Here is a 71,256-nt window from a genome sequence, read left to right on the forward strand (position 1 = left end):
ATATAATGTATTATAATATTCCGTATTCATTACTGAATGTTTAGCTGGAATGATGTTTTTCCCTATCATCCTATTTTTAAAGCAGGCCTACCCGCGGGCATTGGGCTTTGAACAGGCACTGTACTAGTTAATTTTCTTCTTAGTTCCAGAATCAGTGACTGATTGACAGATTGTCACTGTTGAGCTCTACAGTATGTTCACTACTCAGAAACAGGTTGAAATGTCTCTGTGTGTAAATCATACACAAAGTAAGTGATTTTAATCTAATTCTTTCTCTTTTAGAAAACCTTTCCTGTGAAATCTCTTCCTTTTCCTCTAGGTCTAGAACCGACGTTCAGACCTCCACTTCCTGGGGTGCACCCATCATCTGGGATGGGATGTTCATCCCAGAGGCTTATGAACAGATCCATAGAACAGCCCATACCTCGGTGGCCTTGACTGTATTTGCTGTGGGCAAGTAAGTTATGAAATTGTTAGTGTGTGTGTATGTTTGCTACTTCTCCAGTTGTCTTTTCTCTATCATGTGGTTGTTAAATCCACCCTGTATGTTTGGAAACATACAGTTCTTGAAACTCTTGAAAATCTGTTGATGGTCATATTCAAAATTAAGAAAGCACTGCGAATATGAATATGACCGTCAACTCATTCGAATGTCACTCAGCAACTGGAGGATGACATCAGAAAAATGATTTTTTCCAGAGCTGTTTATATAATACAGGATGCTACATGTTCAGTGTTCACAGACACCCTATGTATTGTGTAAACAAGGTGCAGTGGAAATTAGAAGGTTAATCACATCTACTACATACTAACTTAATCCTGATTCTGAACCACCTTATTTTCTTTTTGACAAATGGAAGGTACCTTGATGTGTATCTAAAGGACCTCCTGGTCTCTTCACAAATCTACTTTATGGTGGGTATTCCGGTGACCTACTATGTCTTTACTGACGTCCCAGAGAAGGTTCCAGCCATATACCTGGCACCAGGACGAGAGGTGAAAGTCATGCCTGTGAAACATCACTCCCGGTGGCAGGACATCTCAATGATGCGCATGATGTTCATCAGGGACGCCATCGACAGCCAAATCCAACACCATCATCAATACGTCTTCTGCATGGACGTGGACCAGGTCTTCAGGGGCCACTTTGGCACTGAGGTTTTGGCAGACTCTGTGGCCCTCCTCCACGCGCACTACTACTTTCGCTCTAGGAAGGAGTTCACATACGACCGAAACCCTAAGTCCCTGGCCTACATGGCAGACACTCAGGGCGACTTCTACTACCACGCATCAGTATTCGGTGGCTCCTGGCAGAGTGTGAGGAAGATTACGGACACATGCTACCGCACCATCATGGGGGACAAGGAGAATGGGGTGGAGGCTCTGTGGCAGGACGAGAGCCACTTAAACAAGTACTTCTGGGAGCACAAGCCCAGCAAGGTGCTGTCTCCTGAGTACTGCTGGGATACTAACATTAGATTTCGCACAGATATCCATATTCAACGACTCATCTGGCAAGAGAAGCACTATAAGGAGCTTAGGAACAAAGAAAACTGATGATGGAGCTATGGATGCCTGTGCAAGCAGTAGTTTACTTATACTTATTCCTTTCACTTATGCTTTCACTCAAAGTGATTTAAATGTATTTCGTGTCTGTTATTTTCTTTATTTAGCACCTTATTTTTTATGTAAAGCACTTTGGTGCAATGCGGTTGCTTTTAAATGTGCTATAAAAATAGGCCCAAACCAAGTACTGAGTACATATGCATGATTATATTTTTTTTTATCTCGCCTTACATGTAATACGTCTATGTAATATATTAGTTTCACCTTTTGAATTGAATTACTGAGATAAATTAACTTCTGCTCGATATTCTAATTTTTTAAGTTTCACCTGTACACATTAATTATCATCAATACAAAAACAGAAAAACTTTGATATCTGCAAGTAAATATCCCAAGTAGGCTATATACCACACACAGGCATACATGGCCTAACTGTTATTATGTAACATTAGATTGTTGCCCCGGTTTTATGTTTGTTGTTGGAAGAGGCTATATAACATGCTTCGGCTTAGTCCTACTGTAAATCGGTCATGCCAGTTTTTTGCTACTTGTGAGAGTTCTACTGTGTTCTGCCTGTGTAATAATGTTTCAGGGTGTCACTTAAGCAGACGTTTGAAGAAAGAGGTTGAATAAGAACATAAGGAAATGTGTAGGCTTAAATTACATATATCCTAGGCTTAGATTTTGAAGCAGCACAGACTAAACCACATGTTCCTTTCTCTGTTTTTACCTCAAAGGCCTAATAAAAGACAGCCTACACAAAGGCTACACAAAGATAATGGCAACCTATTCTGGCAACCTCTCGTTTCATAACTTAATTGCATTTTTGTCCGCTTTTATTATGTCCATTGAATGGATGCTAATTTGCATGCTAAAATCTGATTAATCACAAAATTATTAAATACAATAAAACATGGTAACAAAAGTTGGATAATTAAATTGTAATTCACCTGTGTATCCTGCTGGTGACTCTACTGAGTCTACAGTGTCGCATGATGGCTACATCCTTCCCCTACATTCTAAATCATTTTTATACATCGTTTTATACATTTATACATATATCAGATTATTATGTAGCATAGTCATATTATGCTTCATTTGAAGGTTTGGCTCTTGGGAATCAATACATGACAATATGTGTAGTGCTTTACATCATAAGTATCTAACTATGTCTCAATTAAATTTAATCAAACATGAAAAGTGAATGTCTTGCTGGTGTAACCTTAGCTGAGAGACGGTTGGAGACAGATAAAACTATTGTAGTGACTGTGGTTCTTGACAGACATGGGATGGCACCAGCTTTTGTTTTGTGGCAGAAGTGTGTGTGTGTGTGTGTGTGTGTGTGTGTAGCTTACCTGACCACAGACTGATGCAGATAGTGAGACTCCACAACTGATGTTCTCCCCTGTCTTGGTCACATTGCTGACTCATGCTGTAGACATGTGCATAACCTTTGAATCACACTTGGTGTTTGTCCATGTCACATTCATAAAAGACTGTTGCCCACTGATGTAAAATCTGTAGCACATCACAGATTAGCATCGTTGCTAGTTTTACAACAGGATTACAACTACAGTGGCAACTGTTGTAGTCCTCGTTGGTTTTGCATGGTATTTCTCTATGAAAAAAACAAAACAAAACAAAACAAAACAAACCATATTGCAAAAAGGCAACAAGCTAAAAGCAATCTAGTCAGGCTCGTAAAACTGAGGGCATGGGCAAAGAATGTGGTAACATGGCAACATCTCCAGCAGGTGTCAGTGTGTTTATATTCTGTTTAATCAACAACGTGCCCAAAAAGAAAAAAAGTGCTTTTAAAACATGGGGAACTATGTACTCAGCCATATTACATACTATAGTGAATGTCCGTATACGGTTGGAGTGTGAGCCACAAACAAAAGCTCATAAACATCATATGGGTTGAAGAGCATAATGTATAGAGTGCACTTGTTAAAGAGTTTATGATAGGGTCAAATGTGCCAATGTGAAAATATACAAATACACATCTTTGCAATCTTACTCTTTTCACAGACTTGCACATTAGATTAGATTAGATTCCTTATATTGTCATTGTAAAAGAATACAATGAAATTCCATTGTACCAAGTGAGGACGGATCCCAAGTAATAAATAAGTAAATCAATAAGTAAAAAAGTAAATAAAACTATAGAGCTATAAATAACATTTGTACATTCCAGTTCCATGCACATACCAGCACTCACACTATCAGCAGGTACACGGCTAATATATACTGTAAACATAGATACAGTTATCCCTTTATTGCATGATATATGTAAATAATAGAGAAAAAAATATTTTCACACATTTTATTACTAGTCATAGAGCACATTGAACAATTTAACTCATAATTTACAGAAATTATAATTATAGGGGGTAGCTGCTTTGGTGCAACGTGCAATAATGGGAATACATACAAAAAGTGCAGTCTATTCGTAACGATCTACGAGCTACACTAGTGGCGGTCATAATGAACAGTAAACAGTTGTTAAAAGTTGGTAAGACTACATTAAGGAAAGGAGAAATAATGACCATAATGTCAGTGCAATTTCAGCTCAATAATTGAAATACACAATACCATATACAAACGACTAGCTCATAATTAGCAGTATAACAACAACTCCACCAACAGACCATAAAGCTGTGTCACTCAGTTCTCTCCTGAAGCATGATTTAGTAAACAAGATTAAAAAAAATTACACCACGGCTTCCCCAGTTAGAGTTTTGTGTTGATTGAGTTGCAATTGAGTGTCTTCCTGCGAGCTACCCTAGTTCAGTCGATTATTGTATACAGTATGTGTGTTGACTTGATTTATTTTCGTTTGGTTTGGTCTTATTTATGCTTAGTGATATACACTGCTTAGGTCACACTGTGCTTGTTGTGGTCTGTAAGGTGAAGTGATGTGCCCTATGCATGGAACTCATTCTATTCTCTGATTTAACTTTTGCCAATTGGACATGTTGTTGACTGCATTTCAAAGCATGCTGGTTAATTTACAATGACAAAACAACTTTTGGTTAATCTGACAAAAATGTCAACAGGGACCAACATTAACTTCACAGGAAATATTCAAACATAACCCACGATCACATAAAGGCCTCCTTCTTGGCCATGTACTTTAAGATGACGTCCTCTACTGGAGAAAATAATTTAACAGTAGCCTATAAGTGTTGTGATGCAGTTCGTTTTTAAACCCACAAGAGGTCACTACTGTATACTGTTTCACACAAGTCTGCTTCCAGATCTGTTTAAATGTTAGCCTAGGCCTAGGCAGGCCTACTTATTTCCTTTGCACCTGATTTAAATAGACAATATGATCTGTCAGTCAAGTAATTTGGGGACCCAATCAAGTTGGTATTTATACTTTGGGCTGGTAACTGATCAATGAAACTTTAGGATAAAAGGTCATTGACTTTCATATTAATTTATCCCAGTTAAATAATTAAATAATAATAATAATAATAATAATTAAATGCACTTGGATTCTTGTAACTGCAGTTAGCTTAAAATAAATGTTTACTGGGTCAACTTTTTTTTTTAATGTGCTACAAATAAATTGACATTGGGTCAAGCTAATATGTGGAATGGCAGATGGTTTAATATAATGAGCTGGATGCCCTAAACGTTCAACTGGGCCCATAAAGAAACGTTAGAAATCCATTACGGAGATGTACGTGTAGGGACTGATGTCAAGCCTACAACCAATAGGCCTACAGTTGTTTCTCTCTCTCTCTCTCTCTCTCTCTCTCTCTCTCTCTCTCTCTCTCTCTCTCTCTCTCAAAGTCACAAGACGTGGCACACTTCCATATAGAAATTATTAGATACTGGAGATTTAGTTTTTTAATGCACATACTGTCATTAAGACATCTGTAATATTAGAAATGCATGCATTTAACAGCTAAATGCACTGGGAGAAGGTAGCATCCTATCAAGGTTATCACAGCATAATAGCCTGGAAATGTCCCCTTTATGTCCCCTCGCTGGCTGGTGTTTTTGCATTTCTCTGTCCGAGGATGAGGTGAAGACAGATTTTGCAACGTGTAGGCCTATTTATATAAAATAACTTATTCTCATGTTTTGGTAGTGGGTTAAGTGGAGGAAGATACATTGATTTTAGGCTGTGAATGGCTGGCAGGTCCAGAATGCTGTTTTGGATATAGGCCACTGTTTTCCTGCCAGTGGGTCAAAAATCTGTTTTTGTGATGTATAGGCTAGATGACCAAATTGTGTTTGAGCTCTTTCGTGTGTGTGTGTGTGTGTGTGTGTGTGTGTGTGTGTGTGTGTGTGTGTGTGTGTGTGTGTGTGTGTGTGTGTGTGTGTGTGTGTAGGCCTATATATGTAGCCTGTGTGTGTGTGTGTGTGTGTGTGTGTGTGTGTGTGTGTGTGTGTGTGTGTGATGGTAGGCTATTTAGCACACATACAAATAACAATAAAAGTTATTAATTCTAGGAGAATTGCAATAATAAACAACAATGTCAATTCAATTAAATCCAATCAACTGTATGAAAAATATTATATGTAATTATACAATAATTATACAAAGTGTTACCAGACTATGCTAAGACTACTTATTTCCGGTTTTCTTTTAACTGTAGAGCTTTGCATCAAATCTGTATTCATCGTGAGTAATGACTGCAATATGGCTGCTTACATTTTCTTTTGGCAGTGTAGGCAATTTTTTCCCTTTTGAAGCCTTCAGCTGTTTTGGTAATCAGCGACTGGTGAGCGGGGAATGAGTTGGTTCAAACATTGCCGCCGGACATTCCTCCCTTCTTACTACACTGGTGGGTCTAAACAGCACAGAAGGCTTCTGGGTAAAGTAGGCTGTGTCTCAGCGTTGATGTCAGAGGAAAGAGAACGCGAGCAACAGGAGCTGCAAGGAATCGCTATGGAGTACCGACGGTGGAAGTAGCCCCTCCAACTCTTGAGATGAGGACGGACTTTACGAAAGGTTTTGGGGAAACGCGATAGGGCAGCCGGCGGTGGAACGTTTTCATTTGCGTTACAGTGTTATTTTGATGTTAATTCATCGTTATTGTGCTGGCGCGGGTGGAGTTTGCACTTTACATGGACGGAGGGAAAACGCTTGGGTTTTGAATACCACGGACTGTGTATGAACGGCAAATTTTTAAAATTTAGGCGCAAGCAGTGCGAAGCGCCGAAAAAAGAGGAGGGGAGGGGGATAAGAAAACGCCCTGTTGCTGAATCCCCTCAAAATCAAAACTTTATCGCGCCATCAAATATACAGGACCTCTCTTGTTGAGCATGGGAGGGGAAGTTTGATCTCATCGGACTTAAAATAAACAAGGCTTACATCAGTAAAGAGGTTTGTGGAGTGACCCCACACTATTGTGGATTATTTTTGTCTTTTATTGTGGACACGAGTCGGAGGCAATTTCAGAGGGCGGCGAGTCGGAGCCTGTCTAGGCCCACGGCCATTGCCCAAGAAGAAAATATTTTTTAATGTGAACCTAAGTTAAGGAGAGAGCTCGTTAGATATTCACATTCTTCACGAACGCTTGCCTTACTATTTAAAATGTCGTCCGGAGCTGAGAGAAGGATGGAAAACCGGTTGATAAAACTGGAAGCCATGATCAAAGACCCCAGGTCGGCGGTTAATTTGGAAAGTTTACTGGTAAGTTTGCGGTTATGTATATTTCATGAGGCGAGTTGTTTTGTTGCCTGGTATCGCGGATATCGTCTTGAAGCGGTTGCTACATGATTGCTATGTTGTTTCCCACTCGAATGTAACGTCAATCAAATGTTACATTTTTTCTTGTTGCGTGACAGTAATTGCACATGGAAATGTTTTGTCTGTCAGGCTATGGGATGATTTTTGCTTCCTTGTTTCACTGCTGTCAACTAGTACATCGATAGTATGCTTGTCGTAGCCTTACACATATTCTGCTACTTGTCTGGCTTAAATAATACGTTAGTGTAGCCTAGTTTACCAGTGTCTTTTTCAAATAGCTATAGGCCCCATGTCCCGAAGGTAGTTTTTTTAAACTGCACACAGAGTAACAGTCATATAGCCTAGTATAATTATTTAATCAGCCATTTTCCTCTACAGAAGATCTGCAATGGCTTGGTTTATTTGTCATTACAGTAGGTTGCCCGGGTCTTATGTTTAGTTGCCTGTATTTTCTGTGTAGGTTTTGCCGATGTGAATTGAGGGTGTCCCATGTTGGCTACACAGTGTATCTAGGCTCGTTCCATTTCTGAATAATGCAAGGAAATTAGTCAGTATTTCAAAGTTCTGAATACTCATTAGCTTCAGACCATACTAGCCATGTAATTGTAAAGACATACTGTTCTGGCTTAGTTTGAAATTCTCAGGTTGTGCTTATCACTCGAGTGTAAGCTATTTAAAGGCCATCACTGTATGTATCTAGTGGCATGCATGTTCAAGGAGAGTGGATACTAAACTGTTTGTTTCCCTAATGTTACTAGATTTACAACTGTATGTCTGCTAAACAAACACTGGTGAACATGTCAACAGAACATGCCCCTGTGGACATCCTTTTAGCCCCCTTTCTCTGTCGAGTGGATGCGTTTCAACCCTCCGTGTGGACTCAAAGTGAGCTGACATTGTTGGAGTGCGTGAAGAGCCCCCTTTTTGCAGCGAGCAAAAGAATGTGTGTTTATTTCTTTCCTGAGAATGAGTGGGAGAGGTTTGAGCAGGATTGATGCTGTGGTCAGAAGCGGAGTGGGAAGTCGCACGTGGGAGGGAACGGGCCGGGTGCTTGGGCAGCTCTCCCATCCACAGCCATTTATAGCCAGTCCCCTGCTGTCGTCGCCTCAGCCAGAGATAGCGGAGGATGGTGGCTGTGCACAGGAGAGGGGCCCGTGGAGAACATACAGATCTGTTTGGGTGAAAGAGCTCGCTGGAGTCAAGCAGCTCAGGAAGAGGCTCTCTAGGATACAGACTCTCAAGCACCATCACATCATTCACACTGACTCGCATTCCTCCTCTCTCAATCACACACACATACACACACACATACACACAACCACACACACACTTACAGTGCATATCTACTCACAAACAGACAGTCTTACAATTCCTTACAATCTGATTAAACTCCTGTGATCCTTGATAGGGATATTCTTTCCTTGCCAGTAAAACAGGCTTGAAGTCTGTTTATTTACCTCATTGATTAATTTCACAGCAAGTAAGATTATGATACGAAATTTGCTCTAAATGGATGTGGTAATTGTTTTCACCTGTTGCACGTCAGTGGTGTTTCTGCATATGGCTACATTAGCTACATTAGCTTCCAGTGTGTATTGTAGGCCTATATCTGTTATTCAGGGGTAAATCGTCAACATTTGCCCATTGGAACTGGTCGATTAATGCCTCTGTCATAAATATTGAATAACCAAATGAAATTTGTCCAAGACACCAGCAGTTCCTCTAACACACTTCTTCTGCACTTCACATCGATTGGGGTTGTCATCATCGCTCTCTAGTTTTTATGCAAGCTAAACAGTTTCCTGTAGCTTTCCATACGTTCAAGTCCACGCTGCTGGCTTAAATGACAACCAGCCAGCAGACTTATGATGTACCTACTTCCTTTTTCACTCTCATCCTAACCTTTCGTCTGTCTTGCATACTGTGATCTGTGAGTGACCAACAACTTGGCCTGCCCCTGCATGGTAGCATGAGGTCCAAGCCCAGTCTGAGTGTAAAAGTGGTAGTGTAATAACAACAGCCTGCTTGTTTGTGTTTTGATAACCACTTAATCTATAAATAACTTCAGTGGACTGCTTTGAAAAGACCCCATAATGTTAGGTTGACATTACAGCAAATGCAAACAATTCTTCATGAGTGCTCTATTAGCATCATGTTCAGTTAACACCTTGTAATGAGCTAAGTGTTATGAGAAGTGGTAGCCTTTAAGTAGTATTAAACCTTTGTGATTTTGCTATGTTGATGGTCTAAATAGAGACCGGCTGTCAATGATCAAAATAATGCTTGAACAAGCCACTGCCAAGTAATTAGTCTGAATCGTCTGTGTGTCAGTTTCCAACCATTATCCTTGAAATGGCTTCATGTCTTGTTGACGATTGGCCTCTTGTCACATTGAGTAATCTAAAGGAGGACATTTTATACTAAAGAGTGCATAACATGGAAGAGTACATCTTTTTCAACCACAACATCTAGCAAATGTCAGAAAGATGGCCTGGGTACCTGCAGCTAACGAGGTGTCTGGAATTTGATCTGCGATTAGCAGCAGTCATAGTGTCATTGATCTATTACATTATCTGCAGCCAGAGCCACACGTCTCGATTGAGGCCATAAAGTGCTGTAAAATGTTACACTGGTGAACCAAGCAGACATTTTTCCTTCCCTTTTCTTTTTTTTCTGTTGTTTCGCTCACCCACGAAGTAGCAGTAGGGTTGGCCCAAGTCAGTCAGTGGTCCACATTGCTCTGCCAATTGGCTATTATTTCTGTTTTGGAGTGCACCAGTCTGGCATCCGTAAAAGGCCTGTGGTATCCATGATAAAGGGGAGAAGTCATTCTGGAGTCTGGAATGTTGATGGCTCCTTATCACTGCTGCCCTCTCCCCGCGGCCCAGAGCAGCAGACTGAGGTTGTCAGCCTCCTTGGGACGGAGATCCAGAGTCTCTCTCTCTCGCTCTCTCTCTCTCCCTCTCTCTCCTCTCTCTCTCTCTCTCTCTCTACAGTATTAAAATTCCTCTGTCACTCCACATCCCAGTGAAGCCCAGTTGTAAACCAAAAAACCTGGAGCGGAGGTTCTACATGTAGGCATGCAGGACAACTGCAGGCCCCATCAAGCATGGAGCCGAATCTGCCCTGTGTTTAACTCTGTGGGGCTTCTTTTTATCATCATTTGTTCTAATTGAATTCCATTCTTTTGAACCACACAGCATATATTTCAGTGCATTGACCTGCTGTGACATCCATAGTAGTCTACAGTCATTTTGGCTTTGATCCCACATCTCCCAACAGCCTCTGTTCATGCCATTGCAAAGATATGATGGTTTTGTGACAGGCCTTTTAAAAAAAAAAAGTTTCCTCTTTTTTTCTTTCTTCGCTGCATTGCTCTTTTCATGACCTTATCACTATGATGCATTGTGGTCTCATAGAGTTGAGTTTGGATTACGTACTGGAGCGCCTAGCTCGTCCAGTTCAGTGTGCTTCTTCGCAGAGGGATTTCAGTCTTGCGTTGCCCACACAATTCAGAGCAGCTTGTTACATCGCCCTCAGACCACAGTGGTGTGTTTAGAGTCCAGTGAAAATAAATCACCCTTTCTTTTTGCAGCCGACACACACACACACACACAGAGGGTTTGCAGTGCTCTTTCAGGTTTGCATCGGTGCCACTGGGAGACAGATTTTGTGTGTTAAGAGAAGAGTAGTTGTTTTTCCCCTTGGAGGGGGTGCTTTCTGATCTGATAACGATTGAGGGCACATCCTTTGGACTTAGGAATGCACCAGGCTGGGTTTCTCTCCGTCCAGTCCACTCAGAGACGCAATGTCTTGTCTTGTGTCATTTGTGGTCTTGCATGCGTTTTGGCCAGAGAGGGGGAAGTCTACACTTGTTTTGATGCTATTGTACCAGCAGCATTGACCCAGGATGTTTAGATCAGTCATGGGAATACAGATTCCAACGTGTCTCTGAGGGGAAATCATTGAAGAGAACATTTGTCGATGTCACAATGTAAACGATATAGTCTTGAAGTGCTTGCATTATTTTGCAGATGAAAATATCATATCAACAACTGGTGCTGTGTTCACTCATGTGTGCGTTTCCTCATTGTTTCTTGTAGGATTATAAGATTCGGCCTCAACGTCATTTACTCGCAATGTGTAACTTGAGACGACGCACTTATGTGAAATGTTCAACTTCACAGTAATTGAGGATCACACGATACGGTATAAGAAGTTGTGAATGACACCATATTGAAAAAACAATGCAAGAACACAGAAATACAGACAGAGATGTCTTTTTTGCCTTCACATTAAGGATGTGTCATATGGTGGTCACATTTTAGAGTTCTTAAGTAATTGATTGCCTGGAGTTTCCACACCCATAACAATATTCCCACACTATGTTGCATTCTATTCTTAGTAGACAATTTATAATGGATCAATTTGCTGCAGCTGCGGTGCGCAAATTAGTTGTGCTTTTAAGGAAAATTTTCTCTGTAATTTTGCCTTAAATATTGTTGTGCAGTAGCCGTTGTCACGCCCTGTTATCAGCGTGAATGGCAGAACTCCCAGGGTGATGCTAACACTGCCGTATATGGTATAGCACTTATGCTCATCTAAACTTTCATTTCCTCGTTTTTGTGTGCTTCAGATGCAATGCAATTCCTTATGCTCTCAAGCATGAAGAACATTATTTGATTTAGGTAGAATACAAGACCGTTCTAAAATGATGATGTATTCTATAAGTACCATTATGTGGTCTTCAGAATAAACTTGGCTGTACTGAACTTTATCCATTTTTGTCTATACTACAGATAGTTGCAGTAGAATGTTTTTGTTTCACATTTTATTGCTATTTATTTCTTGGTAAAAGCCACTAAGCTGTCATGTTGGCCAATTTGGAACGAGTAAAGCACCCACACTGTTTTTAATTGAATTTGGTTTAATTCTGTTATATACAGTACCGTAATGATCTTGGCTATACCAGGCTGGCAGGCAGTGGCTGACTTCACTTCCTTTGAGGCTTGTTTGTTGTTGATGACGGGATGGGCCACACAGGAAATTGAAATCACATCCTGGATTTGATCACAGGGACAACTGAGATGGGACTTGTCGCCTTGAGGATGTGGTATCAATTTGTATCGTGCTCCCCAAAATACCCTCCTAGAAGAGCTTGTCCTCTCCTCAAACTTCCAGAGTGGGAATCCTGTCTAATTTGAGGTCATGTTTTGAGTTTGTTGTTCCTGCGCTGTGGCCATGTGCTTGTGTTTGTTTTCTGCTTCTTTGTCTGTCTGTGTGCCAGTTGAAGTGGGGCCGCACCCATGCTTTGCAGAATGCATCATCATATTTGAATGGCCTTAAAGTCATTCACTGAGCCAGGGTTTATTGGTGGTAATATCAACATATTTCTGCCTCCATTTCTTAGTGACATTCTAAAAAATGGAGGCAGTTGCTTGCTTCGTTCCACAAGATGAACAACTCTAATTCCCCGAAAGGTGCTCTGTGTGGGGTGGTGGACCAGTCTGACCTAGAGGGAACAAGCATTAAGAAATTAAGACATGTTGGGACTTGGGCCAATTAAGAGAAAAAATGGCCCAACCCTCTTAGCTCTCCACCACAACCAGTTTCTCATGCGTCCCCTCAATAAGTCTCCATTCGTTTCAGTTAGGAAAGAAAACACTATTTTTAGCCACACTGTAATTATGAGGATAAGGTCTGCTGAATAGGTTTGTATGTTACCTTGACATCAACTGCTGTGGACCCTTTGAAATATGTGGGCTACCAGAGCAGCAATTGAGAACATCACAGTGGTGTGTATAGCCTAGTTTGTCGTTACTACAGTAATTCCCAGAGTTACTTCTTAGCCATCACCATCCACATGTATCATATACAGTAATGAAACATTCTTAGTTTTTTAGTAGAGTGTGACATATTGACCCACTCCAGAGAATTGAGAAATTCTTGCACTGTAGTCCTTCATTAGTGAAGCCACACAGGATTTACTTAAAGTTGCTGTGAGGTACATAAAGACCACCCAGCCATCCCGCTGGTGTGTAGGTATGTCTCCGCAGCCAACAGACATCTGAGAGGTTTGCTGAGCTGTGAGGGGAGAGCAGGAGCTCTGTATAGTAACGCCCGTCCCAGAAACAGGAGCATCCCAAAGGGAGACTGATTCAATTGGCAATCGTAATTCTTGTTCCACTATCATCAAGGTGGAGGCGAGGTGGAGGTGGGACCTGCATTCGCACTCTGCTAACAAGCGGCTCATCAGCTGGTCAGGGTGTTAGCACATGTCTGCCAGACAACGCCTTGAGGGCAGCACATGACATAACTTGCCCAAGTAACAGACGGAGGATGAACAATGAACAGTGATTAAGAAATGTCTTGATGCAAGTATAGTGGGATTTTGAAGGTGCAATATGTAGTTTAAAGACAAATGACTTTACTTGGCATCGTTAATGATAGCATAGTTAGGAAGAGTGAAAAGATCATATTTCAGCATTCCTATGCTTCTTGTTAATTCTGATTCTTTACTTGGTACCCTTTAGCCATTAGCTTGTCATGACCTGAGCAGGAAAATATATAAAAGTATATAGACCGAAGCGTGGATTAACACAGATTGTTGGGTGGCATTTTGCACAATTGCTTTAAATCTTTAAAGCTTTTGTTTATGTCCACAAAAACAACATATTGAAACTTTAAGCTGTTTATTTTTGGACTGCTTATCTAATATCCTTTCTATACTCTAGCTTTTTGAAGGCTTTAGAACTCTATGCACAGATGAGTGAGGATGTTTTTTTTTCCTAAAAAGTGCAGAGGAGGAGGAGCCTTTTGCATCACCCAGTGACTTCCTGGCAGTGCGAGCACAGAGTAAGCTGCTCTTGCTAAAAAAGGCACATATTTTCCCCAGTTTGTTTCCAGTTACTTTTCCAGTTCATTGTGATCTAATGAAGACTCATATTGGCACGCTCTGCAGTGGAAAACTGCATTAGCAGAGGAGGAGCCTACTGTGATTGCATTCTCCAGTGGGTACCCTTGAAAATGACCAGGAAATGCTATTAAATTCAGTGATAGCCAAACATTATGATATGTAGCCCGTCTCTTCTTAGAGCGACGGTGAACTCAGAAAAGCCTGCAAACTTCTCCTTTAAGAAGGGTGCTTCCTTTCGCATGATCGTCCAGCACAGTTTTGTTTGCAACGACAAAGCTCGACTGGAGTTATCAGTTGTTTAAAGGCTGCTTATTCTGCTGCTTTTCCTCCTCTGCCTCCGAAACTTCCCCTTCTCTTAGAAGCCTCTCCTCAGCCTGCTCCACTCGGCTTCTACCCTGCTCTCATCAACCTATTCCCTCTCCTCTCTTTTCTTGGCTCTCTTTCTTTCTCTTCTTTCTTCCTCCACTTCTCTCTCTCTCTCCCTCTCTCTCACACACTCTCTCTCTGATCAGCTGGTTCATGGAGCAGAGAGGGACTGGGCTTGTTCAGTGCTCGCACATGGAGAGCAGCTGAATTTATGTCAGATTTGTCTCAGAATGTGGCCGGTGCCAGCAGAACTGGGTGCGATGTGCTGCTGGAGAGAAACACTGCCATATAAGGTGGTGTGATAGTGGCCGCAGCCATTTTTGCAAAACAACCATCAGCCTGCTGGCCTCCTCTTGTGAGACGCCCTCTCCACAAACTCCCCTCACCCCCTTCTCTCTCTCTCTCTCTCTCTACCTCAATCCCTCCATTTCTCTTTCTGTCGTTCTCTCCCCTCCTTCTAGCTCTTCTTCTCTTTCTCTGTTTTTCTCTACTTCACTCCCTCCATTCTTTATGTCTTTCACTCCCCTCCTTCTCCCTCCCTCTCACTCTACTGTATTTTTCCTCTCTCTCTCTCTTTCTATTTTAACTGTTGTAAATGCCACTAAGAGGCTAATGCTCTAGGGTTAAGGTCCTCTGGTAGTACTTGGTTTGTGCTGTCCCATCTCTGCAGAACACTTGCACTGTTGATCTCAAACTGATGTCCCCACAATGTTGTCAGGTTGTCACGAGACCTCAGGCCATGTTTTCATCTTGTAAGACTCTAGTCCTTAGGGAACAGAGGTTTCTGTTTCGTATTAGCTCTGAGCACCCTGAGAGTAAGAGTGAGAGAGGGAAAGGGAGGGAGGGTGAGGGGAAGAGAGGATGGATGGGTGAAATGGGGGAGGAAGAAGAGTGCAGGAGAGCCCCAGCTGCTCAGTGAATGCACCCTATCTGATGACCAGTCACCTCTCGTACAGCTGAAGGGCCTGGAGGGCTGGAGAAGTGATTGCATTCCTCATGAATCTCACGTCTCTTTGATGGCTCTAAATTTAGGAGCGTAGGCTCCGTAGGCTTAACCCCCACACGCCCCCTCCACCCCCATCTCTTGGCCTGGTTTAATTGGGCTCCTCTTGAAATGCGATCAAAAGGACTCAAGTCGGAGTTGGAACTTTGTGTGATCAAACTCAGTGGGGAGGATGGCCTCACTGTTATGTATCTGTGGGTTTATTTCATGCCTGGCAGAGGCTTGCCACATGCGTCTTCTGCATCACGGTGAATGACAGATGGCATGTTGCCTCAACTAAATGCTAACCAGGTATGCAAGCAATATCTTTTTATTCCCGTAATAGAGCCGAATTTGGAGGATATATTTATCCCCTCTCTCCCTGCTGTTTGTTCTGTCTCTTTGGTAACGTTTTCTCAGAATGAAGGGTAAGCAAGATAAGACAAAAATAGACCCACACAGGCCCCAAATATGCTCAAAGAACGTCCCCTAACGAATTGAGCATGGCCAGACCATGGCCGTTGATACAGGGTGAGGTACTCTCAGACTATCAGCCTTTGCTGCAGATAGGCCACACGCTAGCCACCGTGCCAAGGACAACCTTCTGCAACAGCTTGTGTTTATTCTGTGACTAAGGGCTTCCTCTATTGACATCGATCAGTTAGCTCTGTAGTTTTTTAATTTGTTCCAGTGTGGCAGTTGCAGTGCATGTAAATGTAGTGTGTGTGTGTGTGTACATGTGTCCACGCGCATCTGAAAATGTGCACAGGCACTCTGAGTCAGACTGTATTTATAAGTCTGAGGGTCTTTGAGCTCTGTGAGCGGAAGTGCTTTCCGAGGTGAAGAGAGACAGTTCATTGTTCCTCCCACTCATTTTTCTGCTGCTCTCTTTCAGCTCTCCATCCATACATCCATCCAGTCCTACCATCAAGTCCTCCACCACCACCTCCACTGTATTTATTTACCCTCTATCTCTCTCTCTCTATCTCTATTTCCCTCCCTCTCTCTATGCACCTACACAATGCCACTTGTTTCTCTTCTGAACATGAGGGCGAAATTCAACGCAAGGGGAAAATGCCAGTCGTCAGTGCCAGTTTCTCTCTAAGTGTTTTTATGAAAGGCCTGTTTCACTGGAGGACCCTCCTGTAGCGTTGGCTGTGTCTTAACCATTACCGAGCCGAGCCCCTCTGGTGTTACGAGGGTGAGAGGAGGGGGTGCTGGTGGCACACAACACAGCATGGATGAGTCAGCAGCTGCCCTCTTTAAAACCGTCAGGCCACAATGAATTTGCTCGGGGTTGTTTGATTTCTCTTTCTTCCCTCAAAGCCTCTGGTTTAGGAATGCCAGTCATTCAAAAAGTTCAAATGTGCCTGGTTGTTAAGTCACCCAAGAGCAGCTGCCAATGTGGTTTGGTATTGTTTGTGTGGAACTGTGGTGGCTGCTTCTGAGAGTTTTGTGGGGGGTTTTTGTCCAACATTTACTGTACATGCAGTGACTCAGAAAGTCCTATCGAAAAGCTAGACATTCCTATGCATTTGTATGGTTGAACTGTTATGCACTAGATGATATATTCTCTCTCTCTCTCTTGTGGCTGTATGTGTTTCCCACGTAGTCGTTATATTGGCTTGGGGGCTCGTCTGAGCCCTTACAACATGACATAAAACATGCTCTAAACGTGACAAGCCCAGTGCCCCTGGAGCGCGCCGAACATTCGCTGCTCACTGGCTAGATCTTTATCAGCGGTCCCAAAGTCGTAAACAGTGGAGCAACTGTATATTAACGGAGCCGCACTTGATGACATTTGAGCATATACAGCTTAGACTGGTGTCTGCATTACTGGACACAAGTCATAGTGAGCCACTGCCCCAATAGTTTCCCATGTCGCCCTCTCTGTAAGGCCTCCAAATGAGGCAGGTTATCACTTGATCACTTCAATTGATTTGTCACTACTAATGCAAGCACAGTGTTTTCCGGTCTTGTGTACAAAATGTCCTACACGTCCTACATCTCCCCTTTGCCCTGCATAAGTGTCTCTACACCGTTTGTGGAACTGGATTTTTTGGGCGGCTGGTCAACTTTTTTCCCAACTGTAGTGCGTACAGCCACATGAATTGACCCCTCAGATCATGGCATGCAAATGAGGCGTCCTATGTGTTGCTGGGGGTTTTGTGATCATTCTCATTCATTTGCAGTTGCATTAAGCTTATGTCTACTAGGCCCACACAGCATTGCATGTGATTGGCATTGTTGTTGATGAGCATTACCAATGTTCCAGTGAGGTGGTACCTACCTATGCCCTCTCTATTCTCCCCTGTTTTCCCCTCATGGTTGTGCAAAGATCAGGGCTGTGGCTGAGCCCTCCAGGGCCTCTGCTACTGTCCCTGAAAGTGAGTGCTGCTGCTGGTGCTGGTGGTGGTGGTGGTGGAGGTGGTGGTGGAGGTGGTGGTGGTGTTAGTGGAGGAGCACGGCTCCATCTCCCTCACTCCATGTTTGGGCCTGTGCCGCTGAAGAAGTAGCCAGAGACCATAGAGGAAGATGGGAAGGACGGGTGTGGATGGCCTGAAGAGGATGGACCCCCTTAGTTGCAAACACACACACACACACACACACACACAGAGAGAGAGAGAGAGAGACGCATACATTGAGTGATGGACAAGGAGCTATACTCTTGTGTTTAAACATTGCTCTGACCCTTTTACGCTCATTACTCAATACTCACACAAATTCACAGTACTTCAATATCTCCCTCCCCATGCTGTGTCCTGCACAACTATTTTTGAAAGTTTGGATGTCAATAAAACACAGTTGGTTTTATTTTGCATGCCCATAGGAGTATGTGGTTGAAAGTGTACAGTGTGACCTGCAGAGCACCCAGAAAATAATTTTGATCACCTGATTTTGCCCCCCCTCCCCCTTATTATTTTCTCAGTCTATCTCTGTCTTCCCTGTTGCATACATATTGCAACACAAGAAATGACATAACTTGACATATTGCTATATTACACAAGTCCTTTCCTGTCCTGTCATTTCTAGGCCTTTCTTATCTGATCGCTTTTCATCAGTTGTCATTTGAGTTTAGGAATAGCAAGACAACATGTATTCACGCTGTTTCTGTGTATGTGTGTGTGTGTGTGTGTGTATATATGAATGTCCCAGGAATGTGTGTTTTTTTCTGTATGGGTACATTAAGTGTGTGCGTGTGTGTTTGTGTGCAATGGTATGGGTACTGGCCACACAGGAAGTGAATGTCTGCAGCCTGCTGGTGTTGCCCTCAAACATGTATGGAATGGATTGGCAACACAAATCATTTCCTGCCTTTTATTCTCCTTCTCAAAGGGGAGGGTGTTGAATGAATGAAACTGGAAAGCACTTCAACCTGGGACTCCGTGGGTCTCTCCAACTGCAAAACTGAAAACACAACACAGACACTTTCTCCAACCAATTCAATCTCTCTCTGTGTTTTTTTTTTCATTCTGTGAGAAGTTCCATGACATCCAGTTCACATCAACTACAACAATGATTTTTGTTGGCGATGTGATTTGCTTGAAAGGAAAGTTGCGTGTATGAGTTCCATTCCCCCCTTCTCTCGCATGCAGACAGCGGAGTGCTCTAGAGCAGTGGGGGATGTAAAGGTTGGGTGAAGCGAATGACGCCAACTCGAGAGGGCCGCTGGCTCCCCATACGGCCACATTATCTGTCAAGTCCCAGGCGGGCCGTGTCATTTCCTGTACGGGCGAGCGGGCGGCGGAGATGAGCGGCGTGTTTGTGTGTTTTTTTTCCCTTAAATAGTAGTTTTGCGCGAAGGGGGCCCATCCTATATTCAGACACACTGTGTTTACATGGTGAGCTGGAATGGGGAGAGTCATTAGTCACTATAGATGGAGAAAGAGGGAGAGGGAGTGAAGAGGGGACGATGACTCAACCTGACTTGAAATCACTTTCTTATTTTGTCTGCTATTTGTCTTCTTTTCTTCTCTCATTTTTCTCTCATTTTTCTCGTTTTCCTATTTCTTATTGTGCTGTGCCGTACTGCATTGTCATGGCAGTTTCCTGATGTAATGGCTCTTGTGGTTGTCATCGGCTCTGTGGCAAACACAAAGTGTCGTCAGTGCGTGTGCCAGTGGCACAGCTGGCAGAGAACAATGTTGGCACCATCTAGTTTCACGCTTAGGTCATTTTAGAGCGTGTTTAGCAGAAATGTGCTTACTGTGCTTAAGTCTAAAACATCCACGGAGTGAATGAAAGTGAAGGTGTATAAAAAGCTGGGTTTTTTTCCTCAATCTTTTTTCTCCCCCTGGGGAAAGGTTTCCAAGGAGACCATTTCTGGTATGTACACCACAACAGAGCTCAGATGTGCTCAGGCCTCTTAATAGCCTCAACCACTTAGCGACCATCCAAAATAGAAAAGAAATTCCCGCTGCTGCACTTGTGGTGGTGATCACTGATGAAGTGCACAAGCAGCTAATTAGGTGGTGATTTATGAATCTCGGGCCAGTTAATGGCACTTGTGCAAAACCACAGAGTACCTTGCTGCTGCTTGCCCAGTCTGTGTTGTATTTCTCTTTGCAAGTGTTTGAGACGTGCTTTGTAGCGAGTGCCAGCGAGTATCAGGTGAGAGGACATGCTGCTCCGATCTCGAGCAGTTTCATCTCGCTGCGGTCTAATGCACGGCGCAGTAGGCTGTGCCTGGAGCCAATCATGGTTAAAGTCCCGCAGAGGCATCAATCCCAAGCAGGCAGGCAGACCTGCCCGCCAGTCTTACAGAGTGACCCAGTGCGCATCAGCCACAGAGATATTCGCCTCGTGAAATTGCTGTCAGATGAAACTACATTCACACATATGGTTGGGGGGGGGGGGGGGGGGGGGTACAGGCTCTGGGCTCTGCAAAGCGCCTTGAGACAATGTCAATTGTTTTGGTTCAGTATGGTAATTCAATTGGATTTGAATGGCCATGGAGAAAGGACTTCAGGAGCATGGTTGTGCAATCATGTTCTTTGTCTGTACTGTACTGTACTGTATGTATTAGGGGGATTTGAACCTCATGACTCAGGTGACGCATGTGTCTCATGATAGCCAGTTGAACAGTGGGACCAAGTCAAAACAAAAGGTAGACTGAAAGCCATACGACTGTTTGACTTGTCCTCATCCATCTCACTGTACAACTGCCTGGTGATACCTTGGCTGTTTTCTGAGATATCGGCTGTCTCTCTTCACTCATTTTACGGTGCAGCCTTTATGAGATTTAGCCGTCGAGACCACCCATCGCTTCTCTGTTTTCCTGGCCATGTGAGTTGATTTTCTCTTTTTTATGTGCTCAAGATTGAATTAGTTTTATGGCTCTCTCCACAGGATTCCATGAATGCCTTGGTTCTAGATTTGGACTTCCCGGCCTTACGCAAGAACAAGAACATTGAGACCTTCTTGAACAGATGTAAGCATGTATATGTGTTTGTGTGTCTGTTCAGTTCAGTAAATGTGCACTTGTGTATGTGTATGTGTCTGTGTGTATCTGAGTGTACATGTGTGTGTGTCGTAGAGAATAGGCGGTGGCAGTGTATCGGAGTGTACGGGTGTAGGAGGTGGCATTAACTCAAGTGGTTAGAGCAGGCCACAGGATCATCTCTTAAACCAATTCTTATATTCCCTGGGCTTGTCCTCCAAAAGCCAGAGAGTACTGGTAGCTTTGGATTAGCTACTAATTAGCTTAACCTTCTCTAATGACTTCCTCTATCCTATTGTAGGATACTGAGCCTTACAAAAAGCTAATTAGCCAATTAATGCTGTTCGCTACATCATCGGTTTGCCAACTATAAAAGCACACACACAACCACTGTTCATTGATTACAGTGGCAGCATAGGTTCACATTGGTTAAATGCATTGGTCCACACTATATTTTTTCTATTATTCTTTTGAAGATGGCAATTGAGGAGCTCTTAAAAACTCCTCTGGGCTTTTGTCAAACGATGATCTGTATAGCACCCCCACAAAGCTGTTAAAGCTGACATTGTATTTGACAGTTTAAAACGTCAATGATGAATCCTCTCTGTAAGTGCATACTGAGAGAAATCCAAGACTGTGTGTGTGTGTGTGTGTGTGTGTGTGATCCCCCTTGTTTCCTGGGCAAACGGTGGTGTGTCTGAGCGCTTGTGTTCCTGCAGCTCACCACTGTTTTACTTCTGTAATTATCTAATCATAGCTCCACATCAGACCCAAAAGAGCACCGTTGCCATGGTGACCATATGGGCTGGATGCAGGAAGAGGCGTTTTGGCTAGGGATGTTAATAATATACTGCAGACACAGAGGTACAGAGCAAGACTGACTAGTGCTCTGTGGCATGGTGGTGACAGAGTTTTTCCTGTAGTCTGTTACACACAGGTAAACAATAGGTGTGTCTGTCTGTCTAAAAATGGTGGGGAATATGCGTGTCTGTTCCATAACTGTGTGTGTGTGTGTGTTTGTGTTTGTGTGTGTGTATGTGTGTAGATGATAAGGTGATGGGGCACATCAGAGATCTGCAGATGAAGTCTGAAGACTTTGACCGAGTGAAGGTGATTGGCAGGGGGGCCTTTGGCGAGGTTCAGTTGGTAAGATGCTCTCTTAACACTCTCATGCACAAACACACACACACACACATACATTTTCTCTTGACCAATATGTTTGTTCTGACTCAAAATGACACTGCCACATGCCTAAAGGTTAAAGGAGTCCTAGAATTCAAAACCACATTCACCTTGTTACTGTTGAATTTAGGCTGCGAGCAGTGTCCAAAGGACAACACCAAAGACTTTACCGCGTCCCCCCGCCTGCTTTCGTATGCAAATTGGGAAATAGAAACAGCCGTGTTGAAATGCTCCAATCTGAACAGAGCTCAGATAACACGTAATAGGCGCCCATCCCCCTTTAGATACACCCCTCGGCCCCTCTCATTTGCATACCTTCGATTAATAATTCTTGTTAAACTGCTCTTACGATGCTAGTATCTAGATATGTGGTCTATGGCAGAGACGTTGTAATGCTAGCGTTATTACAGCTAACTTTGGAGAGTTACTATACTAAGAAATGTACTGATAAAACTTACCAATCTAACACATTCATTCTGTTGGGGAATCTGCTGCACTTCATCTTCGTCAGAACCTTCTTCTGACTCGGTTTATACATGTACGGCTGTATTCCTTATTTAAATCCATTGTTGATAGCTTTATCAAAGACTTTGGCTTTATTTACCAGCAGTAAACGTAGTTTCACTTTGCTCTTGCTTCAGACCGGTGGATTGAGCCAATCAACTTTCAGGACATATCGGCCAATAGACCAATCAGCGCGCATCTCATTTGAATATTCATGAACTTGCTGAGTGGGCGGGAAAAACAAACTGTTTCATTGCAAGGCTTATTTATGACCTTGTATTAGGCGATCTAGCAGTGCTCCTGGGGCGTTTTCAGCCCCACAAATTTACATATGACATTATTTAGGCTCAAAGATCAATTTGTAATGGTCAAAAAATGCGTTCTATGACTCCTTTAAAGGAACACTCCACCGTTTTTTCATATTAAACTACGTTATCCCCCTAATTAAGACGAGTTGATACATACCTCTCACGTTTCAATAAGTGCACCCACTGGCTCTGGCCGCGGCGCAACTTTGACAGCACTTAGCTAGCCCAATGCATTCATTAGGATCCAAACAGAGATGAAGTTAGAAGTGACCAAACACCTCCATGTTTTCCCTATTAAAATACAGTTACACGAGTAGTCACACGACCAAGTATGGTGAGACAAAATAAAATGTGGTGCATTTCTAAGCAGGTAAGAGGGATAACTATATTGTGTGGCGCAGTAATATCCTCACTCTTGCACTTTCAGTTTCACTTTGGAGTGAGGATATTACTGGGCAGTGAGTCTAAGTGCTCCCAATATTATTCCGCCACACAATATAGTTATCCCTTTTACCTGCTTAGAAATGCACCACGTTTTATTTTGTCTCACCATACTTGGTCGTGTGACTACTCATGTAACTGTGTTTTAATAGGGAAAACATGGAGGTGTTTGGTCACTTCTAACTTCATCTCTGTTTGGATCCTAATGAATGCATTGGGCTAGCTAAGTGCTATCAAAGTTGCACCGCGCGCCAGAGCCAGTGAGTGCACGCATTGAAACGTGAGAGGTATGTATCAACTCGTCTTAATTAAGCGAATAACGTAGTTTAATATGAAAAAACGGTGAAGTGTTCCTTTAACTTGTAAGACAGTGTGGTAGGAACATGGACTCAAAAAAGGAAGTGTTTTAATCCTTTTTTTAGCATCTTTATGAAAAATGGCCTGTCCAAGATTATTTACACCCCTTTTAAATAATCCGTGGAAAGATCTTCATTTGGATTCACAGCTCTCAAAATGGTTCTTATAATACCTACTAAGCCTCTCCATGTGTCTCCTCAATGACTGGAGGCTGTGCCTTTTTAGCAGCAATCCAGGTTTTGAGGCAGCAACGATTCTTTGCCATCACTCTGGCCTTGTTCTCACTTTTTTGATGGATTGAGGTCTGGACTCTGGCTGGGCCACTCTATAATGTCGATCTTGTTCTCTGTTAACCATTTCTTGCCTTGTTTGGCTGTATGTTTTGGATCATTGTGTGATTGAATGGTCCACTGCCTATTGGGGTACAGTAGGTCTCTTGGCATACTGCTTGACCTTTTCATCCAGAATCTTAACAAAGTCCCTTATTTTAGTGTTACTGTTTACTTTGAAAAGGTCACCAGGCCAATCGTTCCTGCCTAAAAACCTGGATTGCTGCAAAAAAGATGCAGACTAGTATCGACATGGAGAGCCCTGGAAGGTGTCATAAGAACCATTTAGCTGTGAATCCAAATAAAGATGTTTCTACTGATTATTAAAAAGGGATATGAATAATAATCAGTTTTCATAAAAAACATTTCAAAAATGGTCTTGCAACCTTTTGGCATGTGGCAGTGTCAATTTCAGTCGGAGTAAACATGTTGATGAAGAGAAAATCAATATTAAACCAATATTTGCTAGTAAATTTGTATTTAGTAGTATGATTAATTTGGTTCTTAACTGTATGTACAGTATAAACCAAAACATGACTATTTCACCATACACAGCAACACAAACACGTGGGCTTACAGTTGTATTCACAAACCAAAACATTACATTAAGATGCTACACAAGCACACCACACGCAGACCTAAACCACAAGCCACTCATGCACAGACATGCGTCTAGTACACCACGTACACACCACAACACCCTTCGTAAACACACAAGTACACACACCCAAAGTCTGAGGTTTAGACTATCTGTGTGTGTGTGTGTGTGTGTGTGTGTGCGCACACTGAATGCAGGGTTGCAGCAGCCTTACTACGGCGTCGACCGAGTGTCTCCCCCAGCTTAAGTGCAGCTGTCTAAGCATTTCCCCTTTCTCCACCCACCGCTCATCAGTGTTCCTCTCAGAGAAACACACACACGCGCACACACACACACGCACCATTAATATTGCACATGTTCTGTCTTAATATCTGAGAGATTCTCCTGTATCTGTAATGATGGCCCTTGTGTTGGCACAGTCTGTCCAAGTGCTTGAGTGTTAAGCTGAGTAGGAGTGCAGAGGGAAGTGTGTTGAGGGCAGACTGACTGAGGGAGTGTGTGGCACCGAGAGAACGAAAAGGAAGCATATCAGTAGGTCTGGCCTATTGCACAGGAGTCATTAAGCTGACAGCAAGCTGAGGGATAGCAGAGGCCGGTTAGCACACGTCCAGCCCTGAATATCTCTCTCTTTTCTCTCTCTCTCTCTCTCTCTCTCTCTTTTCTCTCTCTCTCTCTCTCACCTCTCTCTCTCGCGCTCTCTCTGTCTTCCTTTTTAGCACTGGCATTATCTCTCTGTTAGATCTCTTCCACTGTGTCTCCTTTCTCATTTTATTGTTATCCCACTCAATTACTCTTTCTGTGCACTGTCAGGTGGATAAAGATGTAGACCCATTTCAGGCCCTAAATACTTGACACTTGAAGCTCTCACATGTTTGTTAATGTGTTTGTGTGTGTGTGTGTGCGTGTGTGTGTGTGTGTAGGTGCGACACAAAGCCTCTCAGAAAGTATACGCCATGAAGATCCTGAGCAAGTTCGAAATGATAAAGCGCTCCGACTCCGCCTTCTTCTGGGAGGAGAGAGACATCATGGCCTTCGCCAACAGCCCGTGGGTTGTCCAAGTAAGACACAGACTCACCCACCCACCCACCCGCACTCACATTCAAGGGTACATACAAGGGCATGCAACAGTACACATCTTCATCAGTGCCCCTGTGTATAATATAACTATCACAACAGATTGGTATTCCTTCAAGTAATCATTTCCCTTTTATCAAGCTATTATCAGTTATTTTTAACAATAAATTATATAAAACATTATATAAAACAATTACATTTCAATACATTTGAGTGGATTTATTGCAATCCATCTGTAATTATTGGTGTGTGTGTGTGAGTGTGTGATAGAGTCTGTCTGTCAGTCTTGTCTGCTTGTCTGCTGTTGCTCCAAAACGTTTACAATGTGTTTTGTCCTCTCCTCAGCTGTGCTGTGCCTTCCAAGATGACCGCTACCTGTACATGGTGATGGAGTACATGCCTGGCGGTGACCTGGTCAATCTGACCAGCACATACGACGTGCCCGAGAAGTGGGCACGCTTCTACACGGCCGAGGTGGTGCTGGCCCTGGACGCCATCCACTCCATGGCCTTCATCCACCGCGACGTCAAGCCCGACAACATGCTACTGGACTCCCATGGCCACCTCAAGCTCGCTGACTTCGGCACCTGCATGAAGATGGACGCGGTGAGATATAGCGAGAGAGAGTGTGTTTGTGTGTGTGTCTGTATGTGTGTGTGGGTTAAGGGGGTACACTTCTGTTGCAAATGCATGTTTTTGTCTCTGTGGTTTTAGTTACAGTATGTTGTTTAGTGACTTCACTTATTCACGTTTTAAGATGTTGACTTTTCTTTGTTTGCAAGAATGCGCTTTAATTTTGTCTCTGTTTTTGTGAGTTTATTTTCTGAAAGGAAGAGTGTATGTGTGTGAGTGTATATGTGAGTGAGTTTGTTTACTTGAGTAGGTGTACGTGTGAGAGGAAAGGAATTATTCCAGCAGTTAGTCATAGGGCTAGTCATTTGTAACTGGTGGATTTGCCTTTGTATGTGAAACTGTCTACCAGTAAAGCCTACAGCAACTAAACATAGTTGAAGGAGTGGGTGGGCTTTGTGTGTGTGTGTGTGTGTGTGTGTGTGTGTGTGTGTGTGTGTGTGTGTGTGTGTGTGTGTGTGTGTGTGTGTGTGTGTGTGTGTGTGTGTGTGTGTGTGTGTGTGTGTGTGTGTGTGTGTGTGTGTGTGTGTGTGTGTGTGTGTGTGTGTGTGTGTGTGTGTGTGTGTGTGTGTGTGTGTGTGTGTGTGTGTGTGTGTGTGTGTGTGTGTGTGCGCCCGTATAAGCCTGTGTGTTAGTATATGAGTGTGTGAGAAAGAGACAGAGAAGGCGAGGGCATGTCTCGCAGTCCCTGTTGCATGAAGTATGTGCGGTGGAGTTAGTCAGTGGGTGAGTCATTCCTGCTGGAATATTCAGAGTACGCCAAAGCTCACCGCTCTCCCCAACTCCTCGCTCACCGTCTGCCCCACCGTCCACATGCGCCAGACTCTCAGTGACCTGCTGAAGCTACGCCCCAGGTCACTCACCCCTGACCTGTTGATCCGGTCAGCCATCCCCCCCCCCCTCCCTCTCCGTCAGTGCTGGCTCAGGGAAAAGGCATCCATTTTTTTTGTCATTCATTCGTTCCTGCATGCTTTAGTCATCAGTGTTGGTGTGCAGCGTTTGTGCTGACATTACACGTGGTGATTATTAACAGTGTGCTAATGTCCATGAGGCAGCGGAAATGTCAGTTGAATGTTTTTGCGTAATGGGTGAAAGAAACCCATATATGGACATATTATGTGTTTGTGTTCTATCGCCATCTGGTGATGACCTTTGTTGCAGCACTGAGCGGTGTGTTGCCAACTCGGTTGTGGTCTGGCCTAATAATTCAGGATTTTCTGAATGTCTCTGAAAATTAATTTAGAACTCTGTTAGAGGCTGCCCAGAGAAGTGAAGTAGTAGCTAAGGTTGATGTGAGCGCTGAGTGCAGTGTTTGGAACATTTTTCTTCATGCTTAGCTGAAAAGCTGTGGAAGTCCAGAGCCTAATTTAATTGCGTCCATTAAATTATGTTATTACAGTGATCATGACTTGTGGGCTATGGATTGCAGAAATGATATAAATAGACGCGACTGGCTCAAACACTTGCTTTCAGAAGTCGCAATGTTAAAAGCTTATGATCGTTTTGATACTACAACTTGCAACAAATATTTTTCGACAATACGTTTTAAGCTCTTTGGCTGTCAGTCATCCCACCTTGATTGACTGATAAAAGTGACTGATCGATTGGCTGATAGAAGTGATTGATTGATGCTCCCCAGACTGGTATGGTGCATTGTGACACAGCAGTGGGCACGCCTGACTACATCTCGCCTGAGGTCCTGAAGTCGCAGGGTGGCGATGGCTACTATGGGAGGGAGTGTGACTGGTGGTCAGTGGGCGTCTTCATCTATGAGCTGCTCGTTGGTAAGTGACCCTTCCGCTTCTTTGGCTGGCCACAGTATGCCATGGGAGTGATGGTCTTCAGACTCACAAGGAATCTTTCATGTTGCTGTTCGTCCTTAGGGGAAACGCCATTCTATGCCGACTCGCTGGTCGGAACCTACAGCAAAATCATGGACCACAAGAACTCGCTCAGCTTCCCAGATGATGTGGAGATCTCCAAGGACGCCAAGAACCTAATCTGTGCCTTCCTCACAGACAGGTGAGTGCACCTGGTGCTCTGCTCATTGGAGTGATGGCTGTAGAACTATCACTGTAACAACGAGGAAACTCCTCAGAACCTAAAGCTTTGAGAACATGAGATGATGAGGGATTGAATGATTTTAGGATGGATGAAATTAAGACTAGGACATGCCTTTCATCAGTAGATAAAAAAAAAACAGCAACTTGCATTTGTTGAGATTTTGTATTTGATTTTTAAATGAGAGCACAAGTTACGGGCTATGGGAGCTGCATAATGCAGTTTTGTCCAGTAGGTTTGGTGAATTCAGTATTTATGCTGCTGTATTCTCCCTCTGAACCGGTTCCCTTCCTCAGGGATATCCGTCTGGGTCGTAACGGGGTGGAGGAGATCAAGCGCCACCCTTTCTTCAAGAACGACCAGTGGACCTTTGACACCATCAGGGACAGTGAGTTAACACACAAATGTTTACCTAACCAGTATTTTATTACCATCACGTGTCCATGATGAAAAGCTTTCTCCTGTCCAGTTTTTGGATTTAAATTTCAATGGACTGTATGGTCATGAGAAATCTATATGAATTGCCATCAGATGAGCATAACTAGACCTAAGGAAAACAACGTATGTTAATATTTTCAGACTTGTACATATGAAAGTATGCATACTTTGGAAGTGATCTGCCTCTTATCTCTCTGGTTTCTTTTGTCCCTTTTTTCCACCCCGTCCCCCAGCTGTGGCCCCAGTGGTTCCCGAGCTGAGCAGTGATATTGACACCAGCAACTTTGACGAGATCGAGGATGATAAGGGCGACGTGGAGACCTTCCCAACACCCAAAGCCTTCGTGGGAAACCAGCTGCCCTTTGTGGGCTTCACCTACTTCAAAGAAGATCAGTTAGTGTTCCACTTTCTCACTGTTTCTTTTTCACACCGTTTTTTTTTTTTTGCTCATCGTTTCCCCATCTCGGCTCCCTTGCGTTTGCTGTCCTGCAGGGTTTGATTTAATGACTACTTGATAGTTTGACAATGGAGAAGTGTGAGACAAAATACTGAAGTGTGACCAGTGACCAGCTGCCAAATGAAAATGGCCCCTGTCTGTCTCTCTCTCTCTCTCTCTCTCTCTCTCTCTCTCTCTCTCTCTCTCTCTCTCTCTCTTCCTTGCTCAGGTTGCTAAGAGGTTCAAATCGGTCTGCCGTGGAGAACGAGCACCTCGTGTCTGTCAAGGCAAGTCCCACCTGCACCTGCACTTTCACCCAGCCACATTCAGTAGCCGTGTATCGGTAGACCACAGGAGGCAATCACCTCCTATAACATCACAGCTGCATTGTAAAGCGGCAGCTTGCTGTTGTCGTCTGGTCAAGTAACGCTGGGCCAGTGGAGGTTAAACCCAGCGTGTCGCTGGCTTGCGAGGGCCCTCTAAAGCCCTGTGGAAGTTGGCCCCTGAGGCGGATGGATTAGGGGTTAATCCGCAACTAATTGAGTGACTTCTTAACGACACATCCAAACATAACGAGGTTTTTGTGAGTGGCCAAACAAGAGGCTAATACCCACAGGGGACAACAGGACTTTTCCCCCCATTTGCTGACACTAACTCCGTTCCTCTGTTTGTTTTCTCTTCCAGGATGCCTCTGTGGTGAGCTGGACTTTGTTCTCCGCTTGTGCTAGCCCATGTTTGAAATGGTCTTTAAGGAGGTAGAATGGGACATGGCAAAGTAGTTCTGAGCACGCATTAAAAAATGTAATCATGATGCGGGTAAGACCGTAAGTGGGAAGTAGCTTAACAACTCCTGTGCCATTTTTATGTCCCCACTGGTTTGTTTAACTCATCAGTCTTTTTAAATGGAGTTGTTCTCAGTGGGAAAGCAGAATTGGTTGCCCTGTGTTTACCCTTTGTGTATGTGTGTGTATGTTTTCTGTGTGTGTTCTGTGGATATGTGTGTGTGTGTGTGTGTGTGTGTGTGTGGTGTAGTCGGCGGCTCTGCAAAAGCAGCTGCACGTGCTGGAGGAGCAGCTGAACACTGAGATGCAGGCCAAAGATGATCTCGAACAGCGCTGGCGCACCGCCACAAACCGCATGGAGAAACTGACCAAAGAGCTGGACGAGGAGGTGCACCACTACTTTGACTCTCTCTCTCTCTCTCTCTCTCTCTCTCTCTCTCTGTCTCTCTGTCTCTCTCTTTCTTTCTCTCTGACTCTCTCGATCTCACTTTCTTTAGATTGACTTTTTGAATCTTTTAGATTCATTCTTTATTACTATCTCACTTTCCACCTCGACTCTGAAATCAAAATCCAGTTTATAACAAAGTGTAACATTTGTATATTGTGTGATATATATCATACATTGTAACACCTTGTAGGAAAGTAATATTCATACGCATTACATATCAATAGCTAATTAACCAGCATTTGATTTGAAAACAATATGGATGTGAGGATAAATGTTGTACAGGAGGCGTGGCATGATGCAGTGACTGACTGTGAATGCCTGGTCCTCTTTAGACCAACAGCCGTAAGAACCTGGAGTCGTCCCTGCGGCAGCTGGAGCGGGAGAAGGCCCTGCTGCAGCACAAGAGCGTGGAGAGCCACCGCAAGGCCGAGAGCGAAGCTGACCGCAAGCGCTGCCTGGAGAATGAGGGTGAGCACAGACCTCTCTACCTCTGCCTCTAGTTATTCTGTTCTCTGGATGCTCATGGTCATCCTCAATGTGTTTACTCTGAAGACCAACGAGTGCAACGTTAGTCATCCAACAGTGTTGGTGGAGTTGTATGTACATCTGGAGATTCTGTACACGTCTGTATGTGTCTGGCCACTGCAGTGAACAGCCTCAGGGACCAGCTGGAGGAGCTAAAGAAACGGAACCAGAACTCCCACATCTCCAACGAGAAGAACATCCACCTGCAGAAACAGGTCAGCAGCAGAGTCACGGCTCCTGGGTGTTAAAGGAATAGTTCGGAATTTTGGACATAGGACCTCATTTCCAACTTAGTCGGGGTGATATAGGTCGGCGAAGACCATTTTCAGTGAATTTCTGTCCTTCCTTGAGTTGCAGCGTTCATCTCGTGCTAACCTGGTGCCGAGATAACGCAAGTCAACGGTAACATCCAGCCTGCCACTGAAAACACTCCACAGAACACCCGAAACAAATAAATTATAACGTCAGACTATCGATGCACATGCCTGTGTTGATAGAACAATGTTAGAAATAAAACTAACATTGCATCGCATTGCAATAGCCTACTTTGTTCCCTGTATGGCAGTGGCGGGTTGATATTGAGAAACCAGTCCGTCAAAATGTAATAAATCATTGAGTTGCAAGGTTAGTTTTATTTCTAAAATTATTCTATCAACACGGACATGTATATCGATAGTCTGACGTTTTAATTGACTTGTCTCGGGTGTGCTGTGGAGTGAGTAAGACTGTTTTGGATGTTACCGTTGAAATGCGTTAGCTCAGAACCAGCGTTAGCAAAGGGGAACGCTGCAACTGATGAAAGGGGTTAAACACGATAAAAACAGTCTCCACCGACCTATATCACCTCGGTAAAGTTGGAAATGAGGTCCTATGTCCAAAATTCCGAGCTATTCCTTTAATGCATTAAGCACTGGAGTGGACAGACCTTTAGCCATGTCCACAATCCACACAGTCCACATCTAGCGATGGGTACTTTCACAATCACGATAAGTGCTTTGTTTCATAAGGCCTGAAAAATAAAGATTTTTTAAATATATATGTTTTGGTTTAATCAGCTTAAAAAAAATAGTTCATGTTTTCACAATCAGTATAAGCTTAGATATTTGGAAAATATTTGTAGTGTTTGTTATTGTTCATCGTGTTAACATAATTTCGGTAAGACTGAATACTTAATATACTTAAAGAGAGTGGACAAAAGCTATTTCTAAGTTCAATGCATATCTAATGCATTTTCTGTCCTGAATTCAAACAGGGCAGCTATATTTCTAAATTTACCCCTGACAAAAATACATTTCAAGAACCAGGTTAACATTGTGGTGTGGGTGATGTCATCATCACAAAACCAGTTTTCTGCCAACTGCACAATTTGTTATACTTTTTGTTTTGTTGATATGATGTGTAAGAAGGGGTGTAGTTTTAACATGAAACATCAATTTTTGGATGAAAATGGCTGAAAAAATTCAAGCACTTATACTGATCGTGAAATGTTGCATGTATGTCTTTATATGGCTAAAACATTCAGTACAGGTTAGTATCTGAGCGTGTATGTGGACTTGTTTATGTGTGCAAGTGTGTGCGTGTGTGGTGTGATGCTCCTCAGCTGCATAAGACCTGCATCTCTCACGGAAACAAATTGGACGCAGGTGTCTGTATGGCAGGGTGGCCCTCTGGCTTGCATCCCATGTTCATGTCTGTGAGGGTGTGTGGGGGAGTGAGTGTAAGAAAGCGCCTCTGCAGTGTGAATACCATTCTGCTGGTGCATACGAGTGTCACTGAGTGAAAAGAGAGTCTGTATTTTTATCTAAGTGTCTATAAATGACACGAGTATGGCCAGATGAATAAATACGTATGTGGTGATGAAATAGATATGATGCTTCTATTCAAGAGTATTTAAAGTATCTATATCTGCAGAGGTGAATAGTGTGCGTGTGTGTGTGTGTGTGTGTGCGTGTGTGTGTGTGTGTGTGTGTGTGTGTGTGTGTGACTCCATGTGGCATGCCCTTTGGCCCCCCCAGCTGGACGAGGCCAACACTCTGCTGCGGGCGGAGACGGACGCGGCGGCGCGGCTGCGCAAGTCTCAGACGGAGCTCAGCAAGCAGCTGCAGCAGATGGAGGCCAACGGGCGCGAGCTGCAGGACAAGTGCTGCCTGCTGGAGAACGGCAAGCTGAAGCTGGAGAAGGACTACATCGGCCTGCAGGCCGCGCTCGAGGCCGAGAAGAGAGACTGCAGCCAGGGCTCGGAGACCATCACCGACCTGCAAGGTAGGTTTCCACCACTACCGATTGGTCATAATAGTTGTTACCTGGAGCTGGAGGGATTCTGATGGGGTGAGTTGAGAACGTGTGACTATCTGTATTTGAGCCGTGTCGTTTTGCCCATTTGTCTCCTTCATCTCCAACTTCTGTGTCCCTCTCTGTCAGGGCGCATCACAAGTCTGGAGGATGACGTGAAGCAGTCGAGAGTGGCCTTGTCCAAAGCCGAGACGGAGAAGCGTGTGCTCCAGGAGAAACTCACAGACCTGGAGAAGGTAGAGCCTTCATCTTCATCTCTTCCATTCCATCTGTCTTTATTTGATCCCCCTCCTTGCCTCTCTCCGATCACCATCTTCTCCTCCATTACCCCATAGCCATAGCTCATAGAGAAGCGATGATTTCACAAGTTGCTCGGCATTATACTATCTGTATATTATTCTTTTATTTGCTTTTCATTTTGATTTACTGTTTGTCGCTTTTGAAAAGCACAATGAATTACTCCTGTGTATGAAATGCACTATATGACCAAACTTCCATTGCAATGTCTAATGACGTGTAACCCCAGAACCCAAAGGTTCTCCTTCCTCATTCCCATCCCTTTGTTTGTGTGCGTGGCCCCGTAGGAGAAGAACAATAAGGAGATCGACATGATGTACAAGCTGAAGGTGCTGCAGCAAGGCCTGGAGCAGGAGGAGGCCTCCCACAAGGCCACCAGGGCCCGGCTGGCGGACAAGAACAAGATCAGCGAGTCCATCGAGGGGGCCAAGTCCGAGGCCATGAAGGGTAAGGAGGAGCCCCCGCCAGAGCCCCAGCGTCAACAAAAGAGTCGTGACAGTCCCTTGTCAGCGAAATCCTAAAAACAACACGCTGGTGTTGTCTCTGTGTGCGTGTGTGTGTGTGTGTGTGGTGTGTGTGAGTGAAAGCCACTGTGCAGACATGATAAATAGATCCACTGGATGCTTATTTATGGATTATGTGTTGTGCATCGTATGGGTGCGAGTTTGCTTCGGTTGGTGTGTGTGTGTGTGTGTGTGTGTGTATAGAACAAGGCAGGCATTGCTGGGTAATTTGGCCTGCAGTTTGTGTTTATGGTTGTATGTTTATCAGGATATGTTTATACAATGGCGTATATTTACATGTGTATGGATGCACGCGTGTGTGTGTGTGTGTGTGTGTGTGCGTGTGTGTGTGCAGATGTGGAGCAGAAGCTGCAGGAGGAGCGGGCGGCTAAGCTGCGTGTGGAGAACAAGCTGCTGGAGCTGGAGAAGCATAGCTCCATGCTGGACTGCGACTACAAGCAGGCACTGCAGAAACTAGATGAGCTGCGCAGACACAAGGACAAGCTCACAGAGGAGGTCTGTCTGTCTGTCTGTCTGTCTGTGTGTCTGTTGTGTGCCTATATTTAATTAACATACATGTTTGTGGATGTTTAAGTGCGTGCCTCTGAGAGTATATGTACATGAATCAACATATGTGCGCGCTAGGCACGCGTTTACGTTCAGGCATGTTTATGCTAACAGGCGCTAGCTGTTGTACACATTTCCGAGTGGCTTCGCATGTTTGCGCAGAATGGAGCCGTCTGGATTTGGGAGGCAGAGGGAGGGCCGTCTCGGACATTAGAGCAACAATTTATTTAACCCACACACAGGGCTCTGCTAAGTGGAACACCAGGCTAGTTCCAGGGAGTTGGACTGTCTGGCCATCTCTGTGTTTACTAGCCTCTTATAGCCACGCTTGCCTCTCTGGCCCCTGCATACCAGGTAGTGCCATTAGTGCTGTGTTAGGGTTGGTCACCAGAGAACAGTACACACACACACACACACACACACACACACACACACACACACACACACACACACACACACAGTGTGTGTAGTGAGGAGAGGCTCAGTGGTTGAGACAGGCTGTGCCTCTCCCTTGTCTTTTGATTTGAGCATGTTTCCAGCTCTTGACAATGTAGGAAGTGGGTGTGATGTGATTTGTTAACCGGTTAAACTGGTGACTGCAGTGCCCAGTATAGAGAGGGTTGTGAATACAGAGAAGTGTTTGTTCTTCCCTTGTACTGATTTGAGTAGATATAAACCGTAGTAGTTTATGTTCAAGTTGAAATATGCAAATATAGAAATGCATGTTTAGCACTGAAAGGCAAGGAAATATTACAACTGGGTAGAAAATCTTAGACAAAACATGACATTAACATTAATATTAAAGGCAAGAAAGAAGATACAACTTTAATGATGCGAAGCAAAATGCCAAGTCAGCATGGTAGACAGATATTTTGAATCTATGAATGTGTATGCATTCATTCATGTGCCACCATAGGCAAATTGCACAGTGATATGAATCAGTGATTTGACAATAATGAACAATTCTGATTGTTCTAGTTGTTGAGCTACTTTTACATGTACATGTGTCCCTTCACCTGACCACTGTGTCATGTCCATCTCCATCCCCAGGTGAAGAACTTGACCCTGAAGATCGAGCAGGAGATGCAGAAGCGCACGCTGACACAGAACGACCTGAAGGTGCAGGTCCAGCAGCTCAACTCCCTTCGCACCTCCGAGAAGCAGCTCAAGCAGGAGACCAACCACCTGCTGGACATCAAGCGCAGCCTGGAGAAACAGAACCAGGAGCTCCGCAAGTATGAAGCACAACACACACATTCACACACACACTCACAGTTTACGTAATCACACAATGTATCTCACATGGTGGATTATTTAAGGGTTCATTGTTAAATGTCACAAACCTATTTTTCTAGAACTTATTCGGGTATCTAAGGAAATTCACTTGGGTTCACAAATCTTCCCTTGGCCTCAACTCTGTTTTATCAGTACTATGAATGCAGTATCCTGCAACTGTGTTTGTTTAGTACTGTAAGCGTGTGACCTAGTCAGAAAACGGAGGGTGTGGAAACAAAGCCCTTTGTTCCTGTTGCTGTTCCTGTGATGGAGTGGCCGGGTGACGCCTGGCAAGTTCTGCGGAGCAGGCTGCTTATGTGTCTGTGTGCTCTGCTCAGGGAACGTCAGGATGCAGACGGACAAATGAAGGAGCTGCAAGATCAGCTGGAGGCTGAGCAGTATTTCTCAGTAGGTTCTCTCACCACAGATCCACTTCACACCACCCAAACCATCCTGACCGCATGTTCAGTCAGAACAATGTAGTGTATAACACTGATGGATATCTGAGAAATAAACAGTTTTGATCACTGACTGTCCTCGGAGAGGGCTTGTACAGTAAGTGTGCTCTGTAAGGTGTTCTGAAGGTCTCCCTCTCCTTGCAGACTTTGTATAAGACCCAAGTACGGGAGCTGAAGGAGGAGTGTGAGGAGAAGAATAAGCTATACAAGGACGTGCAGCAGAGTCTGCAGGAACTACAGGAAGAGAGGTAGGAGTCCCAACAATGGCCTCTCACCCTGAGTGACCCAAAGGAACACACAGCCATGGTTAAATGTACTTCCTCCACATGTCAATTGGCAACTCGGTAATATTAGGATTCTGTGGGACGTTATACCATCTTTCTGAGTAGTGTTGAACCTCTCAAACAAGGAAACAAGCCGTAAAAACCTTAAGGCTGATGGTACCAGTTCACATCTAGCTCTAACCTGTGAAGTAGGCCTGTAGCGATTGGTTGTCAGTGGTGTCCGTGGTTAGTAGATCCTTGTCTGACCCCACCCTTCCTCCCCCCCGTGTGAACAGGGACTCGCTGGCGGCCCAGTTGGAGATCACATTTACCAAGGCGGACTCGGAGCAGCTAGCACGCTCCATCGCCGAGGAGCAGTACTCCGACCTGGAGAAGGAGAAGATCATGAAGGAGCTGGAGATCAAGGAGATGATGGCGCGGCACAAGCAGGAGCTGGGCGAGAAGGACACCACCATCAGCTCAGTGAGTCCGAGGGGGAGGAGGGAGTGGTGGTGGCAGTACTTCACATATGCGCAGCGTCGCTCTATGCTAATGTCACAACTTATTACATGACTGATACTGCAAGTTTAAATTAGAAGTACAGTAAACTTACATAGATTTGTAAAGACATTTTTACTTCATAGTTTATTCCCAATGAAAGAAACATACTGAGGTATTCACATTGCAGGAATGGTCTATGAGTGGTGGAAATTGGTCATTTCTTTGCCTTGCCCTCATGCCCTAACCAAAGTTTCCAATTGTCCCTGATGTCTTCGTCACAGTTAGAGGAGGCTAATCGTACGCTGACAAGCGACGTTGCCAATCTGGCCAATGAGAAGGAGGAGCTGAACAATAAACTGAAGGATAACCAAGAAGGTATGTTGTCCTCCCACTCTCACTTCCTGCTATCTCTTCCTGTTTGAAAGTTCGGCGCACTCTAATCACTGTTGGAAAAGGCAACGGAAACTTGCCGATGTTTACCAGTGTGCTGGAGATGGGTTTCCATGATGTATCCTATCCCCCCACCCACGCATCCCTGTGCTGGTGTGATCATTCTTCATGAGTCAATTTGTATTTGGTGTTTGATGGACTGTGGAGCAGGGTTTAGATTCAATGACCTGAGAGACCTTTGAAAGTTTATTTTGTGTGTGTGTGTGTGTATGTTTGCTATCCAGATATGCAGAAGAAGATGGACTTGGAGCAACAAATCAACCAGATTAAGAACACCTATGAGAAGCAGCTTCAGTCTGAGAGAACCTTGAAAACCCAGGTAGGGCAGATGATCAGGCCAACACTTCTCCAATGAAAGTTGACTCTATGGTTGGGGTCAGGTGTCTGTCTACTTAGTCATTCGCTGCCTCTTCTGACCAAAGCGAGGTCACTACTAATTATTCATGTGATGTTTGTCGTGTGTGTGCGCGTGCACGTGTGTGTGTGTGTGCACATGTGGGTGGATGTCTGGTCCAGGCGGTAAACAAGTTAGCTGAGATCATGAACAGGAAGGAGGTGCGGGGCGGAGGCAGTCGCCGCGGCAACGACACAGACATGCGGCGGAAGGAGAAGGAGAACAGGAAGCTGCAGCTGGAGTTGCGCTCAGAGAAGGAGAAGCTCAACAGCACCATCATCAAGTACCAGAGGGAGATCAACGAGATGCAAGCGGTACACACACACAAATATACACACACAAACACACTCACATCCACCCTAACAGCTGCATTGGTAAGTGCCAAAGAGATGAGTGAAATTGATTTGCTGGCCACACTCAAGCAGGCACACAACAGTCACTTGCCCTTGGACCTTGAACTTGGGATTTATCCTAAGTGACTCAAAAGTGACGTCTAATGAATGTGAAGCCGTGAGCCAGTTAAAAACAGAGGCAGATTTACCTGTTAAGTCCTACAGAACTGAAAGTGGCTTAAGTGGCACTTCAGGAGTATCAATAAGTTAAGTTCATAAGAAGTTTTAGGTGATCAGCGGCTTGTTTGAATACCGTTAGTAAGACTGCTGAACATGTGAAACATGGCAGTTCATTCAACCATGACTGTGTCACTTAACAGACACACACAGACAAAAACAAATACACAGGATCAGATTTCAGTGATCAAATATTTTTACTTGCACAATTGATTAAATGGAGAGTAAAAACATCCATTCATTGTAGAAGTATAGGCAGACACAGCAATACAAAGGATAGATTTACAGTATAAATAGGTCCACAGATACAGGGCAATGGCCTCCCAGTATTAGAGGAAGCAGGAGAGAATGTGGCTGATTGTCTCAAAGAAAAAGTTTGGAGGGCCAAGAGCATGTATGACAGCCATGAGAAGTTTTAATGTCTCACTTTCTATATGTGTGCAGCAACTGTTGGATGAGAGCCAGGTCCGTATTGAGCTTCAGATGGCACTGGACAGTAAGGACAGTGACATTGAACAGTTGCGCGGCCTCCTGAACTCACTCAATGTCCACTCACTAGACTCCGCTAGTGTGTCCAGTGGACCCGACTTCGATACAGATGACAGCTTTGCAGGTATGTTTACCATGTAAAAATCGATCTTGTTGACATTTTTTTGTCCTTAAAAAGCTTTTTATTAACAACTCTGCCAAAACAGGAAAAAACATTTAAGATCACGCTAGTTTTTTGGCAGAACCTTCACTAATACTTTCTGTTAAAGCTTCCTCTCTGTTGAGTACAAGTTACATATTAAGACATGACAATGCCTTACTGTAATGTGACATTACTAACTCAAAAGAATTTATCATTTGATCTGTACATTATGGGGTTTGCATACCCCTAATAGCAAGAGGCCATCATATTAATGAATTAAATGAATGCATGCATCTCTTCCTCACAGTGCGTAGGCCCTCAGTCAAGCCCAGCAAACGGTCTTTTAGAAAACGCCAGGAGTCCCACACTGCACTCACTGCTAAAGAGAGCAACTCCTCTTCCCCTAACTCTGACAAAGGTCCAGCCCTTCCCCTTGCCCTGCTCTCGCTCCTCTCAATCATCCTCCTCTCCGTTCTCCATCCTCACTCTCCTTTTCCGAGGCCGAGGTCTGGATCTCTCGTTTGCCCTCTGCCAGGGTAGTTTCCTGAGCCCTGCTCTCTGCCCTCTGATTGGTGTCCTCTCCCTGCCTCTCAGCCTGGTGCTTCAGGTGATCTGCATGAGCCTGGTGTCTGGACTCGTCCTTTTGACCCCCGTTTGCCCTCCTTCTAACCTCAGCCCTGCAGATTGACGTTGTGGAAATGGATTAATGCAAAGCTGAATTGTGGTGGCCTGAATGCTGTTTAGAGTGGATCATGTCCATTGTAAACAGTATTTAGTCCTGAACCAGATGTGATCTGTCTCTGAGAACCCGTGTTTTTTTGAGGAATCTAATCATGTTTACCGAGTGTGGTTATGCATTGGACGTACATGGAGTTCTGGTGGGTTTTTAATTGCTGGTTTGTGAGGCATGGGGACTTAAATGTGCTCTTGCTGGTTGTGCAATGTTTGGGGAACTAAACGCTGCTTTGCTTTTGAAGACCCCATTCTTTCCTGGGTTCGGGTCAGTTTCACTGTCCTTGGCCTGTTTGTCTGCCATCTGCAGAAAGCAGCATTGCGAACACCAGGAAACAATGGGGAGCTGCTGCCCCCCACTGGGGATGTGGTGCAATTGCACATAGTAGTACTCACATGGAAATCAAACCCAATTTATTTTTTATCTGTTTCAGAAACAAGGCTTGAAGGATGGCTTTCAATGCCTGTGCGGAACAATACCAAGCGTTTTGGATGGGAGAAAAAGGTTGCTTGAAAGTTTCTTGTCCTTATGGTAGATATATTATAGTGTCTGATGGACAGCCATTTGACTTGTGTGTGACAGAAAAACAATGGTTTAATGCAACCTAGTCGATATTGATTTCATACCTGGTTTGTCTGATTGTGGTTTTCTACAGTATGTGGTGGTAAGCAGCAAGAAGATTCTTTTCTACAACAGCGAACAGGACAAAGAACTGTCCAATCCTTACATGGTGCTAGATATAGAGTGAGTTGGGACACACACACACACACACACACACACACACACACACACACACACTGTCACACTCACTCAGCCATGTATACAAGACTATTTTAGTCTCAGAGACATGTTCATTAGTTAGAGTTTTACTTTACAAGTGGAAAACATTGACCGTTTATTCTGTACGTCTTTCCAGTAAACTATTCCATGTGCGGTCTGTCACCCAAACGGATGTGTACCGTGCCGACGCCAAAGAAATCCCCAGGATATTCCAGGTTGGTAGGCGGACATCCCACAACTAAATCAAGCCTAAAGTAGGACTTGCATGGGAGGGATTTGTTTATCATGATGCACATGTTTGGCTATTATGTAATCACATTATCCCCTCTGATATTCAGCCAAAGTCATAAAATGAACTGGTGGTTGAGGGATATACCTACACTGTTATGAAACCCTCTCTAATCCGCATAAGTAATCTCACCCATATCAACTTGTCTTGATAGAAGGCACCCTGGTGTGTAAAGGCATAAGAAGACCTCTGCCCTCATTATTTCCCGATCTGCACCCTCCTCTCAGGTCCTGTATGCCAATGAAGGAGAGAGCAAGAGGGAGCAGGAGCTGGAGCTGCCCAGCGGCGAGAAGTCGTACATCTGCCACAAGGGCCACGAGTTCATCCCCACGCTCTACCACTTCCCCACCAACTGCGAGGCCTGCACCAAGCCCCTGTGGAACATGTTCAAGCCGCCGCCCGCCCTCGAGTGCCGGCGCTGCCACATCAAGTGCCACAAGGACCACATGGACAAGAAGGAGGAGATCATCGCGCCCTGCAGAGGTATGATCTGCTCATAGTGGTATCTTATTGTCTGATGATGAATGATACTGACTAAAGGCTCGTTCACACCAAGAACGATAACGATAACGATAACGATAACTATAAACAAATATCGCTCTTGTTAGTATGAATGACAACGTTCACACCTAAACTATAACGATAACGACATGAAGAACGATATCGTTGTTGATCACTTTCAGAGCGATTTTGAGAACGATAAAAAGCTAACAGCCAATCAGAACCCATAATATTCTAGCCATCACATTCATTAACATGAGGAGAGACACTTCTTATCGTTGGCCAGTGTGGACGCTTTTATCGTTATCGTTATAGTTATAGTTATCGTTATCGTTCTTGGTGTGAACGAGCCTTAACTCTTGGAGTTAGTGAATTGGAAGACATTTTGTGTCAGATTTGCAGAACATCTGAAGGTGTAAATGTTTGCCTGTTTGAGAATGTATGATTGATATGTGTAGTCAACTGTTGTTTTCAAATGTGCTATATTAATACATTGACATTGACATGTTCTCTGCCTTTCGTGTCCAGTGAACTACGATGTCTCCACGGCAAAGAACCTGCTGCTATTAGCTGCCTCACAGGAGGAGCAGCAGAAGTGGGTCAGCCGGCTGGTCAAAAAGATCCCCAAGAAGCCCCTGGCGACGGACCCTGCCCACCGTTCCTCACCCCGGGCACCCGCCAAAGTGCTGGCCAGCCAGTCGATGAGGAGACCCAGTCGACAGCTGCCCCCCAGCAAGCCCAGGTGAGCGATCCGTCTCGGAGTCTCTGGGATCAGCTACCTAATGACCAGTGCTAACCATCACATTTCATTTGAAGGATTTATAGATTAATTGACAACTGAGGCCAACCAGATGCTCTCCAACTAGCACCTGTCTTTTTCAGTGAGGAATTGCCTCCATGTGTCTGACTCTATGCTATCTTAATTAAATACCTAGCATGCTGATATGGTAACTTGCTAGTGGTATCAAAGAGATAGACATAGACTGTAATTGTAGCAGTTTATGGATTGGAGTGCTAGTATGTGTGACATGCAGGGCCGTGACCAAGGAGCCAGCCGAGCCCCCAACACAGGGGGAGACGACCAGCCTCATCCGCCACAAGGGCCACGAGTTCCTCCCCACGCTCTACCACTTCCCCACCAACTGCGAGGCCTGCACCAAGCCCCTGTGGAACATGTTCAAGCCGCCCGTAGCCCTGGAGTGCCAACGCTGCAGCATCAAGTGCCACAGACAGCATATGGATAGGAAAGAGGAGATCCTGAAGCCCTGTGCTCCAGGCAGAATCGTATCACAGACCGAGCCTGGCTAAAGTGTTTGTTTTGATAGACTATCCGCCAGGTGATCTTCACAAAGCTTGTGATCTATACTTGCTACTAAAAAGAGGGTTGACTTCTGCCTGAAACACAGGGCCCTGGGAAAACTTGATGAGTATGGGTGCAAAGGACTTGGTGCTTGGAACTAAAAACTAACACAGTCATTTGAAGGGTGCACCCTTGATTGATCTCTTCTTTCCATCCATCTCCAAGGAACTACCTCACAACAGTGATGAGCACTGTTGCACATTTAATCACGTCCTACAAATGAGTAGATTTAATTTCAACCAATTTCAAGTGAATCTACCAACCAATCTCCATTATCATGCTTCTAATATAGCTAATATCCATAAATGATATGTTTTAAGGTGGTATGGAACTGGTAGAAGGTGCACTCCTTCAGTACAGCACCATAATGACATATTGCTGTAGGCCTTTGGCTGCCGATCTGAAGGGGTAACCTGATCCAGGCACTTTATGAAGGGTCTTGTCTCCACTCCCACCTTCTCCCCTTGCAGATGGCTGGATGAGGGCCTTCAGGACTGGCATTGGGCTCTGGATGATGTGGAGGATGTTGATGATTTTGTTGACAATGCATTTGATTTCTGAGGAGCCCGTAGGCTCGTAATCAGGGTAAAGGCTCTCTAACGGTGTTTGTGTGCTGCGTGTGCTGTGGGTTTGCTTAGCATGCGGGTTGGCTTACATTGGAGTGAAGAACTACCTCTTTCAACCAAACCTTTCAGTGAATGACCCAGGTCATTGCATTGCAAGGACATTTAATGAATTAACTCTTAAGCACTGACACTCCTTGCCAGACTGGTGAGTATTGTTGTCCATTGATGATGAATGTTGGCATCTATTTGCACTCCTTTTCATCCTTGTGAGCTATTGTGTGGTATTTGTAGACTATTTTCTCAGTCTTGGTGTACCTTGTGTTGTTGTGGTATTTTACCGACCTGTGGTTAAAGACAACTTGTCTCTGTCTCTGGGTGCCCCCTAAAAATGGGTTTCACCAATATAGTTCTGTCCTGTAGTGACAGACAAGACCATATACAATGAGAAAGATTGTACCTTAAGTTAGATTACCTCAACAGTTCTTCACTTTCAGTTAAAGTACTACAATGGTAAAATGTCCAAATCAAGTGAAGTATGGGATTGACTGGGAGACAGAGGAGACATGCTTTGGAGAGATTAGCGTTTGGTCAGACTCAGGGCTGGAGAGCAGAGACAGTGGCCTTTACTTCCTTTCTCTGACGTCCCTGACCTTTTTCACCCCAGCCCACCTAGAGCGGATGCTCCCAAGATGAGGCGAGAGATCTCCTTCAGTGGCCAGACCGACAACTCATGACTTAGTTCATTTTCTTTGTTTCGTTTACAAGAAATAAGTATCTACAACACAGTATTTTATGTTAAAATGACCGTATGTTCCTTGTCCAATGTTTTGTATTGAATTATTTCACAATAAAACATGACTGACTTGTGGAAGAAATGTGCAATGACTTAATGACTGAAGTTGGGTACATGACCTGGTGGGTGTATGTATTAGAGCTTGCTATGTAGTTCTGTCTACTTAGATGTGTTTGGGTAGAATTGAATACTGTGTTGGGAAAGGAAACTAACCCCATCTTTCTCTTGTCTTTTCTTCCTTCTCTCTGTTTTTTTCTCTCTGTAGTTAACCTCACTTGGGATTGTGGTGAAACTACATGGTGATTTGGTGTTTCCTCTTTTTTCCACCATCATGAACGCTGAAAGATGTAGTGAGACAGAAAAAAAATGCAAAACTGCTTTTTTTCTAACAAGCTGTTGTAGAGGGACCTCTTTTCCTCGCTGGGCATGCAGAGCTTTTTGCTTCCTCATTGAGCACCTGTTGGCCCCACAAGACGTCATTATTTCCGGGCTGCCATTTTCCAGCACGCACTCCCATTGCTTCAATGTAGTTGAGCTGAGAAATGGTAGCTTGGATGCAGAGTGTTTGCTGAAGGCTGCGGCCCATCCGCTGGTGTAGAGACTGTATCCCATGGATGAGAGCAGGACTTTCATGGAGCTTCTCCCACCCAACTTGCCAGTGATAGATCAGAGAGTTCCAAAGCACTTAAACCTGGATTATGTCCTGGGGGAATCACCAAAGGAACCCAAAGAGGGACCGTAAGCATCAGGGACTAGGAAATGACCCCATGACCTGTCACCCGGAGGCTCTGCTCAAGGAAGTGTGGTTCTCTTAAGAACATTATTGGTACCTAACACTACACCACCCCAGCACTACAGACACGTGATGTGGATGCAAGGTCACCTCGTAGGTTTATTGTTGTTGTACTTAACAGATTTTTTTTTTTTTAAACGTCATTCAGGGCTTTGGTAGTTCACTATAGACACTAGTTATTGAAAGTAACACTCTTAAGTCTGGATTGCGGAGTGCCAGTATTGACCTCATGCTCACCCTTATAGTAATGCCTTAAATGTATGCATCACAGATCATTCCGGAAGGGCAATGTTTACGGCACACGTTTCAAATGCAGTCAGTGCACCACAGAGCATTTTCTGCTGCTGTATTCTTTTTGTTGAATGTATACCTGAGAGGAAGGACATCTGTGTGTTATATAAAAAAAAGAAATATGGAAATGCTGTACGTTTCACAGTACGTGAAGAACAACTCCCATGGCGACTCATATCGAGTCCTTGTTGGTTGGAAAATCCTCTGTGTAAGCTAGCATGTGTGCGATTTGATGCTGTGGTTTTAAGGAAGTAACGTGGCTTTGTATTCGGGGTAGTTCACTCCCATATATGAATGTGCTCTTATATTATTCTTAAGAGAGGGAAAGAGAGATCAAAAGTATGAAGTTTTTCAAAAGATATATATTTACATATTTTTTATTTTTTACAGGGAGAAGATATACAAATTGTTTGTATGTAACCCAAAATGCTTAATATTTCACTGCAGATTTGAGAGAAGGCTGATTTGTTTTTTTTTATGTTATTCCATGTCAGCTGATGGTGTGACTACCTTCCAGTTTGTTGGGAGTACTGTAGTGATGTGCTGTGAACTTTTCCCCTCAAGTCCCTATTGAGTTTGGATGAAGCATGTTCTATATAAATATACACAGTATATTTTAAGATGGCATCATACAGAACACCTTGTATTATTTATACTGGCCCGTGCACTTTGTATTTTAAAGCGCTACGTCCAGATTGCATGTTTTATATTGCTACGTTGAACCGAACGATAACCTGTTTGACAATAAAACAAAACTGTCTTTAACCGTTGAGCTTTACAGATTTTGAAATTACAAAATATGTGTATATATTCTTTTGTAAGGTCAGGTGTTCTTGCTTTACACAAAGCCTATATAAATACCCTATGGACCAAAGGAGAAATGACTTATGGGACTCTAGATGCTTTTTTGAGGTATTTATTGTAGGTGATCTACAATGTTCTGAAAAGACAAACTAATAGCAAAAGTATTCATTCAAAAGTTATTCTGTACCAACACAGCAGACATACCTTTTTGCTTAGGTACCTAAAAGTTTCCCTGGGCTGATACAAATCAGGGAAGAAGAAAACTAAGAACATATTTTGCATTTCACAGTTTAAGAAAGTCTTATAAAACCTCAGGAATGTAATGGAAGTATGTGCACATCTGATCTAAACAGTATAACCAACGGGAGAAAACAAATACTCTACATACTGCTACAAGACAGTTTGATATTAATGGAATGTTTTTCAAAGGTTTGTGGTCATACATACTATATTTGATATGTAACCGTTTGTTAAATTTTGTTCCAACTTTCTACAAATGCTGTACGAAATTGTGAAAGATGATTCTGAAAAACAAGACAAATACTGTCGCATAGTTATTGCACTTAGAGAGAAAAAAAGCTTTGGACAATCATTTAACCAATACATTAAATAGCATCATTATCAATCGTCCAATAATACAATGTAATTTGTTTTCCAGAGTTAACTACTGGCGTAACCCAGGGTTAGAATGTAAACCAAAACCGCATCTGATTCTTTTTCCAGTGTGTAAATTCCTGACCTTTTATGTAAAGAGAGTATTTGACATGACCTGAGCCGAGGCCTGGGGGTTGAGAGTGAGGCAGGCCCTGCTGCGATGCAATGTAAACTCTGCGCCTCAGTCTTGTTTCTTGGAGCCCTTGGGCCTGTAGTACAATACTGTTGCTGTGACCCACATGTTCAGAAGTGTCATCACAATAAACCTGATGAGAACTTTTGACAGGAAGGCAGAGCAATGTTTAAGTTCCCAGGAATGTGCAAGCAATCAAGAAAAAACACTCCAAACTAAAATAAACTGAAATCATTTACTTAAAGGATGAGGTCTGACGCTATGGTAATTATCAATTAAAAGGTATATTTTTCAATAGTGAACAACATACAGTAAAATACTCACCCTGAGTATCTCCAGTTGTCACAAGTGTGGTGAAAATCCTTGCTGGAAGAGATGCAACAACACACATGTAAAGCGTCGTTATCAGCCATACTTACTCTGAATAGATCACCCAAGGGTCCCCTTCACCTCAGCCCATTATTAACAAAACCACAGACCAGAGTGTACATGCAGTTACTCTCAGCATAGTGAACTGCATGCATATTTTAGTCAAAGTTGACTTCAAACTAAATAATTGCTATATAACACAGACTGGTGGTGTGTGTGTGAGAGCGAGAGAAAGAGAGGGCACTGAAGAGACCTCAGTATAGTCTTACCCATGCAGGTGTAGGTTGCCATGGCCCAGGTGAGGGTGCTGACCTGACCAGAGTCTTTGGACGCCCACAGACACTGGAGCTGAGCGAACTTGCTGCCAGCACTGATAAAAGTGCACAGGCTCTGATGGGGAGAGGGCACAGACAGAGGACAAGCAGTGTACAGTTTGACCCAGCCGAAGATAAGGGTGAGCTACGCCTCAGTAATCACTGTGCAATAAAACGGACAGTAAAGCTTTGTGTGCTAAGAGGCCTCATATAGATTGGGTCTTCTGAAGACCCAAGCCTCCAGTAACATCTGTTTTGTTGTCAAGCACAGTTTATGGGTTATAAACAGAGGAATGGAAATCTGAAAGGTTATGTGGAGGAACATATTTTTGAGGTTGCTGAAGGTTGACGTTTTACTGTTACACCACACAAATTCTAGACAAGACTTCACTGCAATTCAGTACAAAAAGCACAAGTGTGCAACATAAATTTATTTTATTTTCTCAGAAAGCATAAATTTCATTTTGCAGCTGATATCTGACTCAGCAATACTAAACAATTTCTTTAACAGATGTCTCCTCATATCATATTTGCTAGAGACTACCCTAAGTACTTCTGCATTTAATTAGTTCCATAGGTTAGTTTCACCTTGTTTTTATATATCAGGCTTTAGCCCTTGGTTTAGGTTAGTTTGACAACTAATATGTCTAATTTCTCATCTATATTACAAAAAATACATTTTATCAATGCATACAGACAAACCGTATACAAACAACTTTCTCTTCCAGTTTCTACTGTAACCTCAGACTTAAGCTGACAATTAAATAATAATAAAAAGGATGTCCTTGACAACAGCATGTACTCACCATAGCAAGATCAATAACCCATTTCTGTACAATGAGAAGATGCCAGGTGCCCACAAACCTGTTCAACTCAAGTCAAGGGGCAGCACAGCAACGAGAAAATCAAAACATGACATGCAGTACTTCATGGGTCTCTGCTTGGGTTGTAAAAATGGAACCTGATACTTTTGAGACCAATGGGTATGTTAAACCTAAAATCAATACCGCTTAAAAAGTTACTTAATTCAACTTGTTGACTCATGAGTGTTTGCTCATAAAATTCATGCCTATGGTTGTCTGGTCTTATCAACATACCGGTACTCTAGTATGGACCCTGAGCTTGGGCACCTTATGACAGACATTTGGTGCGCTGAGACACTATCTCATCTCCCATGAACATGAGAGGGGATCTTTACACAACGTCAAAGGTCAAAGTCGTCGCTGAGTAAGGATACACAAATGCATATAGCAGTCCTTGTTTCAGGTTTCCATTGTAATGGAGAATCAGCAGCAACAGCATAACATCTTAGGAAGAGAGAGAGAGAGAGAAGCAGAGATCTGATAGTGGTGTGGGACACAGGACACATGGCACCCTGACAGTGAGGTTATCATGCAGTCCAGCTTTGAACCAGGGTCCAGCTGCATCAGACAGACACACTTATGTAGCCTACTGTAGGTTCATCAGAATGACAAGCTAGATTTTGCATTAGTCAAAGTCTGATAAACTATACTCCACTGATTCACTAAATGTGTGTGTGGAAAACTGTTTAGTTAGACTATGCTTTGGGAACATGCAATATTACTTGAATTTTTTGGTCCTGAACATGACAAAGGTTATGGTGGTGAACTCACCTTGGGCAATCAGAATGGGGTACTCCAGGTAGGTAGGAGGTGGGTAATCATAGTACATTTGGTAGCGGACAAACACAATAAACCTTTAAAAAAAATAATGAACAATGCTATGATTAAGCAAAACAGTCCAGTCAGCATGAGCATTGCTTAGATTTTGTTTGTGTAGGGAGGTGTGTTCATCCCAGTTTCACAACTGATAGCAGAGAAGATGTACAATTACCAACATGCAACAAACTATCCAAAAACATTATGTGCTTTAATATGAATAACCCATATAGCCTAATCCGGTTGAAATAATAGCTGATGGATAGTTGATACCAGTTGATAGTTTATACGACTAGCAATGGAGATAGCAAGAAACAACTCTCTCTTAGATACATTCTGCTCCAAATGAACACAGCTGGGCCAATGGCTAGTGTGCCAGCGAGTCTCTATTCAGTGAGAATACAAACTGGTATCTGTGATACAACGGTGCCAACCGTGACGGATTACAGCTAGACAAGACAGCTGACTTATCCTTACTTTTCCTAATGACCTTTAGGTTGTGCACGTATACAGCCCTTACCAATTCAGAGTATTAAGAACATTAATTTGCACGAGACCAGAGGCATGTGTGTGGACCACTCGAGTGTGGTGGTTACAAACATTCATCCAATGGCAACATTGTTACTGAATATCCAGCTGCTACTACAGCCTACAACCTAACTTGAAACTCACCGCAACTATGCGTCTGCCACCTTGCCTACCAGAAACTTAACATATAGTGATTACTCCATGAGGACGCTTCAATAACTGAATTGGTTTTGAATCGTTGTCTAACGTTATTTCGACATTTTGACCGCCATTGCAATTCAAAATCAGGAAGATGCCCTACATCTGGAAAACTGATGGCGCTGGAATAATCATTCATTTTAAAATGATTATGTTGAGATCTTCGAATGTAACATTCAGTAGGGTTAGGCCTTTACATAGTAGCTTAATTCTGTTTTGTTTTTGTTGCTATATTTCATCATGAGGCTACATTGTAAAACCTTACCCGGTAAGTTCCAAGAGCAAACTGTTCAAGCTCACGCCCGTGGTTGACTTCGCTCTCATCAACACAAATATTTGTGGAAACTTGAGAACCATGCACACGACTAGCGTGCTAAAGTTTGCGAAATGCAATAGCATATCGTCCTCCATCGTGTAAGATGGTGATGCTTGGACCTGTTGGTAAACCCCAACTGAACTGAAATCTTGGCACCGGGTAGGCTATAAGAGCGACCGTCCAATTTTGGCGAACAGGGCACTTCCGCACACATCATCCAAACAATTTCTGAGCCTGCGTGGCATCCGTAGTTGTTTCTTTTTTAAAATGTGCTGCTGCGGCAGCTTTGCAGTCACAAATCTGATGTCTGAAATTACTGACATTGTTATGAAATTACTGAAATTATTATGACAATTATAATGATATTGACTAAGTGTATTAAATCAGCATAACGCAATAGTCTATAATGCAATAGGCTAATAGTAGCCAATGCCATAACACAAAATAGTCCAGTAAACGCTTCTGGGAAGCATTGTAATAACTTTATTTATAATCTACAGAGCACAAACAAAACAAAAAAAATGCTTTGGCAATATGCTGTTATCCATTTGGGCACCTATAGTAGGAGCCAACCAACAATCGCAAAGGAGTAGCCTAATCGGATTAAAGGGGAACTATGCAGGGGTTTTTTTTACTTAATTTACATGAACTGAACAGCTTCGAAGCCATTGGAATGGTTATATGTCTTTTTTTGGGTTGAATGGTGGCTGTTTCGATTCCACCTGTGTGAGCGGGAAAACCATGCAACTTTGGGCTGGCAGGCCGGTGCACTCACTGACAGAACAGAAAGTCTCGCAGCCTTGCGATCATGCTCATGAAAAGGCAGACCGACCGATTGAGGAGCGCTGTAAAATATACACATTATAGCTGTAGGGGAAGCTCTGCAGAGAAACCTGCAAGCATAAAACGAGAAAATAGCGGAGAAATTGCCAAACATGCATAGTTTCTCTTTAAAACAAATTAATGGAATGAAAAAACATACATCCTGTCGAAGATCATTTAGAGAAAACCACCACTGAAGCAATTTGAGTAAACATATAAAACGTTCAGCCTATTCCTACATAAAACCTGTCATGCATGTGATTTCAGTTTCAGCCACCTAACATCCGTGCACACTGGCAATCTTGAGGATGCGTAATATCAATACAAGGACTTCATCGATGACTTCATCAAGTGTGAGTTAAAAGTCTCAGCAGGGCTGCATTTCTGGACCCTGCTTCGTTTTGCCATGACTGCCGGTCAGTATTAGCAATTTGTCCATCCGAATGAGTTCCTTGCCGAGCTCCGTGCGCAAGCGACTCCCAAACATTTGGTTTGTGGTGTTGGGCAGACAGTCAGAGTACACAGGCACATAGTTGGGGAGGGTAGACTGTGTCCTCGGGCGACCCTGCAAGCATGGGTGCACTTAGTTAAGACACTAACACTTTTTGACAGCGCAACATTCATATAACCAAAAACATAGTTTGGGTCAAGCAGTGTATTATGTAGGCCTATAGTGTAACAAACGGACAAAATGTCAAAACAGAAAATGATTGCAACACCGGAGAAATGCATATTTGGTCCAGTCAATTTGCTTAAAATACTGAACATAATGTAGGCCTATCTGGTACATATTAACTGCCTTACCAGCTGGTCAAAGTTCTTGAGAAAGCTCCAGTTCTTTTCCCTAAAGAGAGATATTTGGTTAGGCATTATATGAGTTATGTTGAAATGGTAGGCATAAAAACCAACTTCATTCAACTAGTTACTGCCCTGTGATAGCCTATTCAAAATGCATGTTAATCTCATAATTTGGAAAGGATTAAAGGATGAATGGGAGAGGGCTTTGTGTACAGTATCCACGGCTATCTGAAAGAATAGGTGACTTCATCCGTGTAAACGAAACTACAGAACTCTATAGTAAACTATACCATCCGGGGGGCATTCGGTCAAATGCAATCCACTCCTATCAAATATCGGTTGGACAGCGGATCGTTTAACTGGCATCCGCGGCCAGGAGAAAGCAAGGGCACTTAAGTCTATTTTAAGAAGTTGTACAAGAGAGAGTGATATAAAAGTAACGAATAATCTCATTACCACTCTTTCACCCCCATCCTCTCCGCGCGCACATATTCTCGCCATATTTGATCCTGTTTGACTGGGTCTCGAGTGTCAGAGTCTTGTGCCGGTGTCTCAACGCCTCCGGTGTTTCGTGTCCTATCCGGTTGGTGTCTGTATATAGACACAGATGACTGTGATGTTAAGGCAACACTAGGTCGCTCCACTAAGCGGTATCCAGCTGAAGTTGCGCGCCTTACATTGCCTTTCCTATCCATCTTTAGGAAACGCTCACAAATGTTTTGATTTGGATAAATCCATTGGTACTTTCTGTAATACAACTACTGCAACTGCCTTTTAATTTGTGGTACGCAAAACCCACGACGCGTTGGGCGACATTCCCACGGGCGAAGGGTGACACAATACCAATCAGTACACAAGCGCCTCTGGCGCTCCCGGGCGAGCCACTCAGGGCTCCGCTCACTCTTGTTTGTGGGCTTGGTCTCCCTTAGAAACAGTCGGAATATGCAGCGGTACCCACAGCCCATTGTTGATTTACGGGAGGCGACACATCCGCTGGGCTCAAAGAACCTGTTTGGCTTTTGTTAAGAGTGAGTTTTCTAGGGGGAATATTGAATAGCATTCATGCACGAACATAACAAAAACCTGACAACAACTTTAGTTTAGCCTTTTGGATTTAGATCACAAGCACCCTACGTTTTGATATGTAAGACATAGAAGTACTGAGAAGTAAGAACAATTAGGCAAATTGGTTGTATACTGAATATTATAGCCTACATGTTCTCTGCGCTGATTGAATTTCTATAATTTACTCGGATTTGGAATTTGTATTACTTAGCACCACAAATGAGAAGACGACCTTTTTCTTTGATTCACTAGATGGCAGTATTTACTACTATATCCGGATTGAGCACCATACAGATAGAGAAAAGCTTAGTATATGTTTGTACAAGTAATAAAATAGAGCCTGAATGATCTTGTTGTCACAGCCTCTAATTTTGTGAAATCAGGTTTGTCCTTCGAGTTAGGTTGTTTGCTCTTTGAATTGAATTCAGAGTCTACCAAGCAAAGGTGTACACACACACACACACACACACACACACACACACACACACACACACACACACACACACACACACACACATAAACACTTGTCAGATATCTGTTGCATTGTAGTTATCAAGTTGGTAGGTTGCCAGATGGCTGAGAGGAAGTCTGATTAATTCTTTAGGGACTCCATTAGCCAACATGGAGAGACCCTATATGTATTCAGGAGCTTTCACAAGATGACCTCTAAACTGTATTTGTCACCTCGGCTGTCTCTTACCATTATGCTGGTGCAGCCAAGGGCATCATAGAGTGTGTTTATGAGAAATCTATAGCCACAGCTGGTTGTATAGGTCAGTAATGTGTGCTTTAGGGTGAGGGGGAAATAACCATTTGTCTGTGTTGGCAATTTTAAGAATGAGGATCAATGAACTGAAAAACCTATTAGAAGGAGAGATTGTCTGCACAGGTGTACTATATTGTATTTTGATTTGCTTTCTCCACATCAGAAAGACCACATTCATTATTTTAAGGGTCTGACTGACTCATGGTCATGTAAACTGTATAAGGTGCCAAGATATGTGGTTTGTGAACAGAGAGAGGTCAATAGCAACTAATTTCTCATGCATAAAGGAATTGGATCGATGTATACAACACATGAAGTTTATCATGTACAGTACATCATATCAGGCAGGGTAGTGGATATGGGTAGTTTCACAGTCAGTAGTGCTTGACATGATGTGCATGCATGTATGTGTGTACACCTTAAAATATGTGGTTACGTTAGATCTTTTTATTTATTTTTTTCAGATGTCCACTCTGACATACCTTTACCACTGGAAGTGTACATATCCAAGAATTGTCAATGACCAGGTGGCATGGAATATTTTAAGGGATGTAGAGTTAACAGCATAAATCATAATATTTCTTTGTTAAAAATTAGGCCTGAAACAAAGCTATTACCCTGATTGTGAAGCTATCCATAATGGTTGCATGTTTGGAAATATGCTGAAAGATATTATATATGCTTTACAGCTCTCCAACGAGAGGCCTGTTGTTTGGGGCTGCAAAGCATCGCAAGCGCATGACAGATGTTGACAGTTCAATCTTGTGTTGGAGTTCAGACCCGCATTCTAGTCACCACTGAGACATTAATAATGCAGCAGCTGTGTGGGTCTAAGTTCTGGCCCAATGGCCTGTCACACAAGCATGGAGCTTTTATGTTGTACGGCCATCAGTGATTTAGTTGTTAGCTTTTGTTTGTGCGTGGTATCACATAACAACGTGAGCGACTCCATCTGCAGCGTGTCTGTGAGGAAGGATGAAAGAACTAGAAATACAGAGAGTCTATGGAGACGGTGTTGAGGGTGGAGACGCTGGAATAGATAAACAAAAGCGGATTCAAAAACACAGTACTCAGCATGGGTAAGATACACTTTTGACAGTTTTTGCACTGCTGTTGACAGGAGACAGCAAATAGAAAGCAGTCATGCAGAGAAAATAAAAAAATAAACTCATGCACAGTCAAAATTGTATTTGAGTGGGGATCAACATTGGAAAAGCGATGTCAGACTCATTGTTTTGATTTGCCACCACAACTGACACAAATACATGTTTTCATGTTTTTCTTATCAAGGTTTCAGCCTGCTAGCAGAATACATATTCATATCTCTAAGATAATTCTTTTCAATATTGTAACCTCCTCAGACATGTGCCTGTTTCATTTCAGTTTGGTCACACTATTTTCACATCGAACACTTTCATTACATCTCTGCCTTCGCTGTCCTTGTCAATTTGGCATTACAATATCGACACCCTCTCCATTCCTACTCATCTAGCAGCAATCCTCAAAGGAACTGTGGAGGAAGCTCTTTAAATCTGTATTCAGTCAATTAAGTACTCAACCAGAGAATGTAATCCCCTCTCATGACTATAAGACATTTCATCCTACTTCACGCTTTTTCACACATCATTTATTTCAAGGTGACATATCAAGCATTTTATCCATATCTCCCCTCCGATCTCACTAACACCAAATACAAAGCATTCACTAGCACTTTGCATTCTTCTGTTCCTGTATCCTTTGATGGGGTCTATGCTTGCATTGATTTAAATGGACAGGAAATCCCCATGATACTCAGTGGTCTTTCAGACTACTTTGAATGTGGCTTACTCACAGAATTCCAATTAGCATTTTTCACTATGAAAGCATTTAGGTAAACACATATGCACCACCTCCTACCACCACCACCACCACCACCACCACCACCACCTCACTGTGTGCAGACCTCCACTTTTCACCGCTCTGGAACCCACCGCCCACACTTAGCCCTCCATCCACCTCATGAAAGGTGGAACAGATTTCCAAGTGGAAAAGGACAGTGAGAAAGGGAGCGAATGAGAGGCCAGGTTTAACAGACAGTTTTTCTTCTTTCAGTGGTTACAAAATGAGCATACATGTAGCTTTTGCTGCTAACATCAGATGATTCACTTGAAACAGATAAATTCACTTGAAATATTTTGAGACAGATGTATGTCTTTATTATGTCTATATTATACATAATTTACACTATATATTTTCCGAGACACAATTTGTACCTAATTAAGGAACCAAGTGCAAGATAGAGCCAAACTGCTGCCATGTTATTTGCTTCGGCATGTTTACCTGATGTTACCCTTTTAAACACACAATATAGTCATGTTTGTTGATTACAGGCATAAAACATAACAGTAGGCCTATGGGGTATAGTGGAGAAAACCGAACCAGTCTAGAAGAGCTCCGAGTATTCCCACTTGTCCAGCTTCATAAGGCAAACCAATTAAACTCAAATGCTAATATTACAATGAAACCATGACCTCCCAGTAAGGGGAGCCGTCCTGCTGCTGGAGTTTGTTAACATTTGTTTAGACTCCTGAGCCAGCTGCTGCACTTAGTGGGTGTGTGCTGTATACCTTACTTTTAGTGTGTGTGTGTGTGTGTGTGTGTGTGTGTGTGTGTGTGTGTGTGTGTGTGTGTGTGTGTGTGTGTGTGTGTGTGTGTGTGTGTGTGTGTGTGTGTGTGTGTGTGTGTGTGTGTGTGTGTGTGTGTAATGTAAAGGGCAGCAAGAGAGCATGATGAAACATAAGCTCCAAGGTGATTAAAAGTGAGTGTGTAAGAGGGCCTCAGTGTTTTTGGTGTGTGTGTTATGTAGTACCATAGTGTGTGTGCACGCAGTGTGTGGACCCCCTCAGGCTTCAGGCTCACACCTCCAGTGGCCACATGTGGACCCATGTGCTCAGATCTGTTTGACAGCTGTCAGCCACCTCTCTGGACATCTGCCTGACAAATAGAAAGCAGTGACCCAGGAAACCAAACTACAGCTGCCTTTCATTGCTTTCATTTAGTGTCTAACTGTAAGGCTTTATACTGTAGATGCAATGAGCTCAATCATTAAGGGCTGACTGGCTTTGTCTTTTACCGCTACAGCAATATTATGTTTCCCTGTTGTATTTCTTCTGATTTGATATAATTACAGCACCACAAATACAAAGATATTCATTACAGTAAGTGTGCTTCCTTTTAAAGAGCAGATCCATCACAGTGCAGCCACTAATAAACACTATTTCATACTATAGAGAGTTTATGAATGTGTATGTGAATAACCATCATCCTCACCAACTATAACTTTCCCATCAGTGTGTATATGTAGTTGAAATTAGCATGCTAATGAGAATCCATTCATGTTTGGCTAAACTCCTCAGAGCAGACACTGTTGAAAAGCCTCATTGATGCCGCAATTGTCTGTAATGGGGAGAGGATAGTAATTAAGAACCCTCTGAGGATTAATTGGTGTTCTGTGAGTTTGACAAAGGCGTGAAATAATCACCGCGTCTGTGGTTCAACCTGCCTGACCAAGTGTCTATTTTAGGACACGGTCAGAAGGCTGTTGATCAATGCGGACGTTCACGTGTGCAGCGCTGACTGACCACAGAGAAACATGACAAACACGGACTATAAAAGTGGTGCACGGTGCAGTGAAATGGCTCTCTCCTGTCGAGGAGCCCTCTCGTGCCATCCATCATTACAGGGTAATTACAGAGCCCTTATCTCTGTGTGATGGGCCGGATAACAGCACCGCTCCAGCAAGTGCACTTTGAATGTCAGCAGCACTGTCTTTAAATAAGTCTTGTTGCAGGCTCTTTCTCCCTGTGAACCGCAGTGCAGCATGTCATCTGAAATGATGGCTGATGTGTTGGACGCTGGGGCTTGTCTAGCACATACAGTACGTGGACCCTGAACACACACCCACACACACACACACACACACACACTAAGTCCCTTACTTAGGAAGTCCATGGTCACTGAACTTCAGGAAGTTTGAAGATGAAGTGGAAGTTCCCTGAGGCTGTTCACATGTCCACTTTTGAACTTACTTTTATGTTCATGCTTTTATGCTTGGAACGGATGCTTTTATGGTGAGTACTTCAGATACTTCACTGACTTATATGTCATTTTAACATATTACCCAAATGTCAGAGGAGCGAGAGATATTACAGTAATTATGCTACTTTGGAGTGGCAGCTTTAAATTGTTCACAGTTCTTCTCTCAGCATGTCAAGCAAGCAGGAGGGAAAGAAATGACATTCCAACGTGACCGGCAGTGACCTCAAGAGAGAATTTATAGAACTTTTTATCTGTCTCCGTCTGTGTAAGCCGCATTGTCTTCCGCTGCGAACACACACAGTTGGCGGCAGCAGTGGCGGCTGCAGTGCTTATGTAATCTGTATTATTTTTTTCCCCGCCAGCGACGGCAGAGGGATGATGATGATGGTAATTATCCCTTCCTCGCCAGGCGATTGCGGACCTGAGTTGCCAGCCTCCACCACCTCTGCAAGGAACATGCACATCTCGGATGAGGCACCGGCTTTTGTGCGTTTGGTGTTTTTCCGACGGACAGGTCCCGTGCTGTTTTGTCCTCCTCTCTGACTGGGCTCAGACATCTGCTCCTAAGGCCCTTTAAGTCCAAAGATTAGACTGTGATTCTCTCGGGATGGTATTCATCATGTGCTCCTCCTCCCTGTGGAGTGGTACAGGGTGTGACATTGTTTCTGGCCTCCCGCTCCATCATATCTAGAAGAGACAGTTAATAGCTTGCATAATTGCATGGCCCTGTGTTTCCTATTTGCTTTTATGGGCCATTATTAGAGTTGATGGTGGGCCATTATTAGTTGATGGTGATTATACACTACTCTTTGACACTGTGTGTGCGTGTGTGTGTGTGTGTGTGTGTGTGTGTGTGTGAGATAGAGTGTGTTTGGAGGGGGTGGCTGCATAATGGATTGGATTTATTTGCATGTGATGGAGACAATGATGTCAGATGTCAAGCTCCTCATCCACTGACTTCTTGCTTGTCACCTCCGCTGAATGTGCTTTCAATTTTTGTTTTTCACCATTGCCGCCTTAGCTGTCTTGAGGCGACAGGGGGCTTCAACATACTGGTTGGTAACTAGGCAACGAAGTACCAACCAAGCTCTAAAATTAGGAAAGTGATGACGTCATATGAGCTCAAACTAAATCAGTGGAACATTGAAAAATCCTAACTTTAATAAGAATAAGCAATGGAAGAAGAAATGCAAAGGTTGCTTTTCAGACCTTCAGGTCAAGATAGAGGTCTGGCAGAGAGCCCATAGTAACACTTTCATGTGCTGACATACCACAGGGCGACATGTAAACAGGTTGAGGCCATTGTCATGGCTAACGTTAGACAGTCTTTTCTGTTTATCACGGACGCCATTCACAGACTTTTATGGCCCCCTTTAAAACTATTGTGTCACCAACAGCAGAAGTGCAATGAGTCTGGTCCATAGTATCTGTAGCACCACTAAAAATGCTATACGATGGTAGTCATGACAAACATAACATACCAGGAAACATACCACTGTCTTTTGACATATACAAATGTATATTGTGGGTTTACAATGCTGTTAAGTCAAGAACTTAGCAAAAAATAACAAAGCTGTGAACGTAAAGAAAAAAAAAAAAACAGTAGCAGTTGAAGCTGACCGGTTGAGATCATTAATTGAGCATAGAACTATAACAGTCACTGTAATTCAACTTTCTTATACCAACATGAACAACAGTTTTGTGTAATGTAACATGAACGATGTGTTTGTGGGTAATACATAATGTGAGTATTTAGATCTACATGAAATACATGGATATACAATAAATTAAGTTGTGACAGAGAAAGGTTATGATCTGTGGAACTGTTTCCTTATAACATGGAGTTTATCCTTTAGTGTTGTGTTAAATATCTTGGCACACATCCAGTCATGATATACGCTTCTACACCATACTTTACTTGATTTATGTTATAGGAGCATATATACATAAAACTGTATCTCAGTAAGATACCGGTTCAAATTAATGTAGATATTCAACTCATTATCTCTGCACCTACTGTATTTTAGTTATTCTAAACTGTCCATTGATTCAGGATGCAATATACTTAATTAATCTTAATTCAAATCCGTCAATTGAATGTAGAAGATTTGTCATTCATTAAGTAACTGAAAGCCCTCCAAAATGCTATGTCTTGGGATTAGCCTTGAGTAGAATCAGATGTTCAGTTGCACTGAATGGTCCCTTTTTCCGCTCTTTGACTCAAACACTCCTAGGCTCACTGGACTGAATGGTCAGTGCCTCGAACAAACCGTGGTCATCATTTGAGTCATTGTAAATTCATTGCCAGTCCTTGCTCTGCATTGAAGCATATAACTTGTCCGTTAACAGTTTGGAGTTGGAGTTGTTTAACTGAAATAAACAACGTTGTACAAGCTGGCCAGCAGACTTTGTCCTTGACGTGTGCCATGCTTGTGCCTTCGGGGCCAGAGGACTGGGTCTCACAAGACACTCTCTCTTTGGCTTTCTCTGCGGTTAATCCCTTTAGAGTTATCACGTCCTTGCCAGGCACATCCTCTCTCCTGCACCAAGAACCCCAGCATGAAAGAATCCCTGTGTGTTTGTGATGACGGTGTGATGGATGAGTGTGTGTGTGTGTGTGTGTGTGTGTGTGTGTGTGTGTGTGTGTGTGTGTGTGTGTGTGTGTGTGTGTGTAGCGTAATCCAGGAGTGAACGAAATAAACAGGAGGTGAGAACAGAGGCCTGCTTTTGATGCACTGTGTACAGATCACACATCAGCCAGTCTTGGATGACAACATCAGGCGTGTTCCTGTCAAGGCTCTCGGTTGCGACTCATGTAAAGAGATGCGCTGTGAAATAGCGCTACAAGGGAGGTTCAAAGCCATGTAGACTATTCATGAGTGTTGCGACTCTTTTTTGTCAAGATACAGACTCAATCACTCTTGCCTTTTTTTCTACACCCACAGGAGCATCCTTTGACATATCTAGTTTAGATAACTCACTTTATCTACACTTTTCTCAGACTCACTTTAGTCTGCTTCTGTCATGTGATGTTTGCTGTTTTGTTTTTGTAAGTGAGCCTCTGATCTCTCCAGTAGCTATTCTATTCTCACTCTGCTGTGGCAAATGTTACATTTCTTTTGAATTTCTCTGAAGATATATTTTCAAAATGTATTTTTACATTCAGTGTATCATTACATCCAGTGTATCATTACTGTTGTGGGTACAAGAATGGCAAAAGCATGGTGAGCCAGAAAAGAATACACAAGTGATGGAATTGCCCACTCTGTCTGTCCATCCTACACATCTGAAGTGTTTTAACAGGTCCTCCGTTTTCTTATCACATGATGAGTAGATTTCCTGCAATGACATTGTTTTACATCACCATACCAGGAAGAAAGTTACTTTGGTCCATATAGATTAAATGCCCCTATTCCAACTTGTCTTTTTTGAAACATTTTGCTGGCATTGAAGATACAGAGTCGTTTGAACTATGCATATTGATCACACCTCTTGTGCAGTAGAAATACAGTGCTAATTCTTGAGCAAAAGATTGAGCTTGGTCTGATGATAACCAGGCTACAGCATCCTAACTTCTTCGGAGTTCGGGTTGTACATTTGGAGAGCGGTATTTGTGCTTTAAAAATGACTTGCTTCTGTCTTTTGAGGAACTTTCATACAGTATGTGCTGCATTGTATCACAAGTTGGTCTCTTTGTGCCAGGCTAGTTTCTGTGTTTAAAACATGGGAATAAAATAATTTAAACAAGAGCATGATTTACTTCAAATTAACAGATGGTGTGAAACACATTTAGTAAAATGAGTCTATATGTTTTAGTTTAATGAGTGCAGGTTTTAGTAAGTGTCTCTCGATATATGTAAAAAAAAATCTGCTGTGACAGCTCCCGGGCTCCGTACTGTAGGTCTATGATCCATCATGTGAAAACATCTATCACAGTCTTTTTGTTGTTGTTGTTGTTTGAGGATGTTGCACACATTACAATTGAATTTAAATTTCACACATCGAGTACACAAATGTTAGAAAGTAAAATCTTTTTCAATTTGGTCTCCCAAAAATGCTTATGTAGCCTATACAATGTACCATTGTCTCTTCAGTTGATATGGTGTATAAGCCTATTAGTGGTTCAAAAGACAACTTTTATGTATGATGCCAGGCTTCGGCTTGTAAAGAGCTCAATTTTTACTTTGTCAAAATAACATTTGAAAAGAGCTTTTTTCTGTGTTCCCCTCAGGCCTGTGTAGTGTCTCTCTCTCTCTCTCTCTCTCTCTCTCTCTCTCTCTCTCTCTCTCTTTCTCTCCAACAGTAGGAGAATAATGGTACTAATGGGGCTGCAGACCAGACTAAATGCTGTTGTCCTGGCAACCTCAACCTCCAGCTTTTACCGTGATGCCAAGAGGATCCCTTTCCTTTTTCTACAGACAGTTTAAAGCTAGAATTAAGGAGACAAGAGTTCGGACATGCAACACATTTAGCTAGAGGGGTTGGTAGATTACAGTGTATAGAAGAAATTATGCACTAAAGGTTATCAGAGGACTCTGGGTTTAAAAAAAATAGAGGAACATGGTTTAAACTTCAGAAATTAAGTCAAATACCGTATCTTTATGCTACAGATGACTGCTTATACAATTGTTATGACATTCCAATTTTCCTGTTAACGGTGTTCTCTGAATAGAATTGTGTGCAACTCTCTGTGTTGACTGGGTTAGACAAACTTAGCAAAATGGAGGCCAGAGCAGATAAAAGCAGATAAAAGTATGGGTAATGCAAGAAGATCCTCAACACTGTGAGCAGGTAAGCAGAACTCAGCTGTATCTCAAATATTTACTTTATTCTCAAAAATTATGCAGTAAAGCAAGTGTCACAGAGGTCACACATTCAGCAGAAGTACAGAAAGCAGGTGTCAAATATATGAGAGAGTTTGAGCATACCTGCTCAGTTTGTTACTTGTTAGTCTGTATAGTTTAATTATCATAATTTTACACTTCAACATTAATTTAATCTAAACCTTTAGGAAATTACATCTGTACCCTATTGACATGTTGGCAGTGTTGCTGTGGCACTTGACTTTTTTTTGTGGTGTAGCAGAATGTTTAATGTACAGTATATTGTAGGCTATATGTATGTCCAGATAGTACGGTTCCAGTTAGGTGAGTTCTGCTGCAGCCTGAAACCTCTAGCCACAGTCGACCTCTTCGCCACCTTTACCTCCCCTATGAGATGAAAAAGAGGGTATCCCTTTCTTTTCTGTTTAATTGTCCCTCCTGGGGAAATGGAAGATTTCCAACATCGAGTTTGCACAAACAAATCTGACCCTTAAAAAAAAGACAGTTATGTTGTGCCAGTTTGTCCAATGTGGTTGAAAATTCTTTTAAAACAATGAATCACTGTTTTTAAAAGGATTCTCTGAGGGACTCTTCAGTTCTCCTCTGGAGCTTTTGAAAAAGTAATGGGGGGGGGGGGGCAGTTATCAGCAGTGAGCTGCAATTCAACTGACCCGGTATGCACTCTTGTTCCTATGCAGTATCTCTGATCATATGATATAGATGCCAATGTTCATATTTTTTTCAGCCCTTTACATGTTCTTTGGTCAAATGACTGAGAGCTTTATTTAAGCTGTCTTTGACCATTGCCCAGATAGGGTCATTTTTATAGTCTCATTGACAGCTGAGAAAAAAATGATCTTTATACTCTCTCTGTGATATTGACCTGAGAATTTGTTCGAAGCAAGGCGCATCCAACAGCCAAGTTTTGATTGTGTCCTTGCCTTTGTGTGCCTGAGGAAGTGAGTCAATCGGTCATGGAGCCCACAGGAAGTCCTTAATCGCTTTAATGGGAGCTTTTCAATTGATTGCCTGCTGTGAGAACTTAGTCATCTAGGGATGGAACCTATATTGATAAGACTGTAGAGAGACGGACCGATTATTCCATGACATTCGGCTGTTTATGAAAATGTGTATGTAACATTTTAGTAGCATAGCAAATCAGTATTGCACACATTTTCCTCAACAGATGTGAAATATCATAATGGCAAGTAACCAAAACGTTAATATGGCAACACTGACATTTTCTGACAGAATTGATGCATAGTTGATTGTGGTCTTAGAAGCCTGGATTTGTAGTTTTTAATTATTATTAAAAACGACAAAATATTATTACAAAATTAATTAAAATGATTAATTATCTAATCATTTTAATTATTTGATACTTTGAATTAAGCAGTTACTGAGTTGAGACAAAAATAATTGTGAGTATGTTATTCTTATGAACATTTTCATTTTAAATCATAGGAAGAGTTGACATCTGATGGTGTTGAGAAATTACGCATTATCTCCATAAAACTAATTTGAGTCCACAATATGTTACATGTTTACTGTATGAATGATTGGACTCTCCTCTACAGCGATTTCAATTTAGTCATCAGGCTGCTTCAAAAATGTGATAGATAGGACTAAATAGAGGAGAATAATTGTGTCATTAATTTTATTTTATTCTTTATTTATTTTAAATAAAACAAATGTAAATTATTAAAATTCATAGCTGTTGCAGTAGGTAGATATGTTTTTCCCATGTCTCAAGACTGACCTATGACCTATGTGTTTTAAGGTCACAAATGACAATAAATGAATCTTATGCTCTGCTGAGGTTGACTGGAACCACTTGACAGGTTAATAGCACTAGTTTATCAACACAGACCATGTACATGTGTCTCTTATTTGCACTCCATCTTTGTCTCTTTCTTCTCTGCTGTCCTCTGAGTTCTGCTTGGGGCGCCGCGAGGGTAAAATATTAACATGGTCTTTACCCTAAGCTCTCAGACATGCAACAAAAGTAGACAAATGTCTTCAAGGAGAACAGATTTGATACATTTTTAATACCTCTGCCTTTCAGTCCCCCGCCAAATTCTTATGCCTCCAGGAAAATGTCATATTTTTGAGCTTACGGCTCAGTGCAAAGGAAACGTTGCTACAGCAGCATTATTTATGACTACAGTGAGCGCACAAATGCTTTCCATGACACCTTTGTCATGGTGCCCACTCCACTCCATTGTCTCCATCTGTCATGAGAGTTCCCTGTCACTTTGTGTTACATCCACAGCAGATCCTTACACTCTGTCAGGTGGCAGACGCTGTATCACTAATCACCTGTCATCCAGTTTGGTCACACACCAAAATAAAAACCAGCATCCATGCCTGTGTTTGCTGACATATCCTGTCAATATAGCAAGATCTGCAACACAACGTTTCATATCGATATGGTCACTAACACATGTATACAACACACCGTCACTATGGCAATGTGATGCTCCAGGAGTCACATGTCTGCTGTTCAATGGACATGAAGTGGCATGACATCCCAACTCATGCATGCAGTTGTGTTTTAACGAAGAGAGGTCCATTAACTTAAACAGGAACCATTACACCACATTAACCTGCAACCACTCTGCTGCACTTGTTTCACTGTTTTGCTCTATAGTATTTGCCAGATATGGATTGACATCTATTGGCAGTTCACATTGGAATGTGTCAGTCACACGTTTGAATAACATCACAGGCTCAAGCTTTTCAATGGCTGGTTGGGGTGCAACATGTCTCTTGTACAATCAATGTGGGACCAATGTAAGACCAGCGACAACTGTTCTTGAAGAAATCAGAGTGACAGCCTGATTCCTACTGTATATCTCTGCTCTCCAATAAGAGAAGTTATTAATAACTGAAGCAGTAGAGGTGAGGGCCTTTGGAGAAACCTGAGATTAATGAAAAGGTGGTGGGTGGGTGTGAATAATTTAAATCCTCTTCTTTATTCATGCATTACCAGCCTGGACTGCAGTCCCATATTAAGCCAGGGCTGCTAATGTCAAGCACATGTCAGTCATACACACTGACCCCATCAAACGGATGTAATCTCCCACACGACAAGTATAGCCATGTCACTTTTCTATTGTGCCTTTCGGCAAACAGAGTTGGCAGCTTCTAGGTCAGAAGTTCCATTGCCACAGAACACATGTAACATGTAACATGATCTGAAAGATTCCTTCTGACTTGATGTTGCTTTGGATGAGAGTTCAGGCCTCAGCTTCTTCATAATGTAGCACTGACAGACATCTATGGGCTACAGATGTAACAAGACACCTTGACCTCAGTAAGCTTATACCAACTGCTTTAATGGTAATGGCCCTCATTCAGCAACTTGCATAGTCAGTCATTCAGTCACTTAAAAGTATGTAGAATTTGCATGTAGAAGACAATGGTGGCGGCAATGATTGTTGTTGGTGTAGAAGTTGGTGTATTTGGTGTTGTCATAGCTCTTCAGTTGTCGTGCTGATGGTAGGCTATCTGATAATAAATCTGTCAGACTCAGAGATGTGAGAGTGTGTTTGGCAGAGGAGGGGTTGTATAGTGTGACGTCCCTGCTTGTATTGGTCCGTCTGTGCGCGTCTGTGATTGCAGGTACTGGCGGCGTGGGCGTGGCTAGCGCACCTGTGGGTGCTGACTGGCCGGTGCATAAAGGGCATGGCTGACCCCTGCTGCGAGAGTTGCGGGGCTGCTGTTTTTTGGGCCTTCTCGTGATTTTGGATGGCCTAGTTTTCCTTTGTCTGTTTTTCTGCAACAAGCAACACTGGTACATTTTCATTCTCCACCTCTTCATAAGAATGTAATAACAACTCTGTGATAATGTACAATAAAATACTTGCTGCTGAAAAAAAAAAAAAATTCACAAAATTGAATTTGTCACCATAAGGGAACAATTGTCTATAGCAAAAACATTGCAGTACTGGTTACTTTGTGCCATATTGTGCATATAATGGGATAATCATTCCAGCCAGAACTCATACACACCCCACTGAGTAGAGAAAAGAAAACTTATTAAAAGGATTTTTTTCTAGTCATTTTCATAGAAAAATCTAGATGGTATTGTTGTGTGATGAATCTACAGCGAGGGAAATAAGTAAATAAGTATTCACATGAAATGTTCACAGACATTTGTATTGCCTCAGGTAATCTATACATATAAAGCAATATGTTAAAGTCCATAAGAGTTATTTGTTATAAAGTGGAATGACACAGGAAAAAAGTATTGAACACGCCAAGAAAAAGCTGTACACCAAGGCAAGAAAATGCAAGGAGTTGGAATCTAGTTAGAGAGTAATTATCCCTCCTATCTGTGCAAATTAATATAAGCAGGGTTAATACTGATGGGCTATAAACAGGGTTTTCCTCACCAAGGTGTCATACAAGAAACATTTCATGATGGATAAAAGCAAAGAACTCTCCCAAGACCTTTGCAACCTTATTGGAACTGGTTACAGATGCATTTCAAAACTTCAGAATCTTCCAGTAAGCAGCACTGGATACCAATATCTACTGTAAAACTGGAGAGAACAACACTGCATCAGAGATTTTTGACCAGGAAGTCAGAAGGATAGTCAGAAGAGTAGCCCAATGCACCAGTATAAGAACAAATTACACAAAAAAAAGCTGGCTCTGTGCATGGATGTACACTTGAGTTGGTTGTTGAGAGAGGGATGTTGCAAAAACTCGTTAACATTATGGACAACACCTCACTGAACAAATTACTGGTCAGACAACAAAATGTTTTCAGTTAGAGGTTGTTTCATCTTCACTGTAACAAGGACCGTTATAGTATAATATATGTGCTGAGACACAGTTTACAACCACTTGCACAGGGACTTTTTATATTGTATTTATTTTTGACATATCACATATGTGTGATATGTTTATATTATTCAATGCGGCTGTAACAGCATAATTTCCCTTTCGTGATGAATAAAGTGAACTTGTTTGGATTTTTTTTATATGGGTGGACTACCTCAGTTACAGTAATATCAATGTGTGTGGAAAATGTCCTGCAAATAGCCTCACTGGAAGTATACTTACTGAAAAGAAGCTTGAAGCTAAAAGTTAGACTTCATTAATGGCATGGCAGCTATCCCACAACCACAAAACAATGGTAGCTTAATTCTCACTGTCATCTCTGCCAGGCAGATCTAGTAGACATGGTACATCAAATAAGAAAATCTAGCATAATTGGCCAAAACAACATAACAATGACTGCAACAAGATGGTTGAACATCACACATGGTGTAAAGGGTATTTCAAAGTAATATTTTTAGTGTATCACTTCATCATCTGACTGTTGTGTATGCACCATAGTCTGGCAAAATGCTAACTTTTAGTTACTTAAAAGTGCAAGACATATAAAGGTGCTTTCAAAAAGGCTGCAAATGACATGTTTTATTTCCACAGTAATTCTTCATTAATATCGAATATCATAATATCAAACTAATACATTCTCTTTAGATGATATTACATTTTGTGATGCAAAAGATTCAAATGGCACGTCTATAAATGTGAATCATGTTGAGCTTGGTGTCCTGTTCCTCCACACTGGTGAAACTCAACCCTAGATGTTTGATATTCTGTTGAGTCACCCACCCACCTACCTATATCAGACCTCTCTACCCCTCCCTTATACTCCCACCCCCCCTCCCATTTCCTGTTCCATCGCCTGATGGCAGTGGGCGATTGACTGCACTCCTTCCACGCCGCTCCGCTCAGTGCTCCCGAGGAGCTCGATAAGGTCTTAATTACCCATCTGTGTCCACTGCAGCAGATAAGGCCGGGACCATTTGTCCCCTCTCAGGTAGGAGGGCCGCCGGGGCCTGGGAAAAGGTTGCCTCCCCGGGAGGAGCGCACTCCGTAACGGGTTTAGGAAATTGCCTCCTGGGTCGGGATGCGGAGCGCTGTCTTTTGGAGGCTGATGTATTGCTGGGGGATGCGTGCCATAGAAGAGAGATGCTATCTGCAGGATCCCATTAGAAACTATGTTTCCTGCTGGGCCTAGCACAAAGACGCAGGCTGCTAGCATCCACTTTAGCTCAACTCAAAAACACCTGGGAAAGGTCAAAGTCAGTCACCCTCTCTTCTGAATGGAGTGAATTTCTGAGTGAAAGTTTCTTGATGGATCTACGGTGCTGGTGAGTTGGTGGTTTAAAAAATGTATGATCTTGACCAAGACCAAGCTGTTTCACTGAGCTTACCAAGACAAGTGCCATAGTGACAGCCTGAATGCATTCTTCTCCCTTACCTCAAAACAGCCATTCACATAAGCCTGTTCCTATCTCATCATAAGCAAGGTGTTTTTAATGATGAAACTTGAGCATTTGCTTTTCCATTTCAAAGAATCTTATCAGTTCTAAATTACACTGACTAACTAACTTTGACTTCTTCAAAGTTAAATATTCAATATTCTCATTAAATCTGCAAATTCATAAGGCTGGTGAATGCTGATATGATACGGCGACTCTCATAGTGTCAAAATTCACTTCATGGTTGACTATAATGGCAGAAACCACATCGCCTGCTGCCGCCTTTTTTAGACCTCATGTATTATGGATGTCAAAGCTCTCTATAAATATAGGGTGGTACATAAAATGGTCCCCTCGACCACTCACCACCAAAGAATCTTTTTTCTGTGTTTTTTTCTCTCCGCTGCTTTCAAAAGATTTGTCACTGTCATTTTCAGCTCAGCAGTACACCGAGGACTGGTGCGTCTGGGAGACTAGAGGGGAGAGGGAGCGGGAGACAAAAGACAGAGAGAAAGTAAGAGGGAAGTGGTGTGGAGAAGTGAGAGGAGAGGCTGAGATCAATGCATGCTATAATTCAAGCTGAGCAGGACGTGCCAGGTGGACTGAGGTGGAGGGACCCTAGAAAAGGTCACAGCACAATGTCACAGTGGGCTGGCTGCACTCAGCTCTTGTACTTTCCATTCAAACCCCAACCGACGACTGCCTGTGGTTTTCAATATAGTTTCTGCCATCAATGGAACAAGAGCACAGCGGGCACAAACTCCTGAACTCACTCGTTTCCTGTGTGTGTGTGTGTGTGTGTGTGTGTGTGTGTGTGTGTGTGTGTGTGTGTGTGTGTGTGTGTGTGTGTGTGTGTGTGTGTGTGTGTGTGTGTGTGTGTGTGTGTGTGTGTGTGTGTGTGTGTGTGTGTGTGTGTGTGTGTGTTTGTGTGTCTCTGCGTGTCTCGGTGTGGCTCTGTGTGTGTGCATCATTAGTTTGTAGTTTGTGAGGAAACATATCTCTTGTTATTTCTAGTCTGAGACAGAGCTCCGTGAGGAGCAGAGAGGAGCAGGCTAGCGGAGGGGAGCTCAGTCACTCCAGTGCAACTCCATTTCTTCTGCACTTCACAGAGCTCAGGGGGCTGATGAGGTCAGCATCCAAGAGAGACCTGTGGAAGATTAAATTCTCCCAGCGACACATGCGGTAATGTCAGGTGAACTTTACCTAAGATTATATTTAATATCTCAAATATCCTGAGTATCATCAGCCACAGACGCGGGTGGTAGAGGCATAGCAGGAGCTGTCTGACTCATTTGACTGCTCGCGGTTCAATTCCATGAAGATTTCTGAGAAGTGGCTTATCTTCCATAGGCCCTTATCACGTTCCTCGCTCAAGTTCCTGCTGAATTGACTGACAGGTGAGGGAGTAATCTCATGTACATCAAAGTTAGTTTCTGCATCTGGAGATTTGTTTCTGCGGCAGGAGCTTGAGTCTCCGAAGGTGCAATCCACCATTTGCTCAACCGTGGGACTCACCCTTAATTGGCGCACTGTATGTTGCCTGACAGATCCACTTTGTGCTCGTGATGTCTGTCAGATGACAAGGTACCACTGGGAGTGGGGAACAGATTTGTTGTAGGCTGGAGAACTCCCACCAGGTCTACAAAACCCACCCGCTTTGTGTATCTTAAATATCTGACTGTGACATCCTGTATATCTGTGGGAGAAAAAAGAAAGAACTGAAGACAGTGACAGTTTGAGAAACTGAGGAAGCAAATGCACAACAATACGTATAAATCATACATGGAATATCATCTGTTTAATATATAGTCTAATTTCCATGAGTGGATACCCATCAACTCCTCATGGAAACATGATTGTATCACCCAGTGAGTAGGGCAGCTCTTCTGATGCCTTTACTTGGTTAGCTCTCGTTCTCGTTCTCATGACCCATGGCTCAGTCAGTGAGATCTTGCTGCAGGAACTGTGAGTAACATAACTCCTCTCACCTCAGTTGCCTACAAGAGCGGAGTCTCTGTAAAGATCATTGTGACAATCAGATTAATAATAATTCCTACGGTGCCCTTAATGAATAGCAGGCGCGGGTGACAGGCTGAGCAGCATGTTCACTGATAACCTCCTATACTAGGCAGACGCTCCCCCAGCGGCTTCCCACCTCCTCTCTCCCCTCCAGCACTTATTTATTCATAGACACCCAATGAATTAATGAGATTATCGTATGGGCCCA

The 71,256-nt window shown here is 43.0% G+C and overlaps 4 protein-coding genes across 7 annotated transcripts in view; 2 read left to right on the forward strand and 2 right to left on the reverse strand.

The window, feature by feature from the left end:
• The window catches only part of LOC134068022 (alpha-1,3-galactosyltransferase 2-like), a 4,642-nt gene extending 3,085 nt beyond the window's left edge, over positions 1–1,557 (forward strand). The window contains exons 3-4 of the mRNA XM_062523520.1: positions 320–457; positions 861–1,557. Coding sequence (XP_062379504.1) covers positions 320–457; positions 861–1,557 — 835 coding nt within the window. The remainder of the gene's footprint in view (positions 1–319; positions 458–860) is intronic.
• A 4,888-nt stretch (positions 1,558–6,445) lies between these two features.
• On the forward strand, positions 6,446–46,164 carry rock2a (rho-associated, coiled-coil containing protein kinase 2a). 4 transcript variants are annotated; one of them, XM_062522094.1, is made up of 33 exons: positions 6,446–7,219; positions 20,890–20,971; positions 22,026–22,126; positions 25,620–25,757; positions 26,119–26,379; positions 28,043–28,187; positions 28,287–28,425; positions 28,761–28,852; positions 29,136–29,295; positions 29,568–29,625; positions 30,023–30,034; positions 30,371–30,508; positions 30,901–31,036; positions 31,217–31,308; positions 33,109–33,355; positions 33,515–33,621; positions 33,970–34,129; positions 34,541–34,701; positions 35,803–35,987; positions 36,366–36,435; positions 36,630–36,733; positions 37,045–37,231; positions 37,531–37,624; positions 37,924–38,018; positions 38,216–38,407; positions 39,107–39,275; positions 39,601–39,711; positions 40,460–40,530; positions 40,682–40,770; positions 40,943–41,021; positions 41,323–41,578; positions 42,125–42,338; positions 42,631–46,164. In XM_062522094.1, exons 1-33 carry the CDS (start codon positions 7,121–7,123, stop codon positions 42,902–42,904), a joined length of 4,518 nt encoding a protein of 1,505 aa, XP_062378078.1. In that variant the 5' UTR covers positions 6,446–7,120; the 3' UTR covers positions 42,905–46,164. The 4 variants fall into 4 exon arrangements, with proteins under 4 accessions (XP_062378078.1, XP_062378080.1, XP_062378081.1 ...); XM_062522096.1 differs by having other exon boundaries at positions 44,187–46,164; XM_062522097.1 differs by having other exon boundaries at positions 44,581–46,164.
• Positions 46,165–46,302: 138 nt separating this feature from the next.
• Positions 46,303–50,591, reverse strand: slc66a3 (solute carrier family 66 member 3). Its single transcript, XM_062522751.1, has 7 exons — positions 50,344–50,591; positions 49,308–49,390; positions 48,911–48,980; positions 48,480–48,537; positions 47,629–47,749; positions 47,315–47,356; positions 46,303–47,133 (listed from the first exon to the last, which is right to left on the reverse strand). The coding sequence occupies exons 1-7, from the start codon at positions 50,487–50,489 to the stop codon at positions 47,039–47,041; spliced, it is 615 nt and encodes a 204-aa protein (XP_062378735.1). The 5' UTR covers positions 50,490–50,591; the 3' UTR covers positions 46,303–47,038.
• A 269-nt stretch (positions 50,592–50,860) lies between these two features.
• c20h2orf50 (chromosome 20 C2orf50 homolog) lies at positions 50,861–52,830 on the reverse strand. The gene is made up of 3 exons (XM_062523249.1): positions 52,471–52,830; positions 52,021–52,060; positions 50,861–51,781 (listed from the first exon to the last, which is right to left on the reverse strand). The coding sequence occupies exons 1-3, from the start codon at positions 52,707–52,709 to the stop codon at positions 51,584–51,586; spliced, it is 477 nt and encodes a 158-aa protein (XP_062379233.1). The 5' UTR covers positions 52,710–52,830; the 3' UTR covers positions 50,861–51,583.
• Positions 52,831–71,256: the final 18,426 nt, after the last annotated feature.

Source organism: Sardina pilchardus, chromosome 20 (genome assembly GCF_963854185.1).
Source record: "Sardina pilchardus chromosome 20, fSarPil1.1, whole genome shotgun sequence".
NCBI classification, from domain to species: Eukaryota; Metazoa; Chordata; class Actinopteri; order Clupeiformes; family Clupeidae; genus Sardina; species Sardina pilchardus.

What these genes read in the sequence shown, in the direction of transcription:
- c20h2orf50 (XM_062523249.1), bottom strand. Translation starts at nt 52,709, where the DNA reads ATGGATAGGAAAGGCAATGTAAGGCGCGCAACTTCAGCTGGATACCGC. An exon ending in AGGATGGGGGTGAAAGAGTG is followed by an intron (nt 52,061 to 52,470) that starts GTAATGAGATTA and finishes ATCTCTCTTTAG; the next exon opens with GGAAAAGAACTGGAGCTTTC. An exon ending in TCAAGAACTTTGACCAGCTG is followed by an intron (nt 51,782 to 52,020) that starts GTAAGGCAGTTA and finishes CCATGCTTGCAG; the next exon opens with GGTCGCCCGAGGACACAGTC.
- rock2a (XM_062522094.1), top strand. Translation starts at nt 7,121, where the DNA reads ATGTCGTCCGGAGCTGAGAGAAGGATGGAAAACCGGTTGATAAAACTG. An exon ending in CTTTGACACCATCAGGGACA is followed by an intron (nt 28,853 to 29,135) that starts GTGAGTTAACAC and finishes CCCGTCCCCCAG; the next exon opens with CTGTGGCCCCAGTGGTTCCC. An exon ending in GACCATCACCGACCTGCAAG is followed by an intron (nt 33,356 to 33,514) that starts GTAGGTTTCCAC and finishes CCTCTCTGTCAG; the next exon opens with GGCGCATCACAAGTCTGGAG.
- slc66a3 (XM_062522751.1), bottom strand. Translation starts at nt 50,489, where the DNA reads ATGGAGGACGATATGCTATTGCATTTCGCAAACTTTAGCACGCTAGTC. An exon ending in TTGCTCTTGGAACTTACCGG is followed by an intron (nt 49,391 to 50,343) that starts GTAAGGTTTTAC and finishes TTTTTTTTAAAG; the next exon opens with GTTTATTGTGTTTGTCCGCT. An exon ending in GGGTTATTGATCTTGCTATG is followed by an intron (nt 47,750 to 48,479) that starts GTGAGTACATGC and finishes TCTCCCCATCAG; the next exon opens with AGCCTGTGCACTTTTATCAG.